At 45.6% G+C, this 59,799-nt stretch overlaps 3 protein-coding genes across 3 annotated transcripts; all 3 read left to right on the plus strand.

Annotated features, from left to right (window-relative positions):
- Positions 1 to 8,999: 8,999 nt before the first annotated feature.
- On the plus strand, positions 9,000 to 18,207 carry LOC132807111 (zinc finger protein 239-like). The gene is made up of 2 exons (XM_060821411.1): positions 9,000 to 9,112; positions 16,761 to 18,207. Exon 2 carries the CDS (start codon positions 17,045 to 17,047, stop codon positions 17,732 to 17,734), a length of 690 nt encoding a protein of 229 aa, XP_060677394.1. The 5' UTR covers positions 9,000 to 9,112; positions 16,761 to 17,044; the 3' UTR covers positions 17,735 to 18,207.
- A 5,132-nt stretch (positions 18,208 to 23,339) lies between these two features.
- On the plus strand, positions 23,340 to 29,964 carry LOC132807096 (zinc finger protein 239-like). The gene is made up of 2 exons (XM_060821399.1): positions 23,340 to 23,570; positions 29,612 to 29,964. Exons 1-2 carry the CDS (start codon positions 23,375 to 23,377, stop codon positions 29,656 to 29,658), a joined length of 243 nt encoding a protein of 80 aa, XP_060677382.1. The 5' UTR covers positions 23,340 to 23,374; the 3' UTR covers positions 29,659 to 29,964.
- Positions 29,965 to 32,684: 2,720 nt separating this feature from the next.
- On the plus strand, positions 32,685 to 45,700 carry LOC132807092 (zinc finger protein 239-like). Its single transcript, XM_060821394.1, has 2 exons — positions 32,685 to 32,785; positions 39,138 to 45,700. Exon 2 carries the CDS (start codon positions 39,522 to 39,524, stop codon positions 40,527 to 40,529), a length of 1,008 nt encoding a protein of 335 aa, XP_060677377.1. The 5' UTR covers positions 32,685 to 32,785; positions 39,138 to 39,521; the 3' UTR covers positions 40,530 to 45,700.
- Positions 45,701 to 59,799: the final 14,099 nt, after the last annotated feature.

A 59,799-nucleotide genomic window follows, 5' to 3' on the forward strand; every position in this document is an offset into this window, starting at 1 on the left:
TTATCATTCCTCCCTTTTTATCATTTTATGATAACCCTCAGATATTAATACGTTGAAGTCGAGCAAACTCTTTTCCTGTTTCTACATCTGAATTGTCATCAGTCAAAAGTGTAGGTGTCCTTCCTACTGTGTCCATATCGGGCTTGTCTCCTTTTTACATCGGCGTCGTGAGGGACAAGTCTGACAACTTCTTATAATAAGGGCCCAAGCGATTCCAATACAAATACAAATGCCAAGAATGATGGCCAGAATGGAGAGAATGTCCAGCCCAATAGACTTTAGCCATCCCATCAGCTAACACAGTAGGTTCCACCCGGCACAGGTCTCTTCTGAGACTGAATGGTCCAGGTCATATGCTTTAGTGGCAACATCGTTAATTAGTGCAGTGTCATTATATACAGCCGAGCTCTCATCCTCAATATAGGTACAACACTCCAGGCCAATAACTGCACATGCTCCCCCTTGGCTTGCTAAGAGATAGTCTAAAGCCATCCTATTCTGTAAGGTCATCATTCGTAGGGCAGTCTGCTCGTGTTCCAAATGACCCAGGGCATCAGCAGTGGCCTTAGCCATTTCCTCAAGCTCGTGACTGAGATCACGAATCTGGTCCAGGGCTTGCATGACCCCATAATTGGGCAAAAGGGCGCCAAAGAATCTGCTCCAAAATGTCTGTTGGTGGAACAGATGCTGCAGTATTATTCACAAAGGCATGGCAGCACGTGCGTGTATCATTTAAGTAAGTATAGGTATCCTCGGATTTGGTGCCATTTCCTCGTAGGCATACATACATTACTTCCTGGCAGATGCCAGTATTATGAATTGTTATATTACGGGGACATTCTGTCCTGGCATCCAGAGTTGTAATATTATATCCAGGGCACCACTGTTGAAGTCCTGTTAGGTTTTGCAAATGCTCTACGCAATCCTGTGACCAGGCAATATTTTGGATGACTATGCTGCTATAATTAGAAGTGGCCTTAGAGTAGTCAGGAAAGCCGACCAAGGGACAAATTGTCTGGTTAAACCCACTGTTATCTGAGCCATGACGATCACACGTGGCACTCACTCTGACCTGAACTATTCTCGTGGGGCCTGTGTTATTCAGCGTTATGCTATTCTCCTGTCTCCATACCCACCAATCCCCGATGAGGTTGCAAGGGGTAGCTAGGGTCTGACTGGACTCACTTATATTATTAGACTGGGTACCTATCACTCTGGGCAGTGATAAACTCATTGGGGGGGTGCTAATAGTCATATTGTCACTCATAGTACTCACGAGATCCCTCGGGACTATTACTGCACCTTTGGGGCCATCAGAAGCAATACGTGGTGCCATACTCACAAAATCATTAGTCATTTTAGTAGTAACATCTGTAGAGTGTGAAGTCATCGCGGGGGTGCCTGTTTTTATCCACGTCTCCGCGGTGGCTGCACTAGAGTTGCTTGTAGGCCCTTGGAGAGTGGGAGGTGCACCGCTGGTGGTGTTACTGGTCTTCATTGATGTCCATGTCGCTGTTAGGCAGAGGCCAAAGAGAAAGAGGGTAGGTTTCATCGTTTCACTTTCCTTCAGTCTTCCTTCCTTAGTGGCACCTATGTCAAGGGAAGAGAAAATATATACAGTAGTAGCTGCCCCTTATTATCATTCCTCCCCAATAAGCTTGCAATGGTGTAGGCTGATCCAGGCTTTACGACCCTCAACCTTAACAGCAGTAGGGGTGGTAAGGAGGACTTGGAAAGGGCCCTCCCACCGGGGTTCCAAGCCGTGCTTTCTGGCAAAGTTTTTGCTTAACAACAGTGTCAGCCTTATTGTCGGCCGCAGGATAAGCCTCAATCCATTTACTAAAAACATCTACAATAACTAAAACATATTTACACTTGGCCGTCCTGGGTAGCTCAATGAAGTCCATTTGCAACGTGTCGAAGGGGCCTTCAGGCAGCGGGGTTCTACTCTGTTCACAGGGGACCCCCTTGCCGGGGTTATGCTGCATACATGTCAAGCATTTTTAGTTTGTGCTCTAGCCAATTGCAGAACACTGGGATGCCACCAAGATTCCCAGACTAAATCTGCAGTTTGTCTAGCCCCACAGTGTGTTAAGTGATGGACAACATCAACCACCCAGACGGCTAAAACATCAGTCATACACACCTGGCCTACTGGGGTTTTCCAAAGACCGTCAATGTCCTTGAAACATCCCAGATCAGTCCATTCATGAAGTACATTGTCAGGGGCGTCCCCCTGTAAAGTAACAATATCAGCGGTGGAGGGAGGCAGCTTGTCAGGAACTGAGGCCCTAATAGATTTCCTCTGAACCATCATAAAGGAGCCAGGGAGCTCCGTAGCCTGTTTAGCAACTTCATCTGCCTGTTTGTTTCCCATAGAAACTGGATCCGTTCCGGCAGAGTGCGCGGAACATTTAATAATGGCCAATTCGCGAGGACTTTGAATGGCCTGTAACAAATTAATGACTTCCTCCCTGTGTACGATAGGGGTCCCAGACGAGGTGAGGAAGCCTCGATTTTCCCATAGTGTCCCGAAATCATGGGCAACCCCGAAAGCATATCTAGAGTCAGTATAAATATTAGCTGTAAGTCCGGAGGCTAGCTCACATGCCCTAGTTAATGCAATTAATTCAGCTTTCTGAGCCCTTTTGGTTTTGCCAGCCTGGGACAAAAAAATCCGGTTCCAGCTGATAGCCTCTATTGTCAGACTGCAGCTGGGGACCGGGTAATCTCCACAGCCCTTGCTGCTGTGTCTGCTGGGGAGGGGTGGGAGGTTGCCGCAAGGGGGCCATGGTATTTTGATCACTTTCCCGTACAACAAATTCAGATTTAATAGGTTTTTCAGCCTTAGGACCGTCACCCTCGCCCCATAATGCTTTAATTGCCCTAGCTGTATCACCCTGTGAGGAATTGATCCAATTTAAGTTGTTAGTTTTCCATCTATCTTGTGTAGGTTTAGGCAAAGTGTTCATCAAGAGACTATTATACCGTTGTGAGACAGCCCCCGCTCCCAAAGGGAAAAGAGGGTCCCCAGAATATGTGCCATAAGTTTCATTAAACCTCTGTAGGTATTCCTCAGCACCCTCCCCCTTTTTTGGTTTTAAATCAATGATTTTTGCTAAGTCAACCGGTTTTCTGAGGACCTGCCGCATTGCTTCTTTAATTTCCTGCTCCTGTTGTTGTTGATTCGGGTGTTGTGCTGTAAAGGCAGCCCAACTGTTGGCACCAGGGGGCATATTTAATATTTCTAAAAATTTTGTCCACTTAAAGCCAATAAACACAACCCTCAAAAAATTCCAGATATCTTCTCCCACTGCCCCGTAAGCCTGCCAAATGCTTTCAACTGATTCACACCATTTTTGTGGATCCTTATCTTTGTCAGGGAGATTCATAGTCAGTGCCAAAATTTCCTGCGGTTTCCATGGCGTAAAAATTTCTATGGTAGGAGGGTGAAGAATCGCAGCGACAGGAGGGACAGCGTTCGGCTGGGCGGGGACTCTTACCCGTCCCGCTTGAGGGTTAGGAACAGTACGCATAGGGAACATGTGACCTGAGGGTTCTTCTATCTCTGAACTGTCATCGTCAGCCTCCTCTGTCCAAGGGTAGGGCAATTGCAGTTCGGGTTCACACTGTGGTGGAGGCCGATATCCTTTTTTATCTGTGCTTGGGGTAAAACTCCTTTCACTACGTGCCTCCTGGGGTATTGTACCCGATGGAGGGGGTTGGGGAGGGGATTCCACATTCCTGGAACTAATTCCCTTATCCTCCCATCCTGCACCCAGCCTCAGGTCTGACAATGCCGTCTCCACCGCTTGGTTGGCCAACCGTTTGTTCTTATTAATATTTTCATCAAAATTTGCACATGAAACCTTGAGCTCATGGAGGGTCAAAGGAAGCCCATCCTTAGTGACACTTAGCCCCCTTTTTGTAGCATTATGTAACCAACTGTTGTAAACCTTCTGCTCGTGTTGTTTTTTAGCTTCCTCTTTCTTTTTTAAGCATGCATCTCTTAGTTTAGCCATAATTTTCTTACCCTTCTTTCCTCCTATTCCCTTTTTCCATACTATCTCCGTAGCTCTTTTTACAATCTCCAATTTCCACGTACCCCCTGCAGGCCATTCATCAGGTCCCAATTTTTCTGTTAGCCATCCTGACAATTTCCTGAGTGACTGAGCATCCTCAGGATATTCTGCGCAGACTGTTACAATTAATGATCCCGGATCCTCACATTTATCCATGAACTGTCCCATAATGTTCCCTAAACTTTCCCTAACCTTTTGTGAGTGTTGCTTTTATGAGATCCTGCTCAAGGGACTTTATACCCTCTCACACAGACGTACTGTGGTGCTTTTATGAGGACTCTAACCCCAAGGGACTTTAAACCCGTACGTATCTAAACAACTACTTGTGAGCGGTGCTTTTATGAGATCCTGCTTAAGGGACTTTAAACCCTCTCACACATACGTACCTCGGTGTTTTTATGAGGACTCTAACCCCATGGGACTTTAAACCCGTACGTATCTAACTATTCTTATTTCTCCCCGCGCTCCCAGCGCTCTTTTTTTAAATTGTCCTACCTTCTATAGCACTCCCAGCACTTTTGTGGTGGTCCCTTTAAAAAGCTGTTCACTGGTTCGTTCTGGATCCCGTCCGGTAGCAGCTTCTGCTGCGGTGAGTTGGATCCAGGTCCGCCCCTGACTTGGGGAGACACTAGTCGTGAGTCCCAAATGGTATACTCACGTCCTAGTTGGGCCCGTGTCCACCTTGCCACAGCAAGACCGTGTCCTGTTCAACCGTCACCAGGAGCCACCTTCCGTTGGGATCCCACCGGTGCCACCAAAATGTGGAAGCTCAGCCTTGAGCTCCTGGGCCTTTTGTGAACGCCTGTCCGAGAACAGAGAACCACCACTTAATTAATACCTTTCAACAGCACTGTTTTTATTCAAGACTGTCAGTATACGAATATACAAACAAGGCTTGGGAGAAAAGCCACCTTAGACCACGCCGGGTACTAAAGAGTGGATTCTCTCACTTTCGATAGGGAAAGTTGTTACATTTATACATAACTTCTCACGCAATACAGAGTCCCGTGTCATTAGGCTATCGAAAAGTATATTAATCAAAGTATACTTAATTGTAAGCTTACACATCAAAAAATGCTCTAAATCTAACACACAGACACCAGCAGCCATCTGGTTAAGATATTAACACTATCTTTAAAGTCAGACATTAGCCCCCATTATTCTTCTCCTGCTCTTCAAGGTAACAGTCAGATCTCAGAGATGCTCTTAAATGTAAACATTCAAACCTCCTTATTGTGTTACAGCTAGACCGTGAGACACCAGTACTCCTCTGATGGCTGCCCTTTGACCTAGTGCTACGTACTATATCATTCTCGGATCTGTGGGATCGGACATGTTTATCCAGCTTGTGCAGGGACCCTTACAAGTTGCTGTGTTAGCAATTTGTTTCGCTCGGCATGCCGGGCAATACAGCCAATGTGCTTCAGCCATTTTAGTTAACATTCTAAGCTTCATTTTCTATATGGTCACTATATCTATTTTCAACTTATCATACAGATCCTGACTTCACATCTTTAATGCATTGTTTGACCTGTGATGTCACCTTTTGTGATGGCTCGAGAAGGTGACTTATCAGAAATTCTGGGATTTACATGTTAATGATACCTGCAACCCAGAGTAAAAGATGACAGACTTAACAATCCAGGTTTGTTCAATATATCATTTCAGTGGCATGACACCACCATGGTTCATTATAAATTCTATGTCTTAGATCTTATACTCTACAACCACCTGATGAAGGAGCAGTGCTCAGAAAGCTAGTGCTTCTGTTGGACTATAACCTGGTGTTGAGTGATTTTTTACTTTATCCAGGTTAGGGTGGATTTGTCATGCTAATTTACCCCTGACTAATGCACCTAACTTGCACAACCCTGAACACTATGGATAAATGTAGATTAATAGGGGTAGGGGAACGGGTCTGGGTGGGTTACTCTTCGGAAGGTTTTTGGGGACTCATTGGGCCGGGTGGCCTGCTTCCACAATGTAGGGATTGTATGAAGGGAAGGGATTTTAAATGCACCCTCATCTCGTCCCGCTCTGCTGCAGGACAGTGCAGACCAACAACATCACAAAGTGGAAGTGGCCCTGTCAGTTTCAGAGTGAAACTCCCTCCCTCTGGACAACACCTCATCCTTGGAGGGAGGAAGAGAGCTTGGGGTGCAGTGGGGGCCGAGGAGGAGGTGGGGCGGTGAAGCGAAATCTGTTTACTTGTAGCAACTGGAGTGAATCCAGGGAGGGAGCAGACTCTGCAAACTCAGGTATGTCAAAATTAGAGTGGTGCTGGAAAAGCATAGCAGGTCAGGCAGCATCCGAGGAATAGGAAAATTGCATTTCGGGCAAAAGCTCTTCATCATTTCCTGGATGAGTATATGACGAGGAATGGTTCAGAGGGATATGGGCTAGCTGGTGACAAATGGATAGGCTAGGATATCTGACCGGCATATACGAGTTGGACCCAAGGGTCTGTTTCTGTGCTGTATATCTCTGAGATTCTGGCTTGTCACTAACGTTTTCCACGTCTGTAGAATCAGTTTCTCTCTGGTGTCTGTGTCAATGTCTTGATGACTCATTCCCAAAATCAGACCTGCTCACTCTCAGCGGTATCCCAATGTCATGAAAGACATTAACTTTCAGGTGAAATTATCCAAAATTCAAAGAGATGTCAGTCTTGACATTTTTTGCTTTTCTGTCCCTGTAAGAGCCTGAATCAGCATCTTCATAAAACGTAGTTAAAGCGGAGTGAGAACAGAGGGGGAGAGAGAGTGGGATGGTGCTTTCAATTTTGTGGAACAACAAAACAAAAGAATGTTCTGCAGAAAGTAGAATTGCTTGTTCAGAATTTCTACCCTGCACCGACCGTGATGTCTTTTGGAATCTCTTAATAAGGAGTATTTGAAGATCTGAAGACACAATTTTAAAAATTAACAAATGAAGGGTTTATGCCTTATTTCAACTCTTCTTCTCAGATGCTCCCTGACCTGCTGTGCTTTTCGACTTGGACTCTCCAATGTCTGCAACCCTCACAGTCACGTCAATGTCTGAGTGTCACTCAATCCATCGTGACCGCAATGACTTTCGGCTATGCTCCTACTCTCAGAATCAAAGCTTTTTGGTTCCTGTTTCAGTAATTTTTCAAAATCATGGGACTGGATGCGAGACCCTACTGTTGCAGGGCATTAAGTGTGCAACCTGAAAGCATTATACGGCCTGGAAAGAGGAATTGAGGGCAGGGAGGGCTCTACATGCATATTTTGTGTGGTTGAAGCTTCGGCCTGTGGAGAAACCATGAAAATGTGACAATTGTGGGAAATGCTGGAGACTCATTGGCACAGTCACACCAGGGAGAGGCCACTCTCCTTCCCCAATTGCAGGAAAGGCTTCAGCAATTTGTCCGTCCTGCTGAGGCACTGGCAGGTCCAAACCGTGGTTCTCCTGCCTGAGAGCGGGGAGGGCTTTATCCAGGCCTCCCACCTGCTGGCCAACTGGCAGATCCAAATGGGGGAAGAGGCCTTTCAGCTGCCATTAGTGCAGGAAGGGCTTTATCCAGACCTCCAGCCTCATAGCCCACCTGGGGTCTACACTGGGGAGAGGCCCTTCAGCTGCTCTGAGTGCAGGAAAGCCTTCAGCAATTCCTCTGCCTTGCTGAGACACCAGCGGTTTCACACAAGGGAGAGGCCATTTTCCTGCTTCGAGTTTGGGAATTGCTTTAACTGCTCCTCCACACTGCTGACCCATGGGTGATTCCACACGGGGAGAGGCTGTTCACCTGCTCCATGTGCAGGAAGGGATTAATTGATTCTTGAGACCTGCTGAACCATCAGCGGGCTCACAACAGGGAAGAGGTTGTTCACCTGCCCAGAGTGCGGGAAGGACTTCAGTCAGGTGGGCAACCAGCAAATAGAATTCTGTCAGAAATCTGCAGTTCAGAATCGAATGATTCCTGGCCTCCTTCTTCCCATTCGGAAAGGCCCAGCAACCGAATATGCTTTCATAGATGTTTATAAAGTCATGAGGGGCAGGGATAGAATAAGAAGACAATGTCTTTTCCCTTGGGTGGTGGAGTCCAGAACAAGAGGACATAGGTTTAGGGTGAGAAAAAAAAAGATTTAAAAGGGACTGAAGGAGCAATGTTTTCACGCAGAGGGTGGTGTATGGAATGAGCTGCCAGATGAAATGACACACTTACAGCATTTAAAAAGCATCTGGATGGGTATATGAACAGGTCGGGTTTCGAGGGATAATGGCCAACTGCTGGCAAATGGGACTAGATTTCTCATACTGGGAGGGAAAGAGAGGGAGGGGGGAAACACTGTTCACTTGCAGCAACTGGAGTGTATCCGGGGTGGAGGGGAGTTGACTCTCCAAAAGTGCTCAGACACTCTGTGACCCTCTGAAAGGTATTTTCCTTATGTACCCCCTCAGTTTGCACCCCAGAAAGGGATTGTTTCTTTCCTCACAAGAATCACACACCATGTGTTTGCAAATTGAGACACAGGCCTGGATCAACTTTTCCAGAGTCTGTCCCCCCTCCCTCAATTCACTCTCTTTCCTTTCAGTTGCTGCAAGTTAACTGAACCCCAGAATGAAAAAAAAATGGAAAATGTGTTGAGAAAAGAAACTACTGTACTCCAACATGCTTATTTTGAAGCACTAGGCTTCGGAGGTGGTTGTGGAGTATAAGGTCGCAAGATCATAAATTCTGTTGGACTATAACCTGGTGTGGTGTGACTTTCACTAACATCAGCATCTCCTCTGAGCATGCACCGCGGTATCAGCAAGCACTGCGCATGTCCGGCGGTGTCAGCAAAGCACCGCGCATACTCGGGTGTCCGCAGACACGGCGCGCGAGCTCTTTTCCGTGGACCATTGGAGGACCGGAAGGAGTATGGTCCTCCTGTCAATCAGAGCCGTCCATTGTCGAAATGCGGAAGTTGGATCGTGAGCTTCAGAAGCTGTTGCTGCTCCTTTTCTCTCTTAATGCAGATTGAATTTCACCCCAGATCGTAACTTCCTTCCACTGTCCAACATTTGTGAGTACAGTAGTTTCTTTTCTCAATACATTTTCCATTTTTTTTTCATTCTGGGGTTCAGTTGTTGACTTGCAGCAACTGAAAGGAAAGAGAGTGAATTGAGGGAGGGGACAGACTCTGGAAAAGTTGATCCAGGCCTGTGTCTCAATTTGCAAACGCATGGCAAATGCATGGTGAAGTTATAGTCTTTGCTGTGTAAAATAAAAAAGCAGAAACGAGGTGCATTGTTTAAATGGTGAGATGTGGAGAAAGTGAGGACTGGAGATCAGAGTTGAAAAGTGTAGCGCTGAAAAAGCACAACAGGTCAGGCAGCATCCAAGGAGTAGCAAAGTCGACGTTTCGGGCACAAGCCCTTCATCAGCGATGATGTGTAGATGGACAACGGGGTCTCAGCGTCCTTCAACACCAGTCAATGCCAGTTGTCAGACAGGTGCAGCAAACAATGTGCAAGGCAAGTGGTATATTAGCAAGAGGAATTGAGTTCAGAAGTGGGGATTCTTCTTGTAGTTAGGTCATTCAATGTTAATTTGATTTTGAAGAACAAAGAAGTGGATGGTTATGGGGGAAGCAAGAAAATGGTTTTAAGACCAGTAAAGAACAGTCACAGAGTTATACAGCACAGAAACAGACCGTTCAGTCCAAGTAGTCTATGCTGACTATTCTCAAACTAAACTAGTCCCACCAGCCAGTGTTTGGCCCATATTCCTCTAAACCTTTCCTATTCATGTACTTATCCAAACATTGGAGGTGTACCTGCATCCACGATTTCCTCTGGACATTTATTCCACACCCAAACCACTGTCTGGCTAAGTAAAAGAGTGCCCCTCATGTCTTTTTAAAATATTTCTCCCTTCATCTTAAAAATTGCTCCCTAATCTTGAAACCTCCATCTGAGGGAAAGGACATCTGCCATTCACCTCATGATATTATAATCCTCTATAAGGCCACCTCTCAACCTCCGATGCTCCAGTGAAAATAGTCCCAGCCTAACCACCTAGATACAGGCATATTTATATCCAGTTATGAACTGTTCAATGCTGGTGCAGGCTGGAAAGACCAAATGGCCTATTCCTACTCCCAAATCTCAGACTCTGTGTCCAGAACAGCAAAAGAACATAGGACATTGAAGCAGAAATTAGGCCAGTCAGCCCTTCAGGTGTGCTCCATCATTCAATCACAGCTGACACGTTTCTTAATCCCATTTTGGAAAGGCAGATCAAAGCACGATCTACACAGTTAATTGAACAAAGGTAGCTTGGAGTGCAGGTTCATATTTTGTTGAAAGTGGGATGCAGGTAGACAGGATAGCAAAGAAGGTGTTTAGTGTGCTTGCTTGATAGGTCAGTGCATTTTGGTGTGGCTGTACATTGATTAGGTCACTTTTGGAATACTGTGTTCAGTGCTGGTTTCCCTGCTATAGGAAAAATGTTGCTAATCTTTGAAAGGGTTTGGAAAAGATTTACGAGGCTGTTGCCAGAGTTGGAAAGTTTGCGGTATAGGGGGAGGCTGAATAGGCTGGGGCTGTTTTCCTTGGACCATTGGAGGCTGAGGGGTGATTTTATAGAAGTTCATAAGGAGCATGGATAGGGTGAATAGCCAAGATCTTTTCCCCAGAGTAGGGGAGTCCAAATCTAGAGGGCACAGGTTTGAGCTGACAGGGGAATGATTTAAAAGGAATCTTAGGGGAAGTTTTCTCACGCAGAGGGCGATGTGTGCATGGAATGAGCTGCCAGAGGAAGTGGTGCAGGCCCTATAATTGCAACATTTTAAAAGGCATCTGGATGGGTACATAAATAGGGAGGGTTGGGACAAATATGGGCTAAGTACTCGCAAATGGGACTATGTTAATTTAGGAGCTGGATCAAAGAAAAGCAGAAGTGTTGTGAAGACTGGACTTTCAGAGCAGCTTTCAAAGATGTTTTGCCCTTCCTGGGAGCAGAATAAGTTACAATGAAATTTTCCATTTGTGCGACAGCAACTGACTGAGTGAGATTTTGATGGAAAGTGGGAATTTGTTGCAATGTGGGGTTGAAGTGTTTTAAGGTTTACTGGCAGAAAGTAAAGTGTCCTGAATGGGGAGCCTAGTGAAGGGTTAGGTGGGTTTTTGTTTTAAACTGCTCATTACATTTAGCCTCCAACATTGTGTTTCCAATGCTATGCATCAGAAAGAGCAGTGAATCAGCAACTGATATCGTTAGAAGTCTTACAATTTTCAGTACAAAGGTATTGCATTGTTTCATCAGCATTGTTACATTTAGTGTCAGAAGAGGGAGGTGTGGGCTGTATTCACTCAATGATTTATCCGTTAGGTAAAACAACATACAAGAGGCAGGGTGGGATTTGTCTTTCAATTTGCAGAAGGTGGGAGATTCTGATTGCTGTGATCTGGGGCAAACATAACTTCGGTAAATCGTAGAAGCAGGCCATTCATCCCATCAAGTCCACACTGACCCGTTGGAAGTTCATGCCACCCAGACCCACCCTATCCAATTGTTTCTGCTGGTGGGTGAGACTAGGCCACAAGATTGGGGGGACTAGGTTTAGGGCAGAGGAGGAGGAACTGCTTTTCCCAGAGAGTGGTGAATCTATGGAATTCTTTGGTCAAGGAAGCAACAGAAGCAGCCATATTCAAGACACAGTTCGATGGGAGTTTGCATGGTAGAGGAATTTAGGGTGGTTGGGATAATGCAGGTAAGAGCAGCTGAGACGATGGATAGATCAGCCGCGATCTTAATGAATGGTGGACTAGGCTCGATGGGCCAAATGCCCTGCTCCTGCTTCTATTACTGTGAATGTATAAAAATACATGTCTCATGGCCAATCCAAATCAAAGCTGAAAATGTGTTGCTGGAAAAGCGCAACAGGTCAGGCAGCATTGAAGGAGCAGGAAAATCGACGTCTCGGGCATGAGCCCTTCTTCAGGAATGAGGAAAGTGTGCCAAGCAGGCTAAGATAAAAGGTAGGGAGGAGGGACTTGGGGGAGGGTCGTTGGAAATGCGATAGGTGGAAGGAGGTCAAGGTGAGGGTGATACGCCGGAGTGGGGTGGGGACGGAGAGGTCAGGAAGAAGATTGCAGGTTAGGAAGGTGGTGCTGAGTTCGAGGGTTGGGACTGAGACAAGATGGGAGAGGGGAAATGAGGAAACTAGAGAAATCTGAGTTCATCCCCTGTGGTTGGAGGGTTCCTGGGCAGAAGATGAGGCGCACTTCCTCCAGCCGTCGTGTTGCTTTGGAGGATTCCAAGGACCTGCATGTCCTTGGTGGAGTGGGAGGGGGAGTTGAGCCATGGGGTGGTTGGGTTGGTTGGTCTGGGTGTCCCAGAGATGTTCTCTGAAACATTCCACAAGTAGGCGGCCTGTCTCCCCAGTATAGAGGAGGCCACATCGGGTGCAGCGGATGCAGTAAATGATGTGTGCGAAGATGCAGGTGAATTTGTGGCGGATATGGAAGGATCCCTTGGGGCCTTGGAGGGAAGTAAGGGGGGAGGTGCGGGCACAAATTTTGCATTTCTTGCGGTTGCAGGGGAAGGTGCCGGGAGTGGAGGTTGGGTTGGTGGGGGATGTGAACCTGACAAGGGAGTCACGGAGGGAGTGGTCTTTTCGAAACGCTGATAGGGGAGGGGAGGGAAATATATCTCTGGTGGTGGGGTCCGTTTGGAGGTGGCGGAAATGACGATGGATGATACGATGTATGTGGAGGTTGGTGGGGTTCTGTCGTGGTGGCGATTGGAGGGGTGGAGCTCAAGGGCGGAGGAGCAGGAAGTAGAGGAGATGCAGTGGAGAGCATCGTCTGGAGGGAAATTGCGGTCTTTGAAGAAGGAGGCTATCTGGGTTGTACGGTATTGGAACTGGTCCTCCTGGGAGCAGATGCGGCAGAGACGAAGGAATTGGGAATATGGGATGGCGTTTTTACAAGGGGCAGGGTGGAAGGAGTAGTCTAGGTAGCTGTGGGAGTCGGTTGATTTATAGTAAATGTCCGTGTTAATTCCGTCACCCGAGGATAGAAATGGAGAGGTCTAGGAAGGGGAGGGAGGAGTCTGAGACGGTCCAGGTAAATTTGAGGTCGGGGTGGAAAGTGTTGGTAAAGTGGATGAACTGTTCAACCTCCTCGTGGGAGCACGAGGCAGCGCCGATACAGTCATCGATGTAGCAGAGGAAAAGGTGTGGGGTTGTTGCCAGTGTAGCTGCGGAAGATGGACTGTTCCACATATCCTACGAAGAGGCAGGCATAGCTGGGGCCCATGCGGGTGCCCATGGCTACTCCTTTGGTTTGGAGGAAGTGGGAGAATTGGGAAGAGAAGTTGTTCAGAGTGAGGACCAGTTCAGTCAGTCGAAGGAGGGTGTCAGTGGAAGGGTACTGGTTGGTACGGCGCGAAAGGAAGAAGCGGAGGGCTTTGAGTCCTTCGTGATGGGGGATGGAGGTGAACAGGGACTGGACGTCCATGGTGAAGATAAGGCGTTGGGAAATCCAAATCAAGGCAGGTGAGCAATGTAGTGATGTGGAAAGTAAACATCAGAGAATGATAGAAAGGGACAGTAATTTGGACAGATAGTGTACCAGTAATCAAAGCTGGATGCAAAAGATCGCAAAAATTTAAAATGAAGACTTTATGTCCGAATGTGTGCTGCATTGTTTTAAAAAAAATTGACTGCACACGCGGAAGAGGATATGATCTGAGACTCCTTACAGAGACTTAGCTTCAGGAATGACAAGGATTGGATTCTAAATATCAAGGGAGTACATGGCATTCAAGTCGAGTGGGAAGCTAGGTAAAGGTAGAGGGTTGGCACTGCTAATCAAAGCACTGACAATATGGTAGTTTGGTGTCAGCTTGGATTGCATGTCCTGATTTCCCTGTCCTCTGTTGATCTCCCTGTTCCCACAGAATAAGGTGTTGTCTGTTCTCAGCTCTGCTGGATTTCTGCTGAAGCTTTGACCCCCTTTTATACCATCCAGAACAATAAAACATTGTCGATCAGGGCCCAACCGACAGTCTCCGAGCCTGCCAACCATTCAGACCGAGAGACTCATCATAGGGAATGAAATAAGAAAAATGAAACAAAATTAGACATAAACGCACAATTGGTGCTCGTGCTTAACGTTTGTTCATTAGATAGTAACCCAGAATTAGGCATCTCCCAGGATTCTTATCGTACCCTACTTGAGGAATTCTGTCTCCCATATATCTAACTATTAGTTCCCAGCTATGATTTATAACAATATTTACATCAACAGAAATAAAGCATCTGTTATCAAATAGACATAGAGATATACTGCTCAGAAATAGACTTTTTGAACACATCTGTACTGACAAGATTTCTGTATAAATCTAGTGACCCGTTTGCCAACATTTTTCACATATCCCTCCAAACCCTTCCTATTCACACACCCATCCAGGTGCACCTTAAATGTTGTAATTGTACCAGCCTCCACCCTTCCTCTGGCTTATTTACCCTATCCATGCCCCTAAAGATTTTATGTACCTGTATAAGGTCACCCTCAGCCTCCGACACTCCAGGGAAACAGTCCCATCCTATCCAGCTTCGCCTGATACCACAAACCCTCCAACACTGGCGACATTCTTATCAATCTTTGCTGTACCGTTTCAAGTTGCACAACAGCTTTCCTGTCCTATAGCAGAGAGACCAGAATTGAATGCAATATTCCAAAAGTAGCCAAACCAATGTCCTGAACAGCTGCAAAATGAGCTCCCACCAATGCATTTAATGGGCCAAATGGCCTCTTTCTCCACTGCGGGTTTTAATCATTTTATTCTGTATTGTAGTCAATTTCAGTCACTATCTCTGGTGTATGGTTTAGATTACTTACAGTGTGGAAACAGGCCCTTCGGCCCAACAAGTCCACACCGACCCGCCGAAGTGCAACCCACCCATACCCCTACATTTACCCCCTACCTAACACTACGGGCAATTTAGCATGGCCAATTCACCTAAGCCGCATGTCTTTGGACTGTGGGAGGAAACCGGAGCACCCGGAGGAAACCCACGCAGACACTGGGAGAACGTGCAACCTCCACACAGTCGCCTGAGGCGGGAAATGAACCCGGGTCTCTGGCGCTGTGAGGCAGCAGTGCTAACCACTGTGCCACCATGCCGCCCACATGGTATGTCACTGGAACCAGAATTGCATGCAATACTCCAAACGTGGCCTAACCAATGTCTTGTACAGCTGCAACATGGCTTCCCAACTCCTCCAGTCAGTGCACTGACCAATAAAGGCAAGCATACCAAACACCTTCTTCACTTACAAGGAACTGTGAACCTGCCATACAGCATGGAAACAGACCTTCAGTCCAACCAGTCCATGCCAACCATAATCCCAAATTAAACCCGTCTCTCCTGCCTGATCCTGGCTTATATCCCTCCAAACCTTTCCTATTCACATATTTATCCAAATGTCTTTTAATTGTATCCGCACCCACCACTTCCACAGGAGGTTCATTCCACACATGAACCACCCTCTATGTAAAATTAGCATTTGAATGGCAAAGATGAGGTTGAATTGAAATGTTTCATAAAATAAACAGTTTCTGCCAAACCCCCTACAGCAGGTATAGGAGGAACTCCAACTCTGGAGTCTCATAAATCGCTATTTCCATGGTTGGACGGGGAGTAAAGTGTTGGTTTCACAGAGGAGGAGGTTTTCTGTGAGCATGAAGCTAAAATGAAACCCCGTGCTTTGCTTGAACTCAAACCGCATTGACTTGGAGGAGAGCGAATGGAGTTTGCAAAGTGTCCTCTCCTCCCCTCCCCACGTGCCTCAGCTGCAGGACAGGATAAGCACAGTGCGAGGCCACTGTCTGCCCCACCCCTCCATTGTGGATGCCATAACGTGGAAGTAGCCCTGTCAGTTTCAGAGTGAAACTGCCTCCCTCTGGGCAACATCTGGCAGTAAAACAATGTCTCCTCCTTTCCATTCCTCATCTGGGAGGCAGAGAGTGGAGGGGAAACACTGTTCACTTGTAGCAACTGGAGTGAATCCAGGGAGGGAGCAGACTCTGCAAAGACGCTCAGATGCTCACTGTCCCTCTTAAAGGTATTTTCATTGTGTATTCCCTCAGTTTGGCACTTATAAAGTTTGCAACTGAGAAAAGGATTGCTTCTTTCCTCATGTTCACAATTTAAAGGGTAGTTTATCATGAAACTGAGGAGCATTTAAGGGATTGACACATTGATTTCAAATGTAGGCATATGTTGCATCTATGGTGTATATCTGATATTGTTGGCTGTTGTTAACCCTTCATAGCTATGATTTTTCACCTTGTAATACAGTAATGGCGTGCCATCCTGTGGTCTTGGCATCTTTTTATTTAATCGGACAGCAGGAAGTCATTCAGCAACTTTACTGGCTTTCCATGACTCTTTTTGCAAGCAGCCTTGACATTTCATTATCATGTCCCTGATTCCGCTCCATTTCCAACACCTTTGTCGGCAGCTTGTTCCAGGTCATTGTCACCTAAATGAAGTTATCCTCCATACACACTTTAGGCTAGCTGGCTGCATGAGGGTTTTCTGTATCCTGGATAATATGTGATCAGCAGGCATCTGGCAATCTACAGGAATTGCCACCTATGTTATGTTCATTTAACAGTACTGTCAGTGATCACTTAATTTGTGATTTTTTTTGCAGGAAGACATGCAGAAAGAAATCTGAAAGCAAATGATACATCAACTTCTGACAGAGCCACTTGAATATCAGCAACTGTTCAAATGAAGAAGACATGTTTACTTTTGTCTGCGTGAGATATTTTAGATACTGGTGTGGTAGAGAGAATATTGAGACACCCGCATAGGGAGATTCAGTGCACTGACTGTGAAAAGTGCTTCAAACCATTTAGGGATCAAAATCTCTACCTCATGGTGGGGAGAGACTTTTAATTTTAAAGCCAGAGTGACACAAGGAAAGCTCCCCCCATGGAGAAACCGTGGAAATGTGAGGATTGTGGGAAAGGATTCGCTTCCCCATCGGCACTGGAAACCCACAGACGCATTCACACCGGGGAGAGGCCGTTCTCCTGCTCAATGTGCGGGAAGAGGTTCAGTTGGCTGTGCAACCTGCAGACGCATCAGCGAGTTCACACAGGGGAGAGGCCTTTCATCTGCTGCCATTGTGGGAAAGGATTCACTCAGTCGTCCCGGCTGCAGACGCACCAGCGGGTTCACACCGGGGAGAGGCCGTTCTCCTGCTCTCAGTGTGGGCAACGATTCATTGATGCATCCCATCTCCTGAAACACCAGCGGGTCCACATGGGGGAGAGGCCATTCACCTGCTCTGAGTGTGGAAAGGGATTCGTCGATTCTTACACTCTGCTGACGCACCGGCGGGTCCACACTGGGGAGAGGCCGTTCACCTGCCCCAAGTGCGGGAAGAGCTTCAGTCATGTGGGCAACTTGCGAAGGCACCAACGGATCCATACCGGGGAGAGGCCGTTTACGTGTTCCATGTGCGGGAAGGGGTTTGCTCAGTCATCTACATTGCTGATCCATCAAAGGGTCCACACCGGGGAGAGGCCATTCATCTGCTCTCAGTGTGGAAAGGGCTTCACCCGCTCCTCCCACCTGCGGAGCCACCAGCGAGTTCATGTGCCATCGCAGGGGGATTGAAGGAGCAATGGCCAATTGCCATTATCGATTGGACTATCAACTCAGCTCTGGGGATTCCCGGGTTTGAATCCTGCCACAGCAGACAGGTGAATTGAAATTTGGAGTTCAGAATCTGATGCTGAAACCATTTTCGGGGAGGAAAATCTCCCATCTGATTCACTCATGTCCTTTTTAGGGAAGGAAACTGTTGTTGCGGGAAAGGATTCACTCAGTCATCCCAGCTGCATCCTTTGCTAAGTCTGGCCTACAGGTGACCCCAGACCCACAGTAGTTTGGTTGAGTCTTGACCCCCCCCTCATGCAAAATGGAGACAACTCAGTGCTGACCAACAGTAAAGGAAGTGGAGTTGGAAGGATTGTGTGCGCTTTGACCTTGAGTTGTTTAAGAAAACAAAAGCTACTTTTTATACACCTTTTTTGCTGGGGAGATCTGAAGCTGTAGCATTGGTTTGCAATAAAGGTTACCTGAACTTACCCCCGGACTCAGACTCTCATTGAAAGCTATGAGATCCAACAGGTTTTTGTTTTAAAGCTGCTCATTTCTTTCAGCCTCCTGCACTAAGTCTCCAATGTCATGAGTCAGAAAGAGCAGTGAATGAGTAAATAGTATCATTAAAAATTGTAAATTTTTCATTTCTGCACGTACTGCATCGTTTAATCAGCATTGTAACGTTTACTGGCAGCACCGGGCGGTGGAGGATGTATTCACTCAAAACAAAGTTTAAAAATCACACAACCCCAGATTATAGTCCATCAGGTTTATTCGGAAGCACTAGCTTTCGGAACGCTGCTCCTTCATCAGATGGATGTGGAGCAGGATCATAAGACACAGAAATATAGCAAATAATCGCAGTTTCATGCAACAGAAGTGATATATTGAACAAACCTAGATTGCTGTTAAGTCTTTTAGGATGGGTGCAGGTTTTGGTTCATTAATATGTAAATCCCAGAACTACTTTAAAGTCATATTCTCGAAATGACTTGAGGTCTCTATCCCAATCTTGAGTCAGACTGGTTCTATTTCCAAAGTAGGAATTTATAAAATATTACATGATTGTATTTTGCTGAAAAAGCACACAATGTATCTTCAGATAATTAAAATTCATCCCAAAGTCTTGTATATAAGTGTGCGTGCATGAGAGACAGTATGAGTGTGTATGATCGTGTGTATGCATGCTTGGTAAAGTGTGTGTGTAAGATGGAGTATAAGCCTGTGAGAGGGTGTGTGTGTGTGTGTATGTGTATCTGAGTGAGGCGCCTGCGTGATTGTGAGAGTATGTGCGATAGAGTGTGTATGGAGTAGTTACCTGTAGTGTGACATGAACCCAAGGTCTCAGTTGAGGCCATCCTCATGGGTTCTGAACTTGGCTATCAGCCTCTGCTGGGCCACTACTAACAATTTAGTAGTTTAGAGTAACAAGAAGATGGAGTACTGGGCTAATGGTCGGATACTTAAGAGGCATTTGGATGGGTATATGAATAGGAAGGGTTTGGAGGGATATGGGCCAGGTGCTGGCAACTGGGACTAGATTGGGTTGGGATATCTGGTCAGCATGTATGGGTCGGACCGAAGGGTCTGTTTCCATGCTGAACATCTTTATGACTTTTATAAATGATCTGGTGGAGGGGGCTAGAAGGTTGGGTGAGCAAGTTTGCGGATGATACGAAAGTCGGTGGAGTTGTTAACAGTGAGGAAGGATGTGGCAGGTTACAGCGAGATATAGATAAGCGGCAGAGCTGGGCAGAAAGGTGGCAAATGGAGTTCAATGTAGCTAAGTGTGAAGTGATTCACTTTGGTAAGAGTAACAAGAAGATGGAGTACTGGGCTAATGGTCGGATACTTGGTAGTGTGGATGAGCAGAGGGATCTTGGTGTCCATGTACACAGATCTCTGAAAGTTGCCACCCAGGTAAATAGTGCTGTGAAGAAGGCATATGGCGTACTGGGCTTTTATTGGTAGAGGAATAGAGTTCCGGAGTCCTGAGGTCATGTTGCAGTTGTATAAGACTCTGGTGCGGCCACATCTGGAGTATTGTGTGCAGTTTTGGTCGCCATACTATAGGAAGGATGTGGAGGCACTGGAACGGGTGCAGAGGAGGTTTACCAGGATGTTGCCTGGTATGGTAGGAAGATCGTATGAGGAAAGGCTGAGGCACTTGGGGCTGTTTTCATTGGAGAAAAGAAGGTTTAGGGGTGACTTGATAGAGGTGTACAAGATGATTAGGGGTTTAGATAGGGTTGACCATGAGAACCTTTTTCCACGAATGGAGTCCGATATTACGAGGGGGCATAGCTTTAAATTAAGGGGTGATAGGTATAGGACTGATGTTAGGGGTAGATTCTTTACTCAGCAAGTCGTAACAGTGGTGGACTCTCCCTCTTTATGGGCATTTAAACGGGCATTGGATAGGTATATGGAGGATAGTGGGCTAGTGTAGGTTAGGTGGGCTTGGAATGGTGCAACATCGAGGGCCGAAGGGCCTGTACCTCGCTGTATTTTTCTATGTTCTATGACTCTATAACTCTATTTGGACTCAAAATCTTGTCAGCAATACCAGCATCTCCACAGACCATCGTGCGCATGCTCTTCGGTGTCAGGTAGCACTGTTTAAAAAATCACACAACACCAGGTTATAGTCCAACAGGTTTAATTGGAAGCACTAGCTTTCAAAATGCTGCTCCTTCATCAAGTGGTTGTGGAGGACACAATTGTAAGACACAGAATTTATAGCAAAAGTTTACAGTGTGATGTAACTGAAATTATACATTGAAAAATAACTTGATTGTTTGTTGAGTCTTTCATCTGTTAGAATGACCATTATAGTTTCACTTCTTCCATATGTAAATCACAAAACCTTTTTATATAAAAGTTACGTTCTCGGGTTAGCTGTAACAATTGGTGTCAGCCAGATAATATGTTGAAGGTGTTAGCCCCCTGTGTTCCCTGTCTGTGCCATAATGTTTAGACTGATTCTAATCTTAAAAACTGAGTTAACAGAGCCTTAACATGAATTCATGCAGTTTTCGAGTAAAGTACAATGTAACTCTGCAAGTTCTCTTGATGGGCCAATGGGGAGCTCTAGATGACCGGAAGGAACCTTGTCCTCCTGTCAATCAGAGCCCCGCTCTTGTCTGAACACGGAAATTCGACCATGAGTTTTTGAAGTTGGAGTTGTTCCGATCGCCCTGAATGAAGTTTGTGCTTCACCTCAGACTGCAACTTCCTTCCTCTGTCCAACATCTGTGAGTGTGAGTACGGCACTTTCTTTTCTCACCCCCTTTTCCTTTTTTTTCATTCTGGGGTTCAATTTTTGATTTGCAGCAACTGAAAGCATGCACCCAGCTGAAAGGGAAATAGTGAATCCCGGCGAGGAGACAGACTCTGGAAAAGTTGGTCCAGAACTGGATTGGAGATATATCGGGATGTAGAGGGCTGGAGATCAAAATCGAAAACTGGCGCTGGAAAAGCACTTTTCTGTTTTTATGTTTAAAATGCCCCCGATTCCCACAAATAATTGCAACAGGTACAGCACGTGAAATATTCCTCATTGCAGCCGGTTTGAAACTGCAACGCTTTTGCATCCTCTGTTCTTCCTCCGCCTTGGCTCCAGCACATTCGACCTCCTCCTTCCATCCTATCCCCACCCCGAGGCGTTGATGTTTCGAATCTGACCCTCAAAAGTTTGGTTTGCCCCTCCATTGTCTTTTATGGGTTTCAGGGGTGGGGAACCTGCAACCTTCTCGACCATTGGGTGTGGCCTTTTGAATGAATCCAAATTTTTCAGAACAAATCTTTTATTTTTTATTAATTTTTTTCATCCTTTATTATTTTTATTTTACTTTGAAAATGAATGTATTTAAAATACCAGAGAGTAAAAGAAAATTCAATGAAATAATCCTCACAGACTGTGAATTTTGAAGAACATAGAATTGAAGTTTCTTGGATGTGGCCTTATTAGATTACAACTAACATAATGCGGCCTTCCAACATGGAGGTTCCCATCTCTGGTTTAGATACTATTCCCAATCCTCTGATTGTGTCTTAGAGTTGGGAAGTTATGTTGTGGCTGTACAGGACTTTGGTTTGGTCCCTTTTGGAATATTATGTGTAGTTCTGGACTCCCTCCTATTAGAAGGAAGTTGTGAAACTTGAAAGGGTTCAAAAAAAGATTTACAAGGATGTTGCCAGGGTTTGAGGATTTGAGCTGAATAGGCTGGGCCTGTTATTCATAGCGTGCCAGAGGCTCAGGGGTGACCTTGTATGCATTTATAAAATCATGAAGCATGGGTAAGGTAAATAGTCAAGGTTTTTTTCCCTGGGATTGGGAGTCCAGAACTAGAGGGTAATAGGTTTAGGGTGAGTGGGGGAAAAATGCCCTCAGGGGCAACTTTTTCAGGTGGTCCGTGTAAGCAGAGAGAGGAAGTGGTGGATGCTGGTACAATTGTGACATTCAAAAGGCATCTGAATGGGTATATGAACAGGAAGGGTTCAGAGGGATATGGGCCAACTGCTGGCAAATGGGACTAGACTCGGTTAGGATATCTGATCAGCATGGACAAGTTAGACTGAATGATCTGTTTCTATAACTCTTTGCCACATCCCCAGCTGCAATGCAGGTTAATCCTGAAATTCCTGAAGAAGGGCTTATGCCTGAAACGTCGATTCTCCTTCTCTGATGCTGCCTGGCCTGCTGTGTTTTTCCAGCATCGCATTTTTCAACTCTGGTCTCCAGCAGTCCTCACTTTCTCCTAGTTAATCCTGAAATTATACTTCTTTTTGCTTCCCAAAATCTGCCCAATCTCAGCAGTATCACAATGTTGTGAAAGGTATTAGCTTTCAGGTGGAGTTATCCAAAATTCAGAGATGTCAGTCTTGACGTTTTTGCTTTTCTGCCCAGCACGACCCTGAATCAGTACCTTCAGGAGAATTACAGCAGAGTGAGAATTGAGGGGGGAAGGAGAGAGTGTAATGGTGCTTTCAGCTTCATGGAATTACAAAAGAAAAGAAATGTTCCGCAGAAAGTAAAATTGCTTGTTCTGAATTTCTTCCCTGGACTGGCAGTGATGATTAGATTACTTACAGTGTAGAAACAGGCCCTTCGGCCCAACAAGTCCAAACTGACCGGCTGAAGCACAACCCACCCAGACCCGTTCCCCTACATTTACCCCTTCACCTAACACTACATGCTAAATTGCCCGGTCAATTCACCTAACCTTTTGTAATCTCTTTTTCCAGAGTATTTGAAGATCTGAAGACAGAAATTTCAAAATCAACAGATGACGACCGGCTTATGCCCAAAATATCAGCTCTCCTGCTCCTTGAATGCTGCCTGGCCTGTTGTGCATTTCCAGCACCACACATTTCGACTCTGACTCTCTAGTGTCTGCAGTACTCACTCTCGCATCAATGACAGACAGTCACTCAATACATCAGGACTGCAACAATTTTTGACTATGATTCTGTGAGAAGGAGCAAAGCTTTTTGGTTCCTGTTTCAGTACATTTTCAGCATCAGTGGGACTGGATGAGAGACCCTACTGTTGCAGTGCACTGAGTGTGGAACTTGAAACAGTTATATGGCCTGGAAAGAGGAATTCACAGAGGGGAAGGGCTGTACACACGTGTGGCTGAAGCTTTGGCCATGGAGAAACCCGAGGAATCCCGCCCCGTGGGGAAACCGTGGAAGTGTGGCGACTGCGGGAAAGGCTTCCGTGTCCCGTCTGCCCTGGAGATTCATCGGTGCAGTCACACTGGGGAGAGGCCTTTCAGCTGCCCAGTGTGCAGCAACACCTTCATTAACTTCTACTCCCCGCAGAGGCACCAGCGGGTTCACACAGGTGAGAGGCCCTTCAGCTGCTCAAAGTGTGGGAAGCATTTCACTTGCTCCTCCCACCTGCTGGCCCACCGGCAGATTCATAATGTTGAGAAGCCCTTCCACTGCCCTGAATGTGGACAGGCCTTTAGCAATTCCTCCCTTCTGCTGGCCCACCAGCGGGTCCAAACCAGGGAGAAGCCTTCCCAAGTGCAGGAAGGCCTTCAGCGTATCCTACTCTCTGCTGAGGCACTGACGAGTCCACACCGGGGAGAGGCCCTTCAGTTGCCCTGAGTGCGTTCAGTGATTCCTCTGACCTGCTGAGGCACCGGCGAGTCCACACCGGGGAGATGCCCTTCAACTGCACAGTGTGTGGAAAGAGTTTCACCCGTTCGTCGCACCTGCTGACCCACCGGCGGGTGCACACTGGCGAGAGCCCATTCAAATGTCCCGTGTGCGGAAGGGGCTTCAGTAATTCCTCTGACCTACTGATGCACCGGTGGGTCCACACAGGCGAGAGGTCCTTCAGCTGCCATGAGTGCAGGAAGGGCTTTACCCGCTCCTCCAACCTGCTGACCCACCGGCGGGTCCACACGGGGGAGAAGCTGTTCGCCTGCCCCGAGTGTGGGCAGAGAGTCACTTTGCCCTGCACTTTGTGGAAGCACCAGCGGGGGCACCAGTGCTCCCAACAATCAGATTCCACTGGTGACGTTGCTGTGGGTCACCCCCAGGACTGAACCTCCTGCCCTTTGTGACAGTGGATGCGGTTGGAGAGTCGGTGAGCTTTTGTTGTTTTCTGATGGTCTGATCAATCCCCACCCTGACCTGACAGCACCAGAGACCCGGGTTTGATTCCACCTTCAGGGGCGACTGTATGGGGTTTGCAGTTCTCCCTCCGTGTGTGCATGCATTTCCTCCAGTTACCTCCCACAATTCAAAGATGTGCAGTTTACGGTGGGTTGGTCATGCAAAATTGTCCTTTAGTGTTCAGGAATGTGTAGGTGTGGGGTATTAGTAGGCGTAAATGTAGAGTAATAGGGTAGGGGAATGGGTCTGGGTGGGTTACTCTTCGTATGGTCAGTGTGGGCATGTTGGGCCGAAGGGCCTGTTTCCACACTACAGGAGTTCTGTGATTCTGTGAACTTTGCTTCCATTGGGCAGTGCTGTTCAATGAGCCCGGGACTGCACGTTTCCACTGAAACGATCCACACAAACCTAAGACTGCAAGACCATTGGAACAGAAGTTAGGCCATTCCGTCCATCGGGTCTGCTCCGCCATTCGGTAGAAACAAAAACAAAATGCAGATGCTGGAATCCAAACTAGACAGGCAGGAGGCTGGGAGAAGTAGGCAAAAGTGAGGACTGCAGATGCTGGAAACCAGAGTCTAGATTAGAGTGGTGCTGGAAAAGCGCAGCAGGTCAGGCAGCATCCGCTGAGCAGGAAAATCGACATTTCGGGCAAAAGCCCTTCTTCATCAGGAATCATTCCTGATGAAGGGCTTTTGCCCGAAGTGTCGATTTTCCTGCTCCTCGGATGCTGCCTGACCCGTTGTGCTTTTCCAGCATCACTCTAATCTAGACCCAGGAGGCTGGGAGAACACAGCAAGGCAGGCAGCACCAGGAGATGGAGAAGTCAGCGATTCTAGTATTAACCCTCCTTCAGGACTGAAGAAGGGTTCTTCCCAAAACATTGACTTCTCTATCAGAAACAATTTACCAGGATGCTGCTGGGGATTGGAGGGTTTGAGTTGCAGGGAGAGGCTATTTGACTGGAGGAGAGATTGAAAAGGCATATAAGGGGCAATGTTTTCACGCAGAGGGTCATGCGTGTATGGAATGAGCTGCCAGAGAAAGTGGAGGCTGGTACAATTATACCACTTAGAAGGCATCTGGTTTCAGACATGAACAAAAGAAGGGTTTAGAAGGATATGGGCTACATACTGACAAATGGAACGAGATTAATTTAGGATATCTTGTCAGCACAACTGGGTTGGACCAAATGGTCTGTTTCTGTACTGAACATCTCTATAGCAACCGGTCCTGATGTAAGTTTTAAAATTGAGTCCAAATAACTTTTTGAATAGTTCAGTCTTGTTGAGCTCACCTCCTGAAAGGTTTCAAACTAATCCCTCCAAGTGGTACTGTTTTAAAAATGCTGAGTTGGACAAAGTGTCCCATTAAGTTTGACACAAACCCACAGCTGAAGTAATCAGAAGTCACATGACACCAGGTTACAGTCCAACAGGTTTATTTGAAATCCCAAGCTTTAGGAGCATTGCTCCTTCGTCACTTTACCTGATGAAGGAGCAGCACTCTGAAAACTCGTGAGTTCAAATATTGGACTCTAATCTGGTACTGTGACTTCTGACCTCGTCCACCCAACTCCAACACCGGCATCTCCACATTTGAGTTGATGAACGAGATCTGATTTTATTCGGCATGATTTAGTGAGATACTCATCTAGAAACTCAAAACTGTCGGAGCGACAAAGAGCAGCAAGTTGTGGAGTCCTGTAGCAGTCCTTCAGCTCAAGCTGGTCCATGCCGACCAAAATGTCCATCAACGCTAACACCATTTCCCTGCACTTGGCCCGTAACCTTCCATACCTTTCTATCCACATATTTGCCTTTTACACGTTGTTAATGTACCCACCTCAACCACTTCCGCTGGCAGCTCATTCCATACGTGAACCAAACTGTGTAAATGTTTTGCCCCACATGTCTTTTTACAATCTCTCTCCTCTCGCTGTAAAAATGTGCCCCTGGTCTTGAAATTCCCCACCCTCAGGAAGAAACAACAGCCCTTAACCCTATCTATGCCCCTCATCATTTTATAAACTTCCTTTTCAATCTCCTGTGCACCTGTGGGAAAACGATCCCAGCCTATCCAGCCTTAATTCCAATTCGTTAATAATCGTGCAGTGATGATTTCAACAGTATGTGTCAAGGATCTCTCATTTCTAAGCCAATGCTGTACCTCTTAAGTTCATCTGATCTTAAGATGAATGGTACCTCATTCATTTAAAATGTCTATGGTTTCTGTGCAAAGTCAGTCCTCCTCGGGAAATAGCCAGTGGTGCCTTATATTCCTATGGGCTGCTTCTGACCAAGTTTATAAGCTCTGTTTTGAGATGTATGAGTAAAACTTCACAATACATCCTTTATTCCTGACTCATTATTGAACACACTTTTTTTTATAGGTGTGATTAAGAGGCTTTTCCAAATTAGTCGATGTGTTTGTAACAAGTTGTGAAACTTGAAAGTGTTCTGAAAAGTTTTCCTAGGATGCTACTAGACTTGGAGGGTTTGACCTGTTGGGAGGGGCTGAAATATTTTCCCTGGAGTGTCAGAGGTTGAGGAGTGACCTTATAGAAGTTTATAAAATCCATGAGGGGCATGGATAGGGTAAATAGATAAGGTGTACAACTCCAAAAGCATACTTGGATCTGTATAAATGTTAGCTGCTCTGCCCTTCGCAATGATACAGGTTCTAGTGAGCGCAAGTGATTCAAGGGTCACGAAAGGGGTAGAGACAGCGTACCCTGAAAATTTGCAGTGGTCTGAGGGTCTGAAGGAGGACCAATTGGTGAACAGTATCATGACAGGGTTGTGATTTGGAGATGCCAGTGTCGGACTGGGGTGTACAAAGTTAAAACTCACACAACACCAGGTTATAGTCCAACAGGTTTAATTGGAAGCACACTAGTGAAATTGAATTTCACACAATTGAAAGTTAGTGTGCTTCCAATTAAACCTGTTGGACTATAACCTGGTGTTGTGTGATTTTTAACTTATGACAGGGTTAGGTAGTGGCATTTCAAAGAGGTATCAATGTGTTCATATTGTTGAGGGGGCAAGCAAAATACCTTTGGTGCCTCCTTGTCTGGATACCTTGACTCCTGGTGGGAGCAGCTGTGCCTTAAGGACATGAGAAGTGGCTGGAGTATTATGGAGTGGGAGGTGCAGTTAACCTGAAGAAGTATATTCTCTTGGTCTGGGGCTGGGTGAGTCATGTCCTGAGGTATGTGTGATGTGTGCTGGTTTGGCCAATTTGAGACATTGTGGGGAGGCTTAATGGCTAAATGCAGACATTTTGTGTTGTCTGTTTTGTGGCCCATGCCATGGGGAGGGTGGGACCCGTATTTTCTCCCACAAGGCCTTATGGCTGAGGTGACATAAGGTGCAGCCACCAATGAAAATTGGCAATGTGTAAAAGGCCAGCATTAGAGCAGCTCACACATCTCGGCACAGGGAGATTACAGAGATAAAGGTGGGAGAAGCCATTTGAGGGATCTGAAAACTAAGATGAGAATATTAAAATTTGCATGTTGCAGTAAACAACAGGAACATTTTAAATTATTTCAGGTTTACAGAAGGCAGAATGTGTAAAATCATTGAAGAAGTCGAACCTGGAGGTAAGGAAGGGACCAAAGAGGGTTTGAGATAGGGACAGGCTCAAATGAGGTGACAGAGGTGCTGGCACAGATCAGAAGCTCCTCTCAGCATCAAATAGAACAGGTTGCGAACAGCCTGGTTGAATCTCAGTTATAAGGGAGAGAGAGATAGAGGCTGTAGCTCAGGAATGAAGATTGGAAACAGCGGCTTAATTCTTCCCAATATGTGATTGGAGTGGATCCATCAATATGAAGAGTCTCGGGAACCAGAATGGACCAACAAACTATTGAAGGTTCAAATTAGTTTCAGCTGGAGAGAAGGAACATTGGGAGGTTGAGGGAAACCACTTTCCCATGAACAATTCCAACAGTGAGAAATTTTAGCCATAAGGTTAGATTGGAGAAGGCCGAGAGAAAATTTAAAAGAAGTTTTGAAAATCATGAGGAAAATCATACCCAGAACAGACAGTGTAAAACTTCACCATGGTAAAAGCACTGAGAATAAGAATGCAGATTTCAAATACATTACAAGAAAGAAAATGTGGTGAGAGAGAAACTTCACACAGTGAGTAAATAGATCTGGAAGACATTGCATGGAGCAGTCGTTGAAGCAGGTTCAGTTAAGGGCATTAGATAATTATTTGATGACAAGCAATGTATAAGTTTCAAGAAAATGTCAGGAAAATTGCACAAGGTCAGAAAGCTCATTTAGAGAACTGCACAGACACAACGGGCTGAATGGCCTGCTTCCGTGCTTTAGTTATTCAATGAATTTATTGCTCATTGGATCTCAGTCAGTTATGAACATCAGGCTAACATCTGCTATTTTGTATGGTCAGTCAGGGAGAATCAGTTAGATCGATGTTTTATAATGATTCATGATTGGGGAACTGCAGGGATTGGGATTAGGACCCCAGGTATTCACAGTATATGTCAAATGATTTAGAGGAGAGAACTAATTGGAATATGTCACAAACTGCAGACAAAACAAAGCTGGGTGAAAGGGTGAGCTGTGAGGAGGATGCAATGATATTTGGACAGGCTGAGTGAGTGGGTAAATGTCTGGCAGGTGCAGTTTAGTGTGGATCAATGTGAGGTGATCCACTTTGGTAGCAAAACTAGAAAGTTAAATTATGTGATCAACTGTAACCTGGAAGATGGGAATGTTCACCAAGAATTAATCCAAGGTGGAGGACGGGAAAACATTGTGGCTGTAAGAACTGCTCCTTTTTAGAGGTAGTTTATCTGTTGGAGGTGATTTCCTTGAATTCCAGGAGCAACAATTAATATTACATATGCTATTGCATTGTTTTGGAACTTTGGAGTAAAAAAAATCAAAATAACAGCACTTTCCAAAGGGAGAAGGACAGCCGAAGGCAGCGAGCACATGGCCTGTCAGGGAGAGAGAGAGAAAGAAACCTACACTGCTAATTGAAACAGCAGTAAATCTGCATAGTTACTGCCTTTGCTGTTTCAATTCATGTATCTCTGGACATTGGAATGTGTTTAGGAAAAATGGAAAAAAACAGCAAAATTCACAGCTGACTTCTGAGGAACCTGATGGGAGAGCTCACAACACAGGAACAGATAAGTGCATAGTTATTAATGTGTAACCTTGCTGTAAGTTTGCAGTAGTGAATAGAGGGGGTTCTTTCTTGATTATATGTTTTCAGATTTTAGAAGCTCACCCGCACATGAAACAGTCAATCACATGCTCTGAGCACAGGAAGGGATTCATTGATTCTTCCAGCATGCGGACATACGAGTGGGTCCACACCTGAGACAACCTACTCACCTGTTTTCAGTGCGGGAATGGCTTCACCCCCTCTTCCCACCAGTGAAGACACCAGGGAGTTCATGTGCCATCACAGGGGGAATTGAAGGAACAACGGCCGAGTGCCATTATCAACTGGACTATCAACCCAGAACAGGGGACTCTGGGTTTGAATCCTGCCGTGGCAGATATCCCGCCGTGGAATTTGGTCAGAAATCTGGACTTCAGAATCTAACGATGAAACCATTTTCTGGGGGGAAAAAAAACATCTGATTCACTCATGTTTGAGTCTGTGCCCTAATCCAAATTAGGGATTTATAACATATTACATAGATTGACTGCCTGAAGATTGTGCGCTTTTTGAGCAAAACAGAATATATCTGCAAATAAAATTCTGTAATTGCAAATTCACCCCATAGACTGATGTGTGTATTCCATGAGAGAGAGAGAGAGTGTGTTTGTGTATATGCATACTTGGTAAAGTGTGTGAGTAATGGAGTATAAATTTGTGAGATGGTGTGTACGTGCGCGTGTGTGCGTCTGAGAGACAGCATGAGTGCGTGAGTATGTAAGAGTGTGCGTGTGAGAGGGTGTATAGTGAAGTGTGATTACCTGGAGTGTGACATGAATCCAAGATCCCAGTTGAGGCCATCCTCATGGACTCCAAATTTGACTATCAGCCTCTGCTTGGTCACAAAAAACGATTAAGCAGTTACACAACACACATTGGAGAGTGTAAGGTGGGACGTGTCTTTCTACTTGCAGAAGGTGGGAGGCTCTGGATGCTATGATCCAGGGCAAACATATGCTAGAGGACCTTCGGCTCAGACATGGAGCTGGAAGCCAGGCTGCAGACACGTTTGGGGGGACAAAGGGGGGAAGTTAACCAGATACTCCATTCCGGGAGATGGTCATTCCTCTCCAGATAGAGCTTTCTGACTGGATCAGTGAATAGGGTCAAGAAGGTGTCAGTATAGGTCAGGAGAAAGTGAGAACTGCAGATCAGAGCTGAAAATGTGTTGCTGGAAAAGTGCAGCAGGTCATGCAGCATCCAAGGAACAGGAGATTCGACGTTTCGGGCATAAGCCCTTTTTCAGGAATCCTGAAGAAGGGCTTATGCCCGAAACGTCAAATCTCCTGTTCCTTGGATGCTGCCTAACCTGCCGCGCTTTTCCAGCAACACATTTTCAGTCAGTATAGGTCAGACAGACCTGAGAGGACTGTGGGGGGAGGAGCTAACTGGCTGCGTGGTGGGAGTAAGAACAATGTTGGGGTGGGGGAGGTGGTGGTAAGGGACAGAAAAGTGACAGGGATTGTGTCTGTTCTCTGCAGTTGGCAACAGGAGGCCAGATGGCATCAGTGTACGTCTAGCGCCAGGATTAGGAAACTGATGTGCTCAGAGGTAGAGAGATGGGAAAGGGAGGTTGCAGCAAAGTCAGGAAGAGAAAGCCTCTGCTGAGGGTGCATGAGAAGTTAGAAGCTACAAAGACAAAACAGAACCTCAAAGTTCTGAATGGCATGGTGGTTCAGTGGTTAGCACCAATGCCTCACAGCGCTAGGGACCTGGGTTTGATTCCACTTCCTGGCAGTTGTTTGCGTGGACTTTGGCATGTTCTCACTCTTGTGTCTGCGTGGGTAAACTCTGGGTGCTCCAGTTTCTTCCCACAGTCTAACTATCTGAAGTTTAGGGTGGATCGGCCATGCTGAAGTGTCCAGGGATGTGCAACTTTAAGGTGGGTTAACCATGGGGAACTGCAGGGAAAGTGATTGGAAGGTCAGTCTTAATTTTTTGGGCTGAATGGCCTGTAGAGATTATATGACTCAACTGCCTTAGCCACATGTCTACTGAGAAACGATTGCCCCAAGTCTGCTGTGGATGGTGTGGTTTCCAGTTTATGGGACACAGACACCATTGCTGGGTAAGGTGGGATTTGTGCTGTCACTCCCCCAACCCACTGTCCTCATTCATTCTATCTCTCTCCAGTTCTCTCTACCCAACCACTCTCTCTCTTCCCCCCCCCTCATTTTCTGCCCCTATTCTCTGTCCCCAAGTTTTTCTCTTTCCCCGTCCATTTTCTCTTTCTCCCCCCACCCTCTGCTCCCCTGTCCATTCTCTCTCCCTTCTACCATTCCCCCATCCTTTCTCGTGACACATGCCCTCTTTGATCCCTTCTCAGGAAAGAGAGAGAACGGTTAGTGATGACTCTACCTGGAAGACAGGGGTGTGCAAGGAATGGCTAATCTTTCAACTTGAGAACAGCTAAAACAGCTAATTTAGAAATATCGATAATATATGAAAGCATATTCAATTTTTGAAAAAAATTGCAGACGTATTTCTGAAATTTGCTCTGAAATAGGCGGGTTGAATCATACAGCTCAGAAACAGATCCCTCAGTATAACTCGCCCCTGCTGACCAGTTATCCTAAATTAATCTAATGACCCATTTGCCAGCATTTGGCCCATGTCTCTCTCTCAACCCTTCCCATTCATACACCATCCAGATGTCTTTTAAATGTTATAATTGTATCAGCCTCCACCACTTCCTCTGGCAGCTCATTCCATACACACACCACCCTCTGCGTGAAAAAGTTGCCCCTTAGGTCCCTGTTAAATCTTTCCCCTCTCACCCTAAAACTGTGCAATCCAGTTTTGCAATTCCTCTACCGTGGGTAAAAGAAATACAAACTTGAGTAACCAGACAAAATTCAAAAGGAATTAAATGTCGAGCCATAAAATACAATTAAGGCTCCAGCTTTACGCCATCTCCACAGAGCGTACTGCGCATGCTTCTCGGTGTCAGCTAGCATTGCGCATGTGCCGCGGTGTCAGCTAAAACACTGCGTATGTTCGTCGCGGTGCGCGGAAACGGCGTGTAACTTTCTTGGGAAGGATCAATGGTAAGAGCTGGAGGACCGGAAGAAGACTAGTCCTCCTGCCAATCACAGAGACCCCTTTGTCTGAATACGGAAGTTGGGCCGTGAGCGCCTGAAGTTGCTGCTGTTCCTCTCTCTCTCTCTGAATGAAGATTGAGCTTCACTCCAAACTGCAACGTCTTTACTCTGTCCAACATCTGTGAGTACAGCACTCTCTTTTCTCACCTGCTTTTTCATCCTGGGATTCAGTTGCTGACTTGCACGAACTGAAGGGAAAGGGAGTGAGTCTAGGGAGGAGACAGACTCTAGACAAAGTTGGTCCACGTCTGTGTGTTAATTGGCAAACGCATGGCAAATGCAGTACCACGATGTGAAGTTTTGGGGGGGAATAAAGGCAGAAAGGAGGTGCATGGTTTAAACGGTAATATATTGGGATGTGGAGAAAGGTAAGGCCTGCAGATGCTGGAGATCAGAGTCAACAAGTGTGGCGCTGGAAAAGCACAGCAGGTCAAGCAGCATCCGAGGAACAGGCGAATAGATGTTCTGGGCACGAACCCTTCATCAGGAATGATGTGTGGAGGTACAGTGTCGTTCTGCACCAGTCAGTGACTGTCGTCAGACAGATGCAGCAAGCAATCACAGCAAGGCAAGTGGTATATCAGCATGAGGAATTGAGTTCAAAAATGGGGGCGCCTTCCTGCAGTTAGGGAGTCATTGAATATATTCAAGGCTGACTTCATCTGATTTTTGAACAACAAAAAAGTGGATGCTTATGGGGGAAGGCAAGAAAATTGTCTTAAGACTATTACAGGACAGTTAGAGTCATACAACACAGAAATAGACCCTTTAGTCCAAGTAGTCCATGCTATGTTCTCCTACTAAACTAATCCTACCTGCTGGTGTTTGGCCCATATCCCTCTGTCACAAAGCTGGCTGTTTTTCAAAAAGCTGGTCCTTCTTCTCAAGGATACGGTGTCCTTGGTTTTTTTCAGGGGGTCGTAAAACAGCTCCAGAATAATTAGTTTAGTACAGAGATGAAAAATGTCTTGGGAGGCCTTTTTGTTTGTACGTAAACACATGAGACTTTAGGCCAAATCTTTTATGTTTTTGAAGTAACCTGCATAGTGAAAGGGGAGCAGTCAGTCGTGAAAGCTGAAGTCTTGTGTGAGTGAGTTCAGCAGTGGACTGTGTGGAGAAAGGCTGTTAAACTCTCCTTCTGCCCTTTTGACTTCAACCTGTAAGCCTCTATTTCAGTTTTATTCCATGTTTAAGGGGTTTGTTTATTAGGACTTGTGTACATTTGGAACAGCATATTTAAGTCTACTTTGGATAGACTGAGTTCTGTGGGTTGAAAAATGTGTTGATGGAAAAGCGCAGCAGGTCAGGCAGCATCCAAAGAGCAGGAGAATCGACGTTTCGGGCATGAGCCCTTCTTCAGGAAGGGCTCATGCCCGAAACGTCGATTCTCCTGCTCTTTCGATGCTGCCTGACCTGCTGCGCTTTTCCAGTAACACATTTTTCAGCTCTGATCTCCAGCATCTGCAGTCCTCACTTTCTCCTGAGTTCTGTGGGTATTCTATATTCTGTTCTTTGTGTTTTATCTTGTGAATACATTTGTCTTTTAAAGCCTGGTGGTCAACCTAGCTAACTGACTCTGGGTAATTTTCACTGTACACTTACCGAAACAAATAGCCAACTTATGGTCTTGGCTCCCTGCTTAAGAATGTTTTGAGTGGTCTGGCCGAGTCCATAACATCTCTGAAGCTTTCTCATTCATGTCCTTATCCAAATCTCTCTTAAATGTTGTAACTGTGCCTGTACGCCCCACTTCCTCTGGACATTCATTCCACACTCAAACCACTCTCTGTGGAAAGAAAATGGTGCCCCTCATGTCTTTTTAAAATCTTTCTCCACTCACCTTCAAAATTTGTTCCCTAATCTTGAAAGCCCCACTCTAATGATAGGATACCCATCGTTCAGCTCATCTATACCCCCCATGATTTTATAAATCCCGATAAGGTCACCTCTCAACCTCCCATGCTCCAGTGAGAAAAGTCCTAGCCTAACTACCAAGATGTAGGTATATTCTTTTTCCAGTTATGAACTACTCAATGTTGATGTAGGCTCAAAAGACCAAATGGTCTATTCCTACTTCCAGTTCTGTGTCCAGGACAGCAAGACACCATAAGACCATAGGAGCAGAAATTAGGCCAATCAGCCCATCGGTCTGCTTCACCATTCAATTATATCTGATAAGTTCTCAATCCCATTCTCCTGCTTTCTCCCCACAACCCTTGATCTGCTTGATACTCAAGAATCTATCTATCTCTGTCTTGAATATACTTAGTCACCTTGCCACCACAGCCTTCTATGGCAATGAATTCCATAGATTTAGCACTTTCTGGCTGAAGACGTTTCTCCTTATCTGCATTCTAAAAGGTCTTCCCTTTACTCTACTCTAAAGCTGTGCTCTCGGGGCCTCTCCTACCAATGGAAACATCTTCCCAAAGCCCACTCTGTCTAGGCCATTCAGTATTCTGTATGTTTCAATTAGATCCCCTCCGAGTGTGGGCCTGTTAATGAGCCTGAACCAGACCCTTCAGGATGAGGTACAGTAGGGATTAGGTTCAGCAAAGTGAGAATGGAGGGAGTGTGTGGGATGGAGATTTTCAGCTTTTAGGGAATAAGAGAGGAAAGAAAGTTTGATATAAATTAGAATTGATTGGATGGGCTGAGGAGTGGTGAATGGAGTTTAATTCAGATAAATGTGAGGTTTTGCATTTTGGAAAGGCAAATCGGAGCAGGATTTACACACTTAATGGTCAGGCCCTGGAGCGTGTTCCTGAATCAAGAGACCATGGAGTGCAGACTCGTAGTTCTTTGAAAGTGGAGTCACAGGCAGACACAGTAGTGAAGAAGGCATTTGGTGCGCTTGCCTTTGGTCAGAGCATTGAGTACAGGAGTTGGGAGTTGTGGCTGCACAGAACATTAGTTAAGCCACTTTTGGAATACTGCATTCAGTTCTGGTCTTTCCGCAATAGAAAAGATGTTGTGAAACTTCAAAAAAATTTGGAAATGATTTGCAAGGCTGTTGCGAGAATTGAGTTATAGGGAGAGGCTGAAAAGACTGGGGCTGTTTTCCCTCTGCATCAGAGGCTGAGAGGTGACCATACAAAAGTTTATAAGGGGCATGGATAGAGTGAACAGCCAAGATCATTTCCCCAGGGTAGGGGAGTCCAAAACAAGGGAGATAGAGAATGAAACCTACACTGCTACCTGACACAGCTGTGAATCTGCACAGTTACTGGACATTGGAGTGTGTCTAGGAAAAGTTAATGAACAGCAAAATTCACAGGTGATATTGGAGGAACCTGTATGGGGGAGCTCACAGAACAGGAACAGAGAAGTGTATAGTCTTTAAAGTGTAACCTTGCTGTAAGTCTGCAGTAGTGAATAGAGTGGGCTCTTTCTTGATTATATGTTTTATTGACATCTGTCTCTTGATTAAATTTTAAAAATATAAACCAAAAGTACGAAGTTAGCCTGGAGCACTTTTTTTCAGAGCAAACAAACGGTGCTATTTTCTGGGTCTGTAGATTGTGAAGGAGTAAAGATGACCTTTAGTAGAGTGAGATGCTCCTCCTGTCGGACGTGGGAGATTAGGGAAAGTATCCATGTTGTTGGATTTATGTCTGCAGGGCATGTGTTTGGTTGCAAATCCTATCTGATCACATGGATCAGTTAGAGCAACAGTTTGACGCAGTGAGGAATGTGCAAAAACGTGGAGGTGTGATAGGTGGCAGTTATAGGAAGGGAGAAATGCTGCAGATACAGTCAGGTAGATGGGTTAACTCTAGGAAAGGTAGGAAGGTTAGGTAGTGCAGGAGTCTTCTGTGGCTATCCCCATTTCAAACACATACGTTGTTTTGGAAAATGTAGAGGATGATAGACTCTCAGGGGAATATAGCACAAACAGCCAAGTTTCTCGTCTCGACAGGCTCTCATGCATGTCAGGGGTATGTCAGGTTCCAAGTGACCAATTGTGATAGGGGACTCTCTAGTCAGAGGCACGGAGTGACATTTCTGTGGCCAGCAGTGAAAAATCAGAATGGTGTATCACTGTTAAAGTACAGATTTGAGACAGTCCAGGAAATTCCTTATGGACCCAGACCTGTAAGCCTCTTGGTTCGTCCCGGAGATCATACTCTTTGAAAGTCTGGAATAAAAAAAACCTCTTACAGACAGATTAGTTTAATTTCCATCATCCCCTTTATTTACCAATAGCATTACTGTTACAACATAACATTGATACCTATAAGCTAAACTAACTAGGTTCTAATAACCTAGGAGAGTAGCGTGCCAACTCTTCAAGTGCCCCAGCTGGCTATTCTGTACTAATACAAAGTGGCTTCCTTTATACAAAAGTTCACAAAAACATTGCATGTTCTTAATTAGACAGAGTAACAGTGAAAGACAATAATTCGTAAGGAAGAGAAGTTAATGGACAGGTCTCTGTACACTTGACTAATCACTCCCACAGGCCCTAAGCCATTCATCAGGTGGGAAAAACATACCCGGCTGAGTTAGGTGCCTGCTAGCGAGATAAACTCTTCTCGTAAAGAGGTACCAGTCTCAGCTAATCGGAGAGTTCGTAAGGTAACCTTGCACAGCTCACGTCAGATACAATTGTTTTGCAAACTGGCTTCTTAGCAAGGAGGGCAAACTTTTGGCCATAAAATGGCTTCCTGACACATTGTGCCAGAATCTCTTCAATGTTAGGCCTAGAATAATTTCTAAGTTAGGAGCAGAATAATTCTGTACCTGAGGCTGAGATGTTACCGTAAGCTTGCATTTAAACTGACTCATTAGTCTTTGAATTAAACGTGCTTTCTTTTCAGGGTTGTGATTCAAATTCAAACAAGACATAAGATCTGATTAGTTAGAATTGACAGTGGGGCAGTCTGTGAGGTCTGTAGAATGGTGTGCAAGAACAGCAAGTAAGTTAAAGCTTCATCAATATTACCTTTCACAGAGTTTATATTTAATAACTGATAATGGCTACTCAATATCATCATAAAGTCCCAAAATGCAATTAAATTCAATCCACAGCAGGGAAGCGCTAAGAGTTAATTTTCTACTGGCTTCAGCAGTCTCACCATTAAAACGCTCTCTCTCTCTCTCTCTCTCTCTCTCTCTCTCTCTCTCTCTCTCTCTAGTGTTCTTTTGAACTCTCAAGTCAGGGTCTTGTAATAGCTAAGATGTTTTTCTCTCTGTGCCTGCTCTGCTTGAAAGGGGTAATAAGAATCCATTATTATTGACAGGATGTGACCGTCAATTACAAGGCTTTTGACAGTACCAAGTTTCAGGGTCAGAATAAACACTCATTAATTTCACAAGAGAATGGCCATGAATATTATCACGCTGGTGAATCTGTGTGAACAGGGCACAATGCTAAGGCGCAAATGTTCTTAATTGCCTTAGAGCATCCAGTTATCAGTCGGTGAGCACAGATGTCCCAATCTTCTGCATTCCTTGAGATCCCCCCCGCCCCCCAACCGCGGTTTTTTTCTGAGCCTTCCTGCCTGTCTATTTTTCTAGTGCAACAAATGTGTTCTATAATTCAGCATTACATTTTAGTCTGAATGTTTAAAGACAAGTTTTAAGGCTATAGACTTTCTCATCACCTCTCTGGTGCCAGGATCAAGGATATCTGAGGGTGCAGAATGTTCTGAAAGGTGGAGAGGGACCAGTTGGAGGTCATTGTACACATTGGAACCAATGACATTTACTTCATTGCAAGAAGTCTAACAGGGAAGGCAGATGAACTCAGGGCACGGTCAGGAAGATGGGATGTTCCAGGATACAAATGCTATAGGAAGGATAGAAAGGGGGCAAGAGTTGAGGGACAGTGCTGTTGTTGATAAGGGATAGTATTCCTGCTAGACCTAGGGAGGATATTCTTGGGAATACATCCAGGAATGTTATTTGGTTGGAACTGAGAAAAAAGGAAGGGATGAACATCTTATTGGGATTGTGTTGCAGACCCCCTCATGATCAGTGAGAAATGGAGAAAAAAAATTATATGGAGATTTCAGTTCCCTGTAAGAGGTTGTGGTCGGGTGTTTTAACTTTTCAAACTGGGATTGCCATTGTGCTGCGAGTTTAGATGGAGAGCAATCCGTTAAAACGAACCGAAGGGGCAAGTTTTTCATGCAGAAGGTGGTGCATGTACAAAGATGCCAGAGGAAGTAGTGGGTGCTGATACAATTATGACATTTAAAAGGCATCTAGATGGGTATATGAATAGGAGGGGTTTCGAGGGTTATGGACCAAATGCTGGCAAATGGAGTTAGATTAATTTTGGATATCTGGTCGGCATGGATGAGTTTCTGTCCTGTATATCTCAGACTCTGACTCTGGCTTGCCACTAATGTTATCTACGTCTCTACGTTCAGTTTCTTTCTGGTGTCGGTGTCAATGCCTTGTTGTCTCATTTCGATCCCAACTCTCCCCGGACTGACAGTGATGGCTTTTGTAATCTCTTTTTACAGACCAACTGAAGACGGAAGTTTCAAAATCAACAGCTTATGCCCGAAACATCGATGCTCCTGCTCCTCGGATTCTGCTTGACCTGCTGTGCTTTTCCAGCACTACACTTTTTGATTGACTCTCCAGCGTCTGCAGTCTTCGCTTTCACGTCAATGTTTGACAGTCACTCAATCCATAGGAACCACAACTATTTTTGACAATACTTCTGTGAGAAGCAGCAACGCTTTTGGTTTTCAGTAGATTTTCAGTATCAGTGGGACTGGATGAGAGAGACTACTGTTGCAGTGCACTGTGTGTGAAGTCTGAAACAGTTATAAGGCCTGGAAAGAGGAATTCAAAGTGGTGGGGGTCTCTACAAACGTTTGTGTGCAGCTGAAGTTTCGGCCATGGAGAATCCTGAGGAATCCCGCCCCGTGGAGAAACCGTGGAAGTGTGGTGACTGCGGGAAAGGCTTCCGTTTCCCATCTGACCTGGACGTTCATCGGCGTGTTCACACTGGGGAGAGGCCATTCTCCTGCCCTGAGTGCGGGAAGGGCTTTACCCGCTCTTCCCACCTGCTGGCCCACCAGTGGATCCACACAGGGGAGAGGCCATTCACCTGTCCCGAGTGCGAGAAGGGCTTTACCCAAGCCGCTGCCGTCGTGGCTCACCAACGGGTCCACACTGGGCTGAGACCCTTCCCCTGCCCTGAGTGTGGGAAGGCCTTCAGCAAATCCTCTGACCTGCTGGTCCACCGGCGGTCCCACACAGGGGAAAGGCCCTTCAGCTGCCCCGAGTGCGGGAAGGCCTTCAGCAATTCCTCCGCCCTGCTGAGGCACCAGCGAGTCCACACCGGGGAGAAGCCATTCTCCTGCCCTGAGTGTGGGAAGAGCTTTAACCGCTCCTCCCACCTGCTGACCCACCGGCGGGTCCACACGGGGGAGAGGCCCTTCAGGTGCCCTGAGTGTGGGAAGGCCTTCGGTGATTCCTCTGCCCTGCTGAAGCACCAGCGGGTCCACACGGGGGAGAGGCCGTTTTCCTGCCCTGAGTGTAAGAAGAGCTTTAAATGCTCCTCCGACCTGCTAGCCCACCGGCGAGTCCACACGGGAGAGAGGCCCTTCAGTTGCTCAGAGTGCGGGAAGGGCTTCACCCAGGCCTCCAACCTGCTGACCCACCAGCGGGTCCATACACAGGAGAGGCCCTTCAGCTGTCCCGAGTGTGGGAAGGCCTTCAGCATTTACTCCAACCTGCTGATGCACCAGCGGGTCCACACCGGGGAAAGGCCATTTGCCTGCCCCAAGTGCGGGCGGAGGTTCACGTGGTTGAGTAACTTGCAGAGGCACCAGCGGGGGCACAAATGCTCCCAGCAATCTGATTCTGTCAGTGACGCCGCTGTGGATCGGCCCCAGGACTGAACCTGCTGCCCGTCCTGACAGTGGGTGCAGTGGGAGAGTCTGTGAGTTTTCTTTGTTTTCTGCTGGACTGCACCCCAGCACCCCTCCCACCACCACCACCACGAACCTCCCAACCCCACAATGAACCACCTGTGAGCCAATAGTTAATGCCGCTGCCTCGCAGTGCCAGGGACCTGGTTCGATTCGCCCCTCGAGGTGACTGTCTGTGTGGAGTTTGCACATTCGCCCCCCGCCCATGTCTGCAAGGGTTTCCTCCAGGTGCTCCAGTTTCCCGTCTCAGTCCAAAGATGTGAAAGTGAATTGGCTAAGCTAAATTATTCCAGACTGTTCAGGGATATGTAGGTGTGCATTGTTCAGGGGGAAATGTAGAGTAATTGGGTAGGGTAATGGGTTTCTCTTTGAAGGGTCATTGTGAATTTGTTGGGTCAAAGGGCCTGTTTCCACACTGTGGGGATTCGGTGAGTTTGCTTCCAGTGGGCGCTGCTGCTCATTGAGCCCAGAACTGCACGTACCCACTGAAACGATCCGTACATACCAAAGATGGCGTCCAAACCAATGTACCAAACCCGAAAAGAACCCAACTATGCCTGCCTCTTTGGGTACGTGGAACAGTCTATTTTCCTCACGTACACCGGCACCATCCCCTACCTGTACATCGATGACCATATCGGCACTGGCTCGTGCACTCACGAGGAGTTTGAGCAGTTCATCATTTTCACCAACACCTTTCATCCTGACCTCAAATTCACCTGGACCATCTCGGACACCTCCCTCCCTTTTCAGGACCTCTCCAACTCCGGTGACTGACTAACCATGGACATCTACTGCGTGCCCACCGACTCCCACAGCTACCCAGATTACACCTGTAAAAATGCCACCCGCTGGTGCATCAGCAGGTTGGAGTAAATGCTGAAGGCCTTCCCACACTTGGGGCAGCCTCCGCCCCATCCGTTCCTGGGATGACCAATTTGACCTTAAAACAACCCAGATTGCCGCCTCCATCCAGGATCACAATTTCCCTCCCCACGTGGTTGACGATGCCCTCCAGCACATCATCTCCACATCCTGCAACACAAACCTTGAAAACCACTCCTCCCAACACAACAAGGACAGAACCTTCCCCTGGTCCCCACCTTCCGCCCCACCAACCTCCGGATACGTTCATCATCCTCCGCTATTTCTGCCACCTACAAACAGACCCCACCACCAGGTATATTTTTCCCTCCCCGCCCCTATCAGCATTCCAGAGAGGCCATTCCCTCTGTGACTCCCTTGTCAAGTCCATGCCCCCACCAGCCCGCAACCCACTCCCGGCACCTTCCCCTGCCAGCACAGGAAGTGCAAAACCTGCACCCACACCACTCCTCTCAACTCTGTCCAAGGCCCCAAAGGATCCTTCCACATCCGACAGAAATCTACCTGTACCTCCACCAGTATCATTGACTGTATCCATTGCATCCAATATGGTCTTCTCTACATCAGAGAGATAGGATGCCAACTTGTGGATCGTTTCAGAGAACCCCTCTAGGGCACCCGCACCCACCAACTCAACTTCAACTCCCCATCCCATTCCGTCATGCAGGTCTTGGGCTGCTGCCATCGCCAAACCTTATCACCTTGCGCGTGGATAAGAACACCTCCTATTCCGCCTTGGGACCCTGCCACCACACTGGATCAATGTGGATTTCAGCAGTTTCCTCATTAATTCCCCCCCCCAACATTATCCCAGTCTCAAGCCTCCAACTCGGCAGCGCCCTCCTGACCTGTCCATCACCTTTCCCATCTCTCCTGTCCAACCTATCACCTTCATCTGCCTATTGTGTTCTCAGCCCTCCCAGTCCACAAGCCTCATTGCTGATGAAGGATTTGTGCCCTAAACATTGATTCTCCTGCTGCTTGGATGCTGCCTGATCTGCTGTACTTTTCCAGCACCACACTCTCAACTCTGTCTAACTGTCCACGATTCAGGCTCACTGCCTTTATTCCTGATGAAGGGCTTTTGTCCGAAATATCGATTTCGCTGCACTTTGGATGCTGCCTGTCTTCTTCCAGCACCACTAATCCAGAATCTGTCTAACTATGTCAGAGATATAGGACTGACTCCATACTGATCCACAGACCAACTGATGGGACAGGAAACCGCTTCCTTTCTCAAGACGACTGACTGATCTACTGAACCTCTCCAGTGCCCCACTGCCCTCAGTTACTTGGAGGGGGTCCACACACATGTGCCTAAGGTGGTGCTTGAAACCTTTACCATCTCTTTGTGACTGATTCCCATTCATTCGATGCTATGCCTGGAAACAGACCGTTGAGTCCAACCAATCCGTGATCCCCGACTGAACAAGTCCCAAGGTAGAAGACAGAGGGTGGTGGTGGTGTTTTTCAGACTGGAAGCCTGTGACCTGTGAAGTGTCACAAGGATCGGTGCTGGGTCCTCTACTTTTTGTCATTTACATTAATGATTTGGATGCAAGCATAAGAGGTACAATTAGTACGTTTGCAGATGACACCAATATTGGAGGTGTAGTGGTCAGCGTCACCTCAGATTACAACAGGATCTGGACCAGATGGGCCAATGCGCTGAGAAGTGGCAGATGGAGTTTAATTCAGATAAATGTGAGGTGCTGCATTTTGGGAAAGCAAATCTCAGCAGGACTTATACATTTAATGGTAAGATCCTAGGGAGTGTTGCTGAACAAAGAGACCTTAGTGCAGGTTCATAGCTCCTTGAAAGTGGAGTCACCAGTAGATAGGATAGTGAAGAAGGCGTTTGGCATGCTTTCCTTTATTGGTCAGAGTATTGAGTACAGGAGTTGGGAGGTCATGTTGCGACTGTATGGACATTGGTTAGGCCACTGTTGGAATATTGCATGCAATTCTGGTCTCCTTCCTATCGGAAAGATGTTGTGAAACTTGAAAGGGTTCAGAAAAGATTTACAAGGATGTTGCCAGGGTTGAAGGATTTGAGCTATAGGGAGAGGCTGAACAGGCTGGGGCTGTTTTCCTTGGAGCGTTAGAGGCTGAGGGGTGACCTTATAGAGGTTTACAAAATTGAGGGACATGGATAGGTAAATAGGCAAAGTCTTTTCCCTGGTGTCGGGGAGTCCAGAAATAGAGGGCATAGGTTTAGGGTGATAGGGTAAAGATATAAAAGAGACCTAAGGGGAACTTTTTCACGCAGACGGTGGTACGTGTATGGAATGAGCTGCCAGAGGATTTGGTGTAGGTTGATACAACTGCAACATTTAAGAAGCATTTGGATGAGTATATGAATTGGAAAGGTTTGCAGGGATATGGGCTGGGTGCTGGCAAGTGGGACTAGATTGGGTTGGGATATCTGATCGGCATGGACATGTTGGATGGAAGGGTCTGTTTCCATGCTGTACATCTCTGACGCTACGACCTGCCTGCTTCTGGCCCTTATCTGGTAGTCCTAGACATGGAGGTGCACAGGACGGAAAAGACCCTTCGGTCCAACTCATCCGTGCTGATCAGATATCTTAATCTAATCCTACCGAAGGATGCAGGATTAAGAGACCTCAACAAGCTGTAGTAATGGACTCATTTAAAGTATGGAATCGGGAAAAAAGCATTTTCATTTCATACTTTGGAGACCTGGTAACTAGATTTAGCCAGTTTACAATAATATATATAAAAAGAAGAGGATCATAATACATGGTAATGGAAAAATAGATAAGGAATGGAAGGGGGAAGGTTAGATAAAATACAGTGAAATGAGGGGATTTCATGCCAACTTAATTTAGCAGTATGTGTGAAAATATAGAAACAGCAGTAGTGAACATGACAGCAAAATGTCCCTTTCATAAAGAGCATGTGCAAGAAATCAGAGCAATACATAAAATCCTTACAATGCAGAAAGAGGCCATTTGTCCCATTGAGTCTGCACTGACCCACCAAAGAACATCCCACCCAGAATCATCCCATCCTTCTGCATTTACCATGGTCAATCCACCTAACCTGCACATCTTTGGATTGTGGAAGGAAACCCATGCAGACAGGAGAACATGCAAACTCCACACAGTCAGTTGTGGCTGGAATTGAACCTGGGTCCCTGGCGCTATGAGGGAGCAATGCCAAGCACCGTGCCACCCCAATATGTTATAAGATTTTAACAAACCCACGATGTACAAATTCCATATTCTTAACAGGGATGGCGCGGTGGCTCAGTGGTTAGCACTGCTGCCTCACAGCGCCAAGGACCTGGGTTCAATTCGTGCCTTGGGTAACTATCTGTGTGGAATTTACACGTTCTGTCTGCGTGTGTTTCCTCTCACAATCCAAAGATGTGCAGGTTAGGTGAATTGGCCATTCTAAATTCCCGTAGTGTTAGGTGCATTTGCCAGGAGTCTTGGTGGGTTGCTCTTCGGAGGGTCAGTGTGGATTTATTGGGCCGAAGGCCTGTTTCCATACTGTAGGGAATCTAATCTAATCTGAAACTGCAAATTTGTCTGTGAAGAACTTACTGCAAAAGATTGGGAGCAAGAATCAATATGAAATTTTCTTGGGAGAGATTAATGATTGAAAATCTTCGACCTCTGTAGTGGTCTGCAAGAGAGAGTGTTGGAGACAGATTCAATTATTGCATTCCAAGAGAGTTGGATCGTTAAACTGAAAAGGAAATTAATCACAGTGATCAGTGAAGAGTAGTACTGGTTGCTGCGGTGATTATAATTATGTCAGTAGGTTCCCTTATTGGGGGTGTTCACCTGCTCTTGTTAACATTTCTCGTCGATAACTTTTAGATTCCCAATATCTGTATGGTGCTTTCTCTGTTCTCGTATCTATTTGAATGACTGTGTCAAATTTTGATTATAAATTGCTCCTGTGAAACCTCATGAGAGGGTTTATGAATTAAGTGTCATATAAATTGTTCTGGGTCACAATGTGCCCAAGTGAGAAAGACTATCCTTAAATATTCATTTTTAACCCAAGCAATTAATGTTTAGTAAACACGCAACTTGTCATGTATTAATAAGATCGGAACTAGGAATAGGATATTGAGTGTTGAGATGCTCTGTCTTTTATTATCATTCATGGCTGATCGTTTATCTGAATTCTCTTTCTTGCACATTTTCCCCATGCCTTCACCTGATGAAGGAGCTACGTTCCAAGCGCTTGCGATTTCAAATAAATCTGTTGAACTGTAATTTGGCGTTGTTATTTATGGCTGAAAAACGTTTGATTAAGGACCTGTGCCTCCGAGGTAGGGAGACTAAACTGCACCATAAAAAAAGCGAAATAGGACCTTTTATGATATTTACAAATATTTACAATATTTCCTGTAACCCTTTTTAAATCATAATCCCTTGTAACTTGTTCACAACCATCCTATTCATCCAAAATATTAATTATAATTCATGTTCTAACTGGATTTCCAAAACAAAAGGGCAGGTGTCCTAATGTGTGTTGGGTGTACAGTAGTCATTGGCATGTTTCCGAAGTCCCCACTTAAATACAATTGCTGTTTCTCTCCTTTTATAAATGTTGGCTTTTTCCTTAATTAGATATTGATTCAGGGGATTGGTGGTTATGAGAAACGAAGATCAATAATTCAATAATTTCAGTCTGAGACAAGACCTGAATCAGTAGTGTCATTTATTATGTTCTTGCAAGAGGGGTGTTGTGTCCATTGTCCACAAGGCAGGGACACACACACTGAATTCAACTAGTACACAATATTTATGTAATTCGTTCCTATTCCATCCTCCCATTGCTCCTCCCCTGTTTACATCTCCCACTTCTCTAAGATCGGTGCCCATTACTCTTGTTTATCTCTTGCCATATCTGGCCTTGACAAAATGCTTATTTCTGGCCTCACAAGGCCGTTTGACCACATCCTGCTGTGGTCCATTGTTAGGTATACCCTCCTTCACTACCATCCGTTTCCCTCACTTGTTATGACCTTATGACTTCTTGATCGTGGTTTGTTCTTGTTTCTCCAGAAGCGAGAAATAGATGCTTATTGTTTGTACAGGCATACCTAGCTTAACCTCCTCCCCTCACAACACCTTATCTATTTGTCTGTAACATCTACCATTGTTTGCAGGCACATTTCATTCTTGCATGCACATTTTAGCTGATCCAAAAATAATTATGTATTTCCTTCACATAGTTTTCACTCTTGTTGACTCAGCTCTTGGCTGAAACAATTATACACTGGTGTGAGTTCATTTACCTTGCATAAGTAATTATGATTGCATAAGTAACACTACTTTACCTATATCCCACAATGGTGATGGGGAATCTTCCTTGACTGAGAACAATGTCACAGACACTTTTTAAAAATATTTTTATTGAAAGCTTTTTTCTTTACAAAATTATAAAGTTACGAAAATATGAAAATATTACATTATAACAACAATGACAACAGTAAACCAACTGCTACACTACTCTACAAAACTATACTCATTACAAATAAATAAATAATGCCACTTAGCGGAACAAGACTGTAGCTCTCAACCTTTGAGAACATCAATTATTACATCAATATTTGTTCGAATTTCTTCCTCTCCGGTTCACTAAACCAAACTGTCATGGCTAAACAAAGGCAGACAAATCTGCTGCCAGGTAATTCAAAAACGCTGCCATGTCTTATAATAATTTTCCATTTTTTGGTGCACCATATTTGTGGGAAGGTCCAAAGGAACGTGTTCCATTCTTAACTTACGCTACCCCGACACCCTGTTGAGGGGTGGGGGTGGATCTCAGACATCCAGGCACATCGGACAAAAGTAAGAGATGTCAACTGCATTCAACAAGATGTTCTTCCTCGCACAAAATGTGAGGATGTTAAAAAACTTTCACCTATGCACATCCAGGGAAGATAAATTCGGCCAGGAGAAGAGGGACCAGGTGCACCTTAACTTTGGTTAAAATGGTGCACTGAGAAAAATCTAGCTCTTAATGCCTGCAAAACAAAGGAACTCCTTACTAACTTTTGGCTGGATGTTACTCATGCCCCACACCCCTACAAGTTAAAGCACAGAGGTGGAATGAGTGGAGAGTATCAAGATCTTGGGCATGGTCATCAACAACAAGCTTTCTTGGATTCTTCATGTGGACGCACTGGTTATAAAGGCCCAACAACATCTCTTCTTCCTCAGGCAGCTGAGGAAATTTGGCATGATGGCGAATTCCCTTGCCAACTTGTATAGGTGCACCATTGAGAACATTCTGTCTGGATGTATCTCTACCTAGTATGGCAACTGTACCATTCAAGATTGGAGACAGTTACAGATAGTGATGAACTTGGCCCAGACGATCACAAAAGCCAACCTCCATCCATAGAATCCATCTACCAGACCCGTTGTCAAGGAAAGGCCACTAGCATTCTCGAAGATCCATCCCACCTCGGTAATGCTTTTCTACAACCTGTACCATCGGGGAGAAGATACAGAAGCCTGAACACCTGCTGGTTTCGAAACCGTTTCTACCCTACTGTTGTTAGAATACTAAATGGACTCTCAAATTTAGCATTCACTTGTACCTGTGTTTTGGGTTTTGCTGCTGTTTACTTATTATTTATATCGATGATACTTATCTATGTGATCTGCCTGTATTCCTTGCAAGACAAAGCTTTTTTCTGTGCCTCAGTACGCATGACAATAAATTCAAATCAATTCAAGCAGCGTTGACATTGCATTTTCATATCCTTGATTCATCTCCATCTCCAACACCTTTGTAGGCAGCTTGTTCCAGGTCATTGTCACCTAAATGAAGTTTTCCTCCATACACACTTAAGGCGAGCTAGCTGCATGAGAGGTTTTAGGTTTCCATGTCCTGGATAATATGTGATCAGCATGCATCTGGCAATCTACTGGAATTGTCACCTATGCTACATTCATTTAACTGGATTGACAGTGATGACATATTTTGTGAATTTGTTTTTGGAGGAAGACATGAGGAAAGAAATCTTAAAGCAAATGATACAGAGCCATTTAATTCATTGGGACTTGAATATCAGCAGCAATTCCAATAGAGAAGAAATGTTGCTTTTGTCTGCTTGAGAGATTTTGGACACTGGTGTTGCAGGAATAATGCTGAGACACCCGAGTGAGGGAGATTCAGTGCACTAACTGAGAAAAGTGCTTCACACCATTACCTTGGGGGATCAAAATCTCACCCCTCATGGTGTACCCGTTCTGTTTGTAATTTCAAACCCAGAGCAACAGACGGAAAGCTACTCCCCATGGGGAAATTGTGGAAATGTGGGGACTGTGGGAAAGGATTCCCATCTCTATCGATACTGGAAACTCAGGAGCGGCCCACACCAGGGAGAGGCCGTTCACTTGCCCTGAGTGTGGGAAGGGCTTCAGTCATGTGGGCAACCTGCAGAAGCACCAGTGGGTCCATACGGGGAGAAGCCATTCACACACTCAGCATGTGGGAAGAGATTTGCTTGTTCATCCCCAAATGAGCTGGGAGAAAGTTACTTGGATACAGTGTATGGGTTGAAATTTCTGAGTGAGGCAATACTTCCTACGGGTTAAGGCTGTACCAAGGATCGAATTACAGAGACAACTCACCTGAGCAATAGTAAAGAAAGTTGGTGGGAGGGGGAGTGTATGAACTTTGACCGTGAGTTGTTAAAAAGAAAATAAGCTACTTTTCGTGTGCCTTTTTTGCTGGGAGATCTGATGCTGTAACAAAGTTGGGTCACAATAAAGGTTACCTCAACTTACTGTTGGACTCAGACTCTCAGTGAAAGCTGAGAGATGCAAAAGGTTTTTGTCCTAAGTCTTTCTTTCAGTCTCCAGCACTAACTTTCCAAATTGTGTATCAGAAGAAGCAGTGAATGAGTAGCTAGTTTCGTTAGGAATTGTAAATTTTTCAGGATTGCAGGTTCATTCTTTCATCGGTATTTTACTGACAGCACCCGGAGGTGTGGGCTTAGAACATAGAACAATACAGCACAGAACAGGCCCTTCGGCCCACGATGTTGTGCCAAACATCTATCCTAGATTAAGCACCTATCCATGTACCTATCCAATTGCCGCTTAAAGGTCACCAATGATTCTGCCTCTGCCACTCTCACAGGCAGCGCATTCCATGCCCCCACCACTCTCTGGGTAAAGAACCTACCCCAACATCCCCCCGATACCTTCCACCCTTCACCTTAAATTTATGCCCCCTTGTAACACTCTGTTGTACCCGGGGAAAAAGTCTCTGACTGTCTACTCTATCTATTCCCCGATCATTTTATAAACCTCTATCAAGTCACCCCTCATCCTTTGCAGTTCCAATGAGAAAAGGCCTAGCACTCTCAACCTATCCTCGTACGACCTATTCTCCATTTCAGGCAACATCCTGGTAAATCTCTGCACCCTCTCCAAAACTTCCACATCTTTCCTAAAATGAGGCGACCAGAATTGCACACAATACTCCAGATGTGGCCTTACCAAGGTTCTGTAAAGCTGCAACATCACCTCACAACTCTTGAATTCAATCCCTCTGCTAATACACCATAGGCCTTCTTACAAGTTCTATCCACCTGAGTGGCAACTTTCAAAGAGCTATGAACGTAGACCCCAAGATCCCCCTGCTCCTCCACCCCACTAAGAAACCTACCGTTAACCCTTTATTCCGCATTCTTATTTGTCCTTCCAAAATAGACAACCTCATGCTTTGTTGGCTCAACGATGTGAAGGAGCCGGTGTTGGACTGGGGTGGACAAAGTTTAAAAGTCACATAACACTAGGTTATATTCCAACAGATTAATTTTGAAGCACTAGCTTCCAGACAGACACGGATGCCATCTGGCCTCCTGTTGCCTACTGCAGAGAAAGGAGACGATCCCTGTCACTATTCTGTCCTTTCCCACCACCTCGCCCTCCCCCTCCCCCTCCCCAATGTTGTTCTTACTCTCACCACAGTCAGTTAGCTCCGTCCCCCTGCAGCCTCCCCCCTCTCAGATCCCTTTTACCTGCCAGACCAGTGCTCACACCCTCCTGACCCTGTCCACTGACCCAGTCAGAAGGGTCTCTCCGGAGGGGAATGATCATCTCCCAGAATGAAGTGTCCGGTTAACTCCTTCATTTGGTAGCTGTGGAGCAGGATCATAAGACATACAATTTATAGCAGAAGACTGATTTAAGAATGGGAGTAATTGCGGCTCCAGGCTAATGGCGAGCCGCCTTGTCCCCCGGGTTCCCCTTCAGCCCGGTACCTGGTGGACTGAAGCCGTGAGCAGCTCCACACACATGGTACAGCACCAAGTGTAGCCTCTCCTCCAGCTTGTGCTCTGTGCTGGCCTTTACCTCCTGCCGGCACCGAACCTGAACCTTGAGCAAATACATTGAATGTCGCTCTCCGATTGGTCTGCAGGATTGGTTGAAAGGTTCACACAGACTTCAGTGTCTCTGCCCCTTTCCAAGCCCATTCATTAATTCAACTGGAAAGGTCCCAGTTTACTATAATGGGTTCTGAGGGTACAATGGTTGTGTCCCATATTCATGAGGAAGGTGTTCCCATTCATTCGGTAGAAGAGGACCTGTTTACTACAGAGGTTTTTTTGTGGAGCTGTGGTAATGTGCAATTACATAAGACATCACTGGCTATTACCCGACCAGGACTGACTTTGCACAGAAAATGTAGATGTTTTAAATGAATATGGTGCCATTCATTTTAAAATCAAATGAACTTAACAGGCACTGCATTGGCTTAAGACTGAGATAGATAGGTTCTTAGTATCAAGGGGATTGAGGGTTGCGGGGACAAAGCGGAAGAATGGGGTTGAGAAACTTATCAGCCAGGATTGAATTGGGAGCAGGAGTAGGTCATTTGGTCTCCGAGTCTGCACCAGCATTGAACAGATTGGAACTGGATATTAACATACCAACATCTAGGTGGATAGGCTGGGACTTTTCTCATTGAAACATAGGAGGTTGAGAGGTGACCTTATAGAAATTTTAAAAATCATGAGGGGTATAGATGAGGTGAAGAAACAGGTGTTCTTTCTGTCAGGTGGGGATTTCAATGTTAGGGAGCAAATTTTTTTGAGGTGAGTGGAGAAAAATTTTTTAAAAACATGATGAGCACCTTTTTTTTAAAGGAGTGGTTTGTGTGTGGAAGGATTGTCCAGAGGAAGTCATGGATGCAGGTACAGTTGAAAAATATTTGAATAGGAAAGGTTTGGAGTTCATGCCATAGGTATCAAACCCAGGTACCTGGTGCTGTGAGGCAGAGGTGCTAATCACTGAGCCATCGTGCTGCCCAGAGCTTTCAGATTCTGCTTTGATCTTTGTAGCTTCTCATATATTAGATTACTTTCAGTGTTTCCAGGCCCTTTGGCCTAACCAGTCCACACCGACCCTCTGAAGAGCAACCCACCCAGATCCATTTCTCTCTGGCTAATGCAGCTAACAGTATGGGCAATTTAGCATGGCCAATTCACCTGACCTGCACATCTTTGGACTGTGGGAGGAAACCTACACAGACACAGGGAGAATGTGCAAACTCCACACAGACAGTCGCCCAAGGCTGCAATTGAACCTGGGACCCTAGTGCTGTGAGGCAACATTGCTAACCACTGTGCCGCCCCTAGCCTTCTAATGTCTGATGCGCACTTAGCAGAAGCTCTCTCCTCCTGACATTGTTGGGCCACACCCGCTCCAACCTCCCTTTCCCACTTCTCCTGCACTGAATACATCGATTCCTGAATCCTGGTGCCAGACAGACACCGATGCCATCTGGCCTCCTCATTCCTGATGAAGGGCTTATGCCTGAAATGTCAATTCCCTTGCTTTTTGGATGCTGCCTGACCTGCAGTGCTTTTCCAGCAACACACTCCTTAAGTCTGACTCAAGATTGAGATACAGACAGACCTTTCAAGCATTGTCTGTGCTGGGATGTTACCTCTTTTTATAAAACCTTAAGTTAACTCGAGAATTTGACTTGAAGTAAGTTCTGGGATTTACACATTAATGGAGCAAAATCTGCAACCCATTCTAAAAGATGAAAAACTTAACAGCAATCTAGGATTATTCAATATATCGTATCAGTTTCATGACAGTGTAATGTTTTGCTATAAATTCTGTGTGTTAACAACCTGATGAAGAAGAAGCGTTTCCAAATAAACTTTTGGACTATAACGTGCAACTATATGGTTTTTAACTTTGTTTCTAGTGAATACGGCCCACACCTCCCACTGCTGCCAGTAAACTTTACAATGTCAATGAAACAATGAACCTGAAGAGATGAAAGATTTACAATTTCTAACAATATTAGTTGCTCGTTCACTGCTCCTTCTGATTCACGACATTGGAAACCTAGTGCAGAAAGAAATGAGCAGCTTTAAAACAAAACCTGTTGGATCTCAAAACTTTCAATGAGAGTATGAGTCCAGTCGTAAGTTCAGGTAACCTTTATTGCAACCCAATTCTGTTACAGCTTCAGATCTCTCCAGCAAAATGGCGTACAAGAAGTAGCTTTATTTTAAAAACAGCTCAAAGTCAAAGCACACACACTCACCACCCCGGTGCCCCTCCCCCACCCCACCCCACCCCCCACTTTCTTTAACTATTGGTCAGCTGAGTTGTCCCTTTGTTATTGGATCCTTGGTACAGCCTTAACCCGTAGGAAATTGATTAGATTACTTACAGTGTGGAAACAGGCCCTTCGGCCCAACAAGTCCACACCGACCCTCCGAAGAGCAACCCACCAGACCCGTTCCCTTACATTTACCCCTTCACCTAACACTACGGTGTAATTTAACATGGCCAATTCACCTAACCAGCACATTTTGGACTGTGGGAGGAAACCGGAGCACCTGGAGGAAACCCACGCAGACATGGAGAGAATGTGCTAACTCCATACAGACAGTCGCCTGAGGCGGGAATTGAACCTGGGTCTCTGGCGCGGTGAGGCAGCAGTGCTAACCACTGCCCACCAAATGTTGTCTCACTTAGCAATTTCAAACCAGTTGTTGTATCCAAGTTTCTCTGCGTTCATTTGCTGGGTGTGGGGGCGGTGAACAAGTTAAGAGTCAACTGTATTGCTGATGGTCTGGAGTTACGTGTAAGCCGGAGTGGATAAAGAATGCAGCTGGGACGACTGAGTGAATCCTTTCCCACAACGGTAGTTTCCTTCCCTAAACAGGACATGAGTAAATCAGGTGGGGTTCTTTCCACCTGAAAATGGTTTCATTGTTAAATTCTGAACTCCAGATTTCTGACTGAATTCCGATTCCACCATCTGCCACGGGCAGGATTCGAGGGGAAAGATATAAAAGGGACTTAAGGGGCAACTATTTCACAGAGGGGTGTATGGAATGAGTTGCCAGAGAAAGTGGTGAAGGCTGGTACAAGTACAGCATTTGAAAGACATCTGGATGAATAGGAAAGGTTGAGGGGGATAAGGACAAAATTCTGGCAAATGGGACTATGTTAGGTTAGGATATCTGGTCCACATGGACGAGTTGGACCAAAGGGTCTGTTTCCGTGCTGGACCTCTCTATGACTCCGACTCTAAATGCAAATTCACCACAGACTTACGTGTGTGCAATGTGGGTTTGTGCGTGTTTCCGTATGGGCATGCTTGATAAAGTGCAAGTGTGATGGAGTACAAGCCTGTGAGAGTGTGTGAATGGGGAGGGGGGGGTGTATGCGTGTGTGTATGAGAGAGAGCATGTGTATGAGAGGGGTATGGATAAAAGCAATGGATTGCATTTTGGTTTTAAAAAAAGGGTAAGACTTGTACAGTTAATTGTAGGGCCCTGGGTCTTGTAGAACAGAGAGATTGCGGGAGGGGGCTACAGACGAGCTCAGGTACATAGTTCTTTGAAAGTTACATCACTGGTAGATAGGGTGACTAAGAAGGCGTTTAGCACACTTCCCTTCATTGTTCACATCACTGAGTATAGGAGTTGTGATGTCATATTGAAGATGTACAGGATGTTGATAAGGCCACCTTTAGAGTACTGAGTACAGTTCTGGTTGCCCTGTTATAGGAAGAATATTATTACAGAGGGTTTGGAAAAGATTTACCAGGATGTTGCCAGGGCTGGAGGGTTTCAGTTATGAGGAGAGGCTGGAACTTTTTCACTGGAGTTTAGGAAGTTGAGGGGTGATATTATAGAGATTTATAAAATCATGAGGGATGTAGGTAAGGTGAATAGCAAAGGTCTCTTGCTTAGCATGGGGGGGGGGTTCAAGACTAGAGGGCATATCTTTTAAGGTGAGAGGAGAGAGATTGAAAAGGGACCTGAGGGGCAACTTTTTGACACAGAGGATGGTTTATGAGTGAATGAACTTCCAGCAGAAGTAGTAGACACAGGTACAGTTACAACATTGAAAAGATGTTTAGATGGGTACATGGATGGAAAGGTTTAGACAGATATGAGCCAAATGCAAGCAAGTTTAGTTTGAGATCCTGGTCAACATGGATGAGTTGGACCGAAGGGTCTGTTTCCATGCTGTATGACTGTATGACACTAAGAACCAGAAGTGATCTTATTGAAATCAGTACAATTCTGAAAGGGGCTTGACAGGGTGGATTGGGGGTGTCACAGAATCCCTACAATGTGGGGGCAGACCATTTGGCCCATCGAGTCAGATTGACCCTCCAAAGAGCATCCAACCCAAACCCACCCTCTGCCATGGCCAATCCACCCTAACCCGCACATCCCTGGATGCTATGGGTAATTTAACATGGTCAACCCAACCCAGGAGGTTGGTTAACATGATTCAAACGTGTTAGCAGCAAGTGATTCAAGGGTTGGTGATTTCCTTGGATGCAGAGAAGGCATTTGACCAGGTGGAGTGCCATACCTTTTTTATGCCCTGGAGTGGTTTAGTCTGGGTGAAGTGTTTACTAGATCGGTAAGGGTCCTTTACAGTGATCCTCGAGTAGCAGTTCTAACCAATGGTTTAAAGTCACTTTAACATGGCAGGGGCAGTCAGCAAGGCTGTGGCCTTTCACCTTTACTTTTCACAATGGTGATTGAGCCACTGGCAGAGGCTATATGGAGCGACCCCAATATCGTTGGCCCAGAGGTGGGGTCAAAGGTGCATAAGATCACATTATACGTGGATGATACTCATTTTTTCTCTCTTGAACCTGACAGTTTCAGTGCCCCTTTCAATACAGTGTATCAATTCATTGGCTCTTTCTCAGGTTACAAGATTAATTTTTCAAACTCTGAAGCTTTACCGATGGGGTATCTTAGGGGAATATCTTACATTTAGATTAGATTACTTACAGTGTGGAACAAGCCCTTCGGCCCAAAACGTCCACACCGACCCGCCGAAGTGAAACCCACCCATACCCCTACCTTTGTCCCTTACCTAACACTAGGGGCAATTTAGCATGGCCAATTCACCTGACCTGCACATCTTTGGATTGTGGGAGGAAACCAGAGCACCCGGAGGAAACCCACGTAAACACGGGGAGAACGTGCAAACTCTCCACACAGCCGCCTGAGGCGGGAAATGAACCCGGGTCTCTGGCACTGTGAGGCAGCAGTGCTAACCACTGGGTGGTTAAGGGTGGGTTTCCCTTTCAGTGGGCACAAAGAGGTTTCCCTTAGTTAGTCCTTTCTGTTACCCTCATCTTTGATCAGTTATTTAAGGCTAATTTTATCCACTTGTTTGTCAAGATTAAACAAGATCTTCAAAGCCCTTCCGATATCATGGTTAGGTCAAGTGGCTGTTATCAAAATGAATGTTCTTCTTCTCTTATTATAAACCCTGCGGATGTTCCCTTTCCTTTTTCCGAGGCAAATGTTTTGTAAATTGAATAGTTGGTTTAGTTCTTCTATTTGGTGCCACAGGGGGCCCCTCATTAGTTTGTAAAACTGCAACTGCCCCAGGAATTGGTAGTGGACCTCCCAGATATCAGAAGATATCAATTCGGCTCCCTTCTATCTTTTGTAAGTGATTGGGCATGTGAGGACTTGTGCCAATATGTTGGACATTGAGACCTCTCAGGCAAAACGTCCTCTTATCAACCTGTTAAAAAAATCACACAACACCAGGTTATAGTTCAACAGGTTTAATTGGAAGCACACTGGGTTTCGGAGCACCGCTCCTTCATCGGATGATTTTTAACTTTGTACACCCCAGTCCAACACCTGCATCTCCAAATCATATCAACCTGTTGTTTTTAAAAGTTACGGAACATTGTCATAATCCAATAGTTACTAATACTGTCTAAGGTTGGAGGGCAATTAGGCAGATGGGGGAATAATATGTGTAAAACTTGTTTTCTTACTCCCATAGTTGGCATGCTGGGTTTCCGGCCCGGGATAATAGACCCTGGGTTTAAACTTTGGGCAGATAGTGGAGTTTCTTGTTTAGGTAATTTGAGGGTGAAATGATGATGTCCTTTGATCAAATAATTCGATAAGTATGGATTATCTAGTAGGGACCTCTTTAGTTTCGTCCAGATCAGACATTTTATTTGAAAAGAGACCATGCTTTTGACTGTTATAGACCTGATAGAGAAGAGGAACACACTCTCTGTGAGTACTCTTTATCATCTGTTGGGCAGAGGTTTCTTGGGTGATATCGAGACCTGGGATAGAGAGTTAGGAATTGAGATCACTTCGGAAACATGGAAGGATATATGTGACAATGCGAGAAAGATTTCGATCTGTAATAAGACTCATGTTATGCAGTTAAAGATTCTTCGTAGAGTTCATCTGGCCCCAGATTGTCTGGCGAAATGTAATGACGGAACATCTTTAAAATGCCCCAATAGACACCTGCTTTTTTTTTTGCAAATCCAGCTAGAACACGAATTATAATTTATATTTTGGATGGATGGTTGTGAACAAGTTACAAAGGATTATGATTAAAAAGGGTTACAGGAAAGATCGTAAAGTTTCAGGGATCAGACTCAGATTAAAATACCCGTGAATGGCCTCTCTCTCACCCACGGCTGAAAATGTGTTGCTGGTTAAAGCACAGCAGGCCAGGCAGCATCTCAGGAATAGGGAATTCGACGTTTCGAGCATAAACCCTTCATCAGGAATGAGAGAGAGTAGCCAAGCAGGCTAAGATAAAAGGTAGGGAGGAGGGACTTGGGGGAGGGGCGATGGAGATGTGATAGGTGGAAGGAGGTCAAGGTGAGGGTGATAGGCCGGAGTGGGGTGGGGGCGGAGAGGTCAGGAAGAGGATTGCAGGTTAGGAGGGCGGTGAACGTGGCTGAAGAGTTTCTGTGACACCCCCCAGGTCATCTCCTCTGCACAGATTGAAGAGACTCTCTCTCACCCACCAAATATATTGTTGAAGGCAGTCGGACATCCCGCCCCAGATCCAACACCACGACCGGCTTCTCGGACCTTCCTCCAGCTCCGGGGGGTTGTTGAGCTCCTGGGCTCCGGCCGCCGCCGAAGAAGCCGCGGGCGCCGGCTCTCTCTCCTCCACCGCCGACAGTTTTAATTTGTTTTCCCGTTCACCCGGTAACCGTCACCTCTTGTTTGAAAAGTTCCAACTTTAATGTGAAATGTATTTTAAAGGTATTTTCTGAGGTAAACGATGCCTGTCTGCCCCCCTCCCTCCGTCAGAAACCGCAGCCTCACGCCGCCATCTTTGTTTTTCTTCCTTCCTTCCATCTCCTCTCTGACGCGCCCCCTCCAATCAGAGCGCACCTTACTCCACCTGACCAATGGCGGCCGGTTTTGCGGTCGATAGGAGAATTCAGGTCAATGATCAGCCACAGATGGTGACAGAGCATCTCAACAGTCAATTTGCCTACTCCCATTCCTATTTCTGATTTTCTTAATACATGACAACTTGTGTGTTTTCCAAACACTAATTTTATTTCCATGGTTTAAAAATGAATATTGAGGATGGTCAGTTTGTTCTTTCTCACTTGGGCACTTTGTGACCAACAACTATTTATATGGCAGTGTTAATATCATAAACCCTCTCATGAGATGTCAGAGGAGCAATTCATAAACAAAATTTGACAGAGTCACTCACGTAGATATGAGAACAGAGAAAGCACCCTGCAGATATTGGGGATCTAAGTTATTGTCGTGAAATGTTAATAAGAGCAGGTGAACACCCCCAATAAAAGAACTCATCTAACTGACCTAATTATAATCACCACAGTATGACTCTTCACTGAACCCTGTGATTACTTTCCTGTTTAATGATCCAACTCTCTTTTGAATGGCATAATTGATTCTGAGCACTACACACTCTGTTGCAGACCATCCCAAAGGTCGAAGACTTTCAGTCATTAACAAATTAAGTTTTAGATCTCTTCCAAAACACAATCTGTATGAATTCTTCGAATCATTTGCAGTTAAGTTCTTGACATGGACAAATTTTCAATTTCGTGCATTTGTTCAAATTTTGTATCATACTGGGGTGGCACGGTGCTTGATATTGCTACCTCACAGCACTAGGGACCCAGGTTCAGTTCCAGCTGCAGATGAATGTCTGTGTGAAGTTTGCATGTTCTCCTTGTCTGCATGGGTTTCCTTCCACAGTCCAAAGATGTGCAGGTTAGGTAGGCTGACTATTCTAAATTGCTCTATGCTGTGTAGGTTTGGTGGATTAGCCATGGTAAATACAGGAGGATGAAATGTTCTTTGGTGGGTCCATGTAGGCTCATTAGGACAAATGGCCTCTTTCTGCACTGTAGGGATTTTATGTATCTCGGTTAGATTTCTTGCACATGCTCCTTTATGAAAGGGACATTTTGCTGTCGTGTTCAGTCCTGCAGGTATATTTTCACGCATACCTCTAAATTAAGTTTGTATGAAATCCCCCCATTTCACTGCATTTTAACTAGTTTTCCCCACCCCTTCCATTCCTTATCCATTTTTCCATTGCCTTGTGTTATGATCCTCTTCTTTTTATATATTATTGTAGACTGGCTAAATCTAATGACCACATCTTCAAAGTACAAGATGAAAATGCTTTTTTCCTGATTCCATACTTTGGTGAGTCTATTACTACAGCTTGTTAAGGACTCTTCCCAAAGAGAACTCTTAATCCTGCATCCTTCAGGAGGATGAGGTAAGGATATCTGGTCAGCATAGATGAGTGGACCATCGGTCTGTTTCCGTCCTGTGCATCTCTATGACTATGACTATCTGATAAGGGCCAGGAGCAGGCAGGTGGAACTTTAGTTGGGGATCATGGGCTGGTTTGTTTCCAGGCTGTATGACTCCATAGCATCAAATGAATGGGAATCAATCCCAAAGAGATGACAAAGGTTTCGAGCACCATCTTAGGCGCATGTGTGTGGATCCCCTCCAGATAACTGAGGGCAGTGGGGCACTGTAAAGTTCAGT

This window comes from Hemiscyllium ocellatum (assembly GCF_020745735.1).
Source record: "Hemiscyllium ocellatum isolate sHemOce1 chromosome 27 unlocalized genomic scaffold, sHemOce1.pat.X.cur. SUPER_27_unloc_1, whole genome shotgun sequence".
NCBI lineage: Eukaryota > Metazoa > Chordata > Chondrichthyes > Orectolobiformes > Hemiscylliidae > Hemiscyllium > Hemiscyllium ocellatum.

Excerpts from the sequence above, each read along its gene's own strand:
- LOC132807111 (XM_060821411.1), top strand. The coding sequence starts at position 17,045 with ATGGAGAAACCGTGGAAATGTGAGGATTGTGGGAAAGGATTCGCTTCC.
- LOC132807096 (XM_060821399.1), top strand. The coding sequence starts at position 23,375 with ATGGAGAAACCCGAGGAATCCCGCCCCGTGGGGAAACCGTGGAAGTGT. Across the intron at positions 23,571-29,611 it reads GCACCAGCGGGTTCACACAG|ATTTTAGAAGCTCACCCGCA; the intron begins GTGAGAGGCCCT and ends ATATGTTTTCAG.
- LOC132807092 (XM_060821394.1), top strand. The coding sequence starts at position 39,522 with ATGGAGAATCCTGAGGAATCCCGCCCCGTGGAGAAACCGTGGAAGTGT.